Source organism: Anabrus simplex, chromosome 11 (genome assembly GCF_040414725.1).
Source record: "Anabrus simplex isolate iqAnaSimp1 chromosome 11, ASM4041472v1, whole genome shotgun sequence".
Taxonomy (NCBI): Eukaryota; Metazoa; Arthropoda; class Insecta; order Orthoptera; family Tettigoniidae; genus Anabrus; species Anabrus simplex.
Window position 1 is genome coordinate 16,602,507 of NC_090275.1, and position 70,597 is coordinate 16,673,103.

General features: G+C 41.8%; 2 protein-coding genes across 2 annotated transcripts in view; both read left to right on the forward strand.

Moving 5' to 3' along the window:
* LOC136883364 (uncharacterized) overlaps positions 1-17,472 on the forward strand; it is an 18,589-nt gene extending 1,117 nt beyond the window's left edge. Inside the window, exons 2-6 of the mRNA XM_068229718.1 lie at positions 3,115-3,211; positions 6,897-7,029; positions 12,794-12,879; positions 13,210-13,363; positions 16,931-17,472. Of these exons, the coding sequence (XP_068085819.1) occupies positions 3,134-3,211; positions 6,897-7,029; positions 12,794-12,879; positions 13,210-13,363; positions 16,931-17,013 (534 nt within the window). The 5' untranslated portion in view covers positions 3,115-3,133 and the 3' untranslated portion in view covers positions 17,014-17,472. The remainder of the gene's footprint in view (positions 1-3,114; positions 3,212-6,896; positions 7,030-12,793; positions 12,880-13,209; positions 13,364-16,930) is intronic.
* Positions 17,473-20,301: 2,829 nt separating this feature from the next.
* On the forward strand, positions 20,302-55,998 carry LOC136883431 (uncharacterized). The gene is made up of 6 exons (XM_068229571.1): positions 20,302-20,423; positions 36,642-36,738; positions 39,726-39,855; positions 42,988-43,073; positions 53,917-54,070; positions 55,509-55,998. The coding sequence occupies exons 2-6, from the start codon at positions 36,661-36,663 to the stop codon at positions 55,589-55,591; spliced, it is 531 nt and encodes a 176-aa protein (XP_068085672.1). The 5' UTR covers positions 20,302-20,423; positions 36,642-36,660; the 3' UTR covers positions 55,592-55,998.
* Positions 55,999-70,597: the final 14,599 nt, after the last annotated feature.

The following is a 70,597-nucleotide window of genomic DNA, read 5'->3' on the forward strand; positions in this document are numbered from 1 at the left end:
TAATGAAAATAAGTTAATACCCATCACCTGTGATCGTTGAAACAATAGATTAGGAACAGTGTATTGATTACAGTAATCTTCTCTTATTACCGTATTTAACACAAGCAGTTTTACAAAAATTGAATATCATACTACATAATTTGAAGACATGCAGTAGGACAAGGAGGACACCTGTCCGTGGTCCGAAATTCAAGAGAAAACGATTGGACTGAATGGACTGTCAGAGGCATTACTTGCAAAGAAATGAGAGTTCACGGGCATGCTACAGAGGTCCATCTGATACCTCGAAAATGCGACCCGTCAAAGTGAGGGTCACTACAGTAGTTATCCGCATACCCTCCATACCATGGGCGACATCTCAAATTATCATCAGTATGATCATTTGGGATGTCAAGTGAAAACCGAACACCCCGTGAAACGTAACCATGCAAAAGTTTAATTTAAAAGTAATTACGAAAAGCGGTAATACATTTATCCCAGCTGGGAGACGAGACGCTCAGTTCAAGTTTTGTATAGAGAAAGCTTGATCACTGATGGATCTGCAATCACACCTACTCTTGCAGTTCCTCGTCCGAATGAAACCGATATCCAAATGTCTTTCTTCCGGTCGCCAAACATGTGAAAATCACAAGGTGAAAGATCCTGACTGTACAGAGGATGTTGAAGCGTTTCCCAACCAAATCGCCTTCGCCAGATTGGAAGTATGGGGGCGAGCATTATTATGCCACAGAATGACTCCGTTCGACAGAATTCCGGAGAGTTTTGAATTTATGGTGCGTCGCAGTTTCCCCTGTGACGATACGGGACAAAAACGCTTACTCTTCCTCGTGGTAGCGCTGCAGTTGACTCAAGACATGACGCCATTCTGTCCATCTTTTGTCCCTCCGTCAGTTGATGCGGAACCCACTGCGCGCACATTTTGCGGAAATGCAAGTGATCTTTTATAATGGCATGCACGTATCCATGGCTAATGCCGACCTGAACACGAATTCCTTCCTCCGGGATTCTTCAGTTTGGTCGGATCCCTCCTATCACATCAGAAGTAATGGCTCGTTGGCCTGTCCTGGGCGCTCTTCTCAGAACCTCCTCTGCCACTCGTGCACACTCATCATGGACAGGCAGCACACATGCGACTATGAGTTTGGCGTACTCCAGCAGCCTCAGCCACCAGAAAACGAACCACACTTCTCTGCTCCCCTTTGTTTGCCTCCATTTCTACATATGGATGAACACACTGGACCAGTCCGCGCATCAACAAAGACATAAAGGAACAAGTGCGAGTTGTCACTATGCAGTTCTCCTACCACAGTGATGGCAATATCGATACGTAACAACAGTGCTGCCACCTTTCGCGTGGAATGTGTTTAATTGCCGGTATTCGGTTTTCATTTTAATACCCCTTATAATCTACGTATCTAATTGCCCTAGACTTCAGAAAAGTTATAATGTCTATGTTATTTTGGAGACAATTCCGTCCCTATCTAGCATGCATCAATTGCTTTCCTTCATCAGTATACTTACCCGCATTATCTTAATTATGTTGAGCAATTTTTCAGGTTTTCCCGGGTGTATCCACTTTCTGTTCAGGAAGTTTACAAGCGTAAACAACCGTGTTTCATTATCCACAAATTTCTCTTGTCTCTATAAACATTCCTTTAAAGGTATTCCCATACCATTACCTTAGAACATAGTATACATTTATTATTCTGTCTGTAGGTTTACTTTTGTCTACCACCACTAGCTACCATACTATGCCTTACATTTCCATTTTTGATATATAATCTAAGTCCTCAATCTGACAATTACATCGCAAAATTCTCCCTGTGTCCTTTTAATTTTGCACTGTGAAGCAATTTGTTGCACGGATTTTTTTTCTATTTGCTTTACGTAGCACAGACACAGATATGTCTTATGGCGACGATGGGACAGGAAAGGCCAAGGAGTGGGAAGCAAGTGGCCGTGGTCTTAATTAAGGTACAGCCCCAGCAATTGCCTAGTGTGAAAATGGGAAACCACTAAAAACCATCATCAGGGCTGCCGACAGTGGGGTTCGAACCCACTATCTCCCGGATGCAAGCTCACAGCTGCGCGACCCTAACCGCACGGGCAACTCTCCCGGTGCACGGAAATTTTGTGTTGTTTTTATGTTAATTTGTGTTACCTTCATGCCTTGCACGGAAAGTATTGCATTTTATTCTTTGTCAATGCTAATTTGTGTTACCTTCATCCTTGCACGGCAATTATTATATTTTATGCTGTGTTTATTCTAATTTGCGTTACCTTGAATTCCTGCAAGGAATATATTTCATTTTGTGTTACCTTCAAGCGCTGTGTGGAAAATATTACATTTTGTTTCGTGTTCATGTTAACTGACGTCACGCTGTATATCTGTGTACTTTATTGCTATTTGTTTATTTTATTGTCAGAACCGTTGTTGCACACAACCAGTTCTTAATTTTCACATTATTATTGTATGTACGTAAGTATGCTTGCTGCATGAAACACGCGGAAATGATTGACTTTTGTTCCTTACGTTAGTGTGAGGGAAACCATTACACGCGCGACCATCGTGCGACTTGCTTCCTAGAGACCTCTCCCCAAGCCTAGATAAAGAGGAAGGAAATATTACAACTTCAGTATTATTTATATATCACTACCAGCCTTTTCTATTTTATTTTATGTTACTTATTTATTACACATCGAAGGTTTTCGGCGACGGAAGAATGGAAAACGGCTAGGAGTGGGCAGGTAGCAGCCGTGACCTTAATTAAAGAACAAAATCGAGATATAACTCCATATTAATTTATACATGTATTTTCCTGCCTGTGTCGGTTCGAGACAATTTGATCACTTTTGTACATTTGTGTTTTACAACCAGATGCATTAAATCTTTACCGCGCGCCATGTAACAGTGTATCGCAAGCACCTAGGCTTGGAATGACTGTCGGACGATGTGTCGGGCTATGCATAAGGCTGCCAACCTGTCTATTTGGGAAGTAAGGCGAGTGCAAAGATATATTACAGCTACTAAATTACATGTTTGTTGCAGTGCGGACAGTATGCGCCACGGCCATTTCTGACGTAACGATGACTTATTAATTTGTACTGTTACAGGTCAATCAACTGTACCATCATGGGCTGCGAGGTGGAACAATGCTGCTGCGGGTGTTCGCTGAAGACAGGCTCCATGGTGATCGGAATAGTAGAAGCCGTAAGTATGTCCGTCACAAGTAGTGCTAAGAATGTTCGAAAAGGTTTTAAGTGGAAGTACAAATGGGCCACCATCCTCTATTAACATAAAATAAGAGGGAAGAGAGCATGAGGTCCGATTTTTCGAAGATTGAAAGTCTCGGTAAAAGAAAGTGTCAGGCCACGAAGGCAACTTCTGAATGAGGTGATGATCACATCACCTGTTATGCCTTGCAGCGTTTAGTGCACAAGCCTCTGTCGTCTACTCCCAAATCAATAAAATCAGTGTCAAATCGTGGTCGCCAATCCCTCCCAGGCACACACGTGTATTTGTCTCGTGTGGCCCCAACAATGAAGGCTGGCTTGTGCCTACAGCCTTTTCCTTCTTCCTATTTTATTGGGGTCAACACTCGGTGTGGTACTGGCCCTGGTTGACCTTCCTGACTCCAACTCTATGGGCATGTTTCTGTGGTGGCTGGCATGAGGTTTGTTGTGTGTAGATAAATTAATGATACTGAGACAAACATAAATACCAAGTCCCCGACCCAGAATAATTAATTAATAAGAAACACGTATTTTTTGTTTTAGGAAAAACCACTTAGGGGAGGGGCGTGTAGAAAGGACTGGAAAGTGGGTTGAATTCTTTGTATTAGGATGCTGATATCTCAAGAACTGAAGACGTTACAGATTTAAAAATTGGTGATTGGCATCTCATAAAGAAATGCATACTTTGTTTTCGGAAACTCCACTTAGGCGAGGGTGTAAAAATTGAAAAATTAGTTAAATTATTTGTATGATTTGCAGACATGAAAATTGGTGTTTGGAATCCCCTTTAAAGGTAAAGTAACATATATGCCTTTGATTTCGGAAAATCCAATTAAGGATTGGGGGGGGGTGAAAGAAATGAAAACTTTATTGAATTATTTGTACGACGACACTTATATCGTAAGAAAACTAAAGTTGATACAGATAAATAAATTTATCTTTAAAGAAGATTCCAAATACCAATTTTCACGTCTGTAACCATCAGTTTTTGAGATATGAAATGTTTTCACTTCCTTTCACCCTCCCTCCTTAAGTGAAATTTCCAAAAACAAAAAAATACGTGTTTATTTATAAAGGAGCTTCTAAATTCCTATTATCACGACTGTAAAATTTTCAGTTTTCGAGATATGTGTCCTCATAAAAGGAATTAAATACCTTTTCACCCCCTCCCCCCAAAGTTTATTTTCCCCTAAAATTCGAGTTTCTTTATTTTCAAGGAGATTCCAAATACCAATTTTCAAGTCTCTATGTCAGGTAAGGAATAGTCATTAAAATTGTTACCAATGATGCATGGGAAGATTATTTCACTTTTTCCTAGACCCCTGAAGTTTTTTTTACATATGACCCTTCATAAATAGTCGATTAATATTAATTTCTAGGCGTTATAACAGACTGTACCCCTATCGTTTATGCAAATCTCATAGAACTGAAGATGGTTTTCCGTGGTTTCCCATTTTCACACCAGGCTGTACCTTAATTAAGGCCACGGCCACTTCCTTCCCATTCCAAGGCCTTTCCTATCCCATCGTCGCCATAAGACCTATCTGTGTCGGTGCGACCTAAAAGCAAAATACAAAAAAACAAACAAAAAAAAAACACCTTGATATTTGGAAAATCCTTTAAAAATACAGGAACACGTACTTCTTGTTTCGAAAAGGCACTTAACGGGGTGTGAAAAGAAGTGAAAAAGAGGTGAATAATTTTTAATGAGGATGCTTATATCTCACAAACTGATAATGTAACAGACGCGAAAATTAGCATTTGGAATCTCCTTTTAAAGTAAATGGAAAGTACTGATAAAGGGGTTAAATTCTTTTTATAGGGATTATTGTAGCCTGGTGGGTTAAATTCTTTTTATAGGGATTCTTATAGCCTGGTGGGTTAAATTCTTTTTATAGGGATTCTTATAGCCTATCTCAAAAACTGAAAATGTTACGACGTGGAGATAGATATTTGGAATCTACTTTAAAAATAAACATTTTTTTTTCGACTTGACAGAAAACTGTTCATTCTTTCTTAATCTGCTTACCCTCCAGGGTCGGTTTTTCGCTTGGACTCAGCGAGGGATCCCACCTCTACTACCTCAAGGGCAGTGTCTAGGAGCTTCAGACTCTGGGTCGGAAGATACAACTGAGGAGGATGATCAGTACCTCGCCCAGGCGGCCTCGCCCGCTATGCTGAACAGGGGCCTTGCGGGGATGGGAAGATTGGAAGGGAACGACAAGGGATAGAGGGATAGGTTAGGAAGCGGTCGTGGCCTTAAGTTAGGTACCATCCCGGCAATTGCCTGGAGAAGAAGTGGGAAACCACGGAAAACCACTTCCAGGATGGCTGAGGTGGGAATCGAACCCACCTCTACTCAGTTGATCTCCCGAGGCTGAGTGGACCCCGTTCCAGCCCTCGTACCACTTTTCAAATTTTCGTGGCAGAGCCAGGAATCGAACTCGGGCCTCTGGGGCTGGCAGCTAATCACACCAACCACTACACCACAGAGGCGGACTAGAAAACTGTTTCTCATACAATATGTATAATTCTATATTGCATGGTCATCTTAGCCCCAAAAGGCAATAACACAAACGTGGTTTACAAAGAGTTTCTAGGGTAAATGAAACGCAATTTGTCGGTTGAATGTTTATACATAGGGATTTTCAGATAATGTCTTAGTACAGTGCCGAGGAACGATTACGAGCGAAGCCGCGGGTAACTGCTAGTAGATATATATTTGCTATTTTGCTTTACGTCACACCGACACAAATATGTCTTATGGCGACGATGGGATAGGAAAGGTCTAGGAATGGGAAGGAAGCGGCCGTGGCCTTAATTAAGGTTCCAGGATGGCTGAGGTGGGAATCGAACCCACCTCTACTCAGTTGATCTCCCGAGGCTGAGTGGACCCCGTTCCAGCCCTCGTACCACTTTTCAAACCACGGAAAACCATCTTCAGGGCTGCCGACAGTGGGGTTTGAACCCACTATCTCCCGATTACTGGATACTGGCCGCACTTAAGCGACTGCAGCTATCGAGCTCGGCGAGTGAGGAAATACTACCTGTCAAAAAACTCTCATTCTGGATAAGGCATTTGGTTTCTCCACATAATTCTTCGTATTGTTATATCCAAAGATGCCAATAATAAGAACTGAAAATATCAAGTGACTGCTCGAAATAGATCTTAAGTAAAGGTACATACGTTGTACCTCGTCTCCGAACAGGTGGTGGTGTGCAGTGCTGTACTGAAACGAGTGTCTGAATATCTTCTTATTATTATTATTATTATTATCGTAAATAATAATAATAATAATAATAATAATAATAATAATAATAATAATAATAATAATAATAATAATAATAATAATAATAATAATAATAATAATAATAATAATAATGTTATTTGCTAATTGTCCCCCTAAATGCATTTTACGGTTTACGGAGACGCCTAGGTGCTTGAATTTATTCCCGCAGGTGTTCTTTATCGTGCCAGTAAATCTACCGACATGAGGCTGGCGTACTTGAGCACCTTCAACTACCACCAGCTCAGCCAAGTTCGAACCCTCCAAGTTGGGGTCAAAAGGAGAGCGCCTCAACCGCCTGAGCCACTCAACCCGGCTCTGAATAAGTTTGTCGAGACAAATGTTATTTCAATGTTATGTCCATTTCTTTTACAGGTGTTATGTGGAATCAGCCTAATAATGGCCATTATAGCCTCTTCAGCTATTTCCATTCTCAGGGATTCTCCATGGGAAGAGAATATCAATGCTACAAAAGAGGAGATTGAAGACTTCCAATCAGCTATGTCAGGTAATTTTTTAAATTAATAATAATCTCTTTATTGCCCACCCTAGTATATACCATCGGCTTACAGGCAATAAAGACAGTGAAACACACAGAAACAAAAAAATAAACAAACAATATCTACAATATGCCTCTTGAAACTACTTATCTACATTCTCTACTAATTTGGTGTCGCTGCACAGGCGGAGTTCCAGACCATGAGCTGCGCCACCCTTCACTAAAACTAACTAACAAAAGAAAAAAAGAGACAACTGGCTGTTCGCGGTATCCCCTGGTAATGAGTGACCCCCTTCCGCCCATGATACCGCTATCAGCCACACCCGTGGGTCAGATGTCATCCCCACCTAAACCTCATAGGCAATGTGCTTCCCTCCCATTCTTTGCGTGGCGAATCGCCATGCGACTCGTCACGTTCTTATCTACTGTCCCGCCTACTAATCTGAGTCGTCTTACATCACATTGCCTGCTCCCCTCTTTGACTCTCCATTATCTCTATGTGCGGACATGCTTGTTTTTCTCACCTTAGGATGGGTCTTTTGCACCCCATCCTTCCACCTTATATCCCCCCTCCCACCCTTTTCCAAATCTTTCCCTCTCTCTTCCTCACTTACACCTATTCATCTCCTTATAGTAAGTTATCCACTATATTTTCAACACTATGGGCCGAATTCATAGTCAGCACTTATACATAAGTGGAACCTTTAAGTAATAAGGAACCACTTATAATAAGTATTCACTTATATGAGCACACTCATTGATACAGTAAGTATCACTGGAGATGTGGCAATGCTGTATATTATGGCCATACTTCCTGGATCGTGCAGTTCTGGCTACCGAATAGTGGGATGATCTATTGTGCTTTGTTTATCGAAGGACATCGCACGACCGCGCGCGTGATATTTGAAGTTAAAAAATCGTCTATATTGTATTTGTTTATCAGAATGGATAACAAAACAGCGAGCTGAGACGACACCTGCAAGAACTTGCGCATAATATAGAACAAGCAGACCGACGCAGTTTCTCATCAGAATATGAATGACGTGGGAAAAACTTGTTGTGGACAATGCAAACTACGAAAATGCCCAGAGTCTAATTTTCTTAATATGTTTATAGTTATCCAGGTACTCGAACCTATACAAATATTCATCGAAATGTAGCATATCTAGCCTCACAACGCTTTTAATGGTTTGACACGTATATCCGTAGCCGTTACGTTGTAATAGGCCTAATTACTTCCCTAATAAACTGAAAACAGTATGTTTTGATGTGTGATGCCATAATTTCAGAAACTTCTGATATAATGTGGCAAACGATTCGTTATAATTAGCACAGATCAACCTTAAAATAAATGGTGGGAGTGCAACACGTTCATTTTTCTTATAACTCAGTACAGCTCTTTACTACTCCGTAGGCCTGCAGTCTTCATAACTTATCAACTGGTAACACGTTTCCAATTAACTAAGCGAAATACCGGTAATGATGATGGTGATGATAATAATAATAACAACAATATCCTGAAATTAAGAGGTGGAATAAAATCTCAAAACAATATCTTCATTAATGGTGAGATAGTGAGTCCTCTAGAGGTTATGTTCACTCTCTCAATCAAAGGAACAAGAATATTCATAACTCTCACTTTACTAAAACGAAACCTTCATTACATTGTTGGTCACATTACATTTCGACAGGATTTCCCATCTCTACTGTGGGCACGGAAAGCATTCTGTGAATGAAATGCAACATATTCAGCAAAATCATTATTCTCCATCTTGCTCCAACATAAGTGAGACACTTAAGTGTGTGTGGGAGGTCCACTTATAGCAATAAGTGGGACACTTAAGTAGGTACTATGAAATGGAACCTGGCTTATAAGGGGCACTTATGTATAAGTGCTGTCTGTGAATTCGGCCCTATGTCCTAGAGTTAATATTTTATACACCATTTAACAACACTGAACTTGTCAACAGTTCTACAGTTCCCTTATTCCTCACCGATCCTTCATCTTATTTTCATCTCTTAGTCTAAAAAACCACTCACTATTGCACATTTCTTTGCATGACCAATTCCATTATTATCTTCACCTGGAGACGGGTCTGTTTCGTCCCATCCTTCTACCTCTTATACCCCCTCCCCTCCCTCTTCCAAATCTACCCATCTCACTTCTCACTTAACCTTCTCATCCACCTTATAGTAACTTATCCATTACAGTTAACACATTGCTTACTTATTTTTAACCCTATGTCCTAGAATGAATATTTTAAACACCTTTCAGCAACACTGAACTTGCCAACAGTTCTACAGTTCCTTTTTCATCTTATTTACGTCTCTTATTCTAAACAAGCACTACTAACTACACATTTATAACACTTTTTCAACTCATCCTCGTCACCATCTAACTATTTCAACTCTCTTCTTAATACTAATATCTACATCCCTCTATGTCAGGTAAGGAATAGTCATTAAAATTGTCACCAATGATGCATGGGAAGATTAATTCACTTTTTCCTAGATCCCTGAAGTTTTTTTTTACAAATGACCCTTCATAAATAGTCGATTAATATTAATTTCTAGGCGTTCTAACAGACTCTACCCCTATCGTTTATGCAAATCTCACAGCACAACTGTTGTGTAGGTTAGAGTACACGTGCTACCGTAAGTTTGCATACTAACTTACTATTGCCTAAAGATCTAGCATCTAATTGACAAAACCTGAGTTCATGTACCTCTGAACAGTTGGTCAAATAACTGAATGCTTGTGTACCCTACGGGGCACATTAATACTGCAGGATGGTACCTACCTGCTCTTCTTGTTCTTGCATAAGGGCACCAGCTCAGCTACCATCGGCAGAAAAGGGTCGTTAATTTTGGGTTCTATGACGAGAGGATCATGGGGAACTCAATACTACATTAAACTACGAAATGAGGAACACAAACGCACCTACTGACATTTTGAGCACAAGTTGTGTATTCTTAACTCAACATTTCTTTTCTTTTATATTACAATTTATTGCACTAATCGTGCTAAAATGGATGCCCAACAGGCTCATATCATAAATAAGATAAACATCAAACAAAAAAAATTATTCGCTATCTGGTTGGTTTGTCGTGCTGAGAATCGATAAGTGAATCCAAGAAACAAATGTGTCCTTACTCGGAACAGCCACGCTGTACCTGCACATAACGTATATGATGCTAGGGTGAGAATTTGTCATGCAGAAATAACGCCACTAAAAGATCCCCACACATACTTGGGAAAATGCACACACATGATAATAAGTTTGAACCTACAACTACAGACATAACCTTTCTAGCCTCGCATGAAATATCACTCCTTTATGGATATGAACCAAGGTCCATTCAAACAAACGTTATATTTACAAAATTTACTGCTTAAGCAAGTTTTCTTAGTGCCTCGTTCCATCTACCGCCCTACCATTTATAAACAAAGTTAATAAAGTATGAGAAAAAGCAAGGATGAATGAATGAAACCCTCGTCACATGCTTGTCTCGCCTGCGGGAAGGAATTCCAGCCCTCGTCTTGTATTTTAAAAATGTCTGCGAGACTCCCTGCGGTGCAGGCAAGGGAAACGACCTCCAAGACATAGGCCGTGAAGCACCCCTCGCACAAACAAAACAAAACATAACCTAGTTTCCAAACATGCGGAGCTCAGCTCTACCTTGACCTTGTCTCAACACATGACGAAACTCGCCACAATAAATCAGTGAGGAAATCAACATACATGTCTGCACTATCCAATGTCCGTGACAGACCGCCCGGGGTCTCGATTCTACCACCTGGAGTATTACACATTGTTATACATATCCATCTCGCCGTCCGCCTAATGCGACGTGTTCCAATTAACCCTCAAGTCTTGGGTTCAATCCCTTACTTGGCATAGTACAAAGGGTCGCAAATATATGAGACATAGCCTACGGGTTATATTCATTACCCTCACATTCAATCCAACACACTCTAAACATGGAGTAGACACTTGAATTCTGGCCACCTGCGTGCTCTACATTGTGCAGACGGATTCCTTCCCAATATAAGGTACCCTATCATGATTAACCTCTAAATACAAGCAGATATCGTCTGATGCCGGGCACTAAGAAACGTTGATTTAAGCTCGTACATAAGCTTCCCTACGACTATGTGTACCGTCATACTATCATAAACTACCTTAATTCTTGCTTACTATAGACAATAAAATAAAAATGTGTATGCCTTAACCTAAATTATATAAAGGAAATACCTTACTAAATGGCCTAATGGGCCGTAATCCTACTCCTTACTATATTTACAAATTAATCACCGTATTTCTGCATAACAACCCCCCAACCCTACACATATATATTAATTATTGTTCACTTATCTATCATCTTGGAGACCTCTTTCTCCCTCCGTCGGGGTTAAGCTGCCTGCTCAGCCCATCATGGTAGCGATGTGGTCCTGGGTCGATTCTCTGCGTCCAGTCTCCATGGGTTGCTCGTTCATGAAGCCGTCTTCTTGAGGGATGGCTCGTTCATGAGGCCTTCTTCTTGAGGTTGTGGTCGGCAGGTCTCGTATCACACGTCTCTCGAAACACAGCACGAGTCTTCACTGGAATGAAATGCCTAATTTATTAACAGGACAGCATTCCCGGTACTTTTATTTAATTTTCGATGCAAAAATCAGTACTGGCGATCTGCGACGTTAAAGTCATTGTTCCCCTTTAACTACTTAACCGCGCACGAATGTATATAGGCAATATCTACTATCTGAAATCAGCAACCTAATCGGTCGAACAAATTGTCACTATCTCGTGCTCGACTGATTCATACCCATACGTATAGCAGGAATAACACAAATGACTTTAGTTTATACTTGCACTTCTTCCGCACTTCACCCTATATTTACGTGGTTACCCGTACCTCTTCATGATGAAGTCTACACGTACGGCATTGTCTACAGTCGGTTAATTAGGCACTTGCGACCTCACTGTGAAACTTCTAAATACACTCGTATGATTGAATAATTACTGAAAAGTTTACGGATCACCGATTCATTGAATGAACATTAGCGCAACTGCATTAAAGTAATCACCGTCTTTGTCATAAACAAAGGTTTCTGGCTCGAGTATCAGCAGAACGCGACATACACGGACAGCGGTCTTATCATGGACTGATCACCTCCTTCCACCTTTCTCTGCTCTTATAGCATCCAGGAACCCACGCGACTCGCTGGGAAGTCCCGGGAAACAACTTGAGATTGGCATGTGGCCTCGAAACATTTTCTCACGGCAGTCGGCCTCCCACGTAGTTATTTATTCAACTATATATTAATAGACTTTGAGGTATCTATGGCTTCAGAAAATTCTGGCACCGATTCCCAACTTATTACTCTCTTGTAAAACCTTCAAATATAGGAGTTATGACTCAATTTCCATAGCGTGGTGAGCCTGTCGGTTCCCGCTGAAATTCTCTGTTAAGGTGGCATGTCTCTCCCCCAGACAACTCCCATCTCTCTTTCTTTCTTCCTCACATATTCTTTCTTCGTCGCACCTGACCACGCCTTGCCTTGGGAATCCCCTTCTCGATTCCCGCTCTCCATATAGCATCACGCCCTCACAGTTAGCGCCCTGTTGCGCATTATTTTATCAGCGTTAAATATCCATTCTTATAACTAACAGAATGGTACACTTGTGCTGTTGGTCTGGTCAAAGAGAGACAGTTACCTTGTCACACAATCATTGTATAAATTAGCATAATACAGTTTTTGTTCTCTTTACAGCACTCGCCATCTTGTTGATCGTAGTGGCCGTGATACTGGCTGTGCAAGTAGTCTTTGCCATTCTACTGGCTTGCGGAGCAGGTTATGTAAGTGAAACATTCAGACAAAACAGAATATTGGTAACATCTTAGGCTAGTATTTGTCTTAGTTTGTAACCTTAACCAGTATTAGGAAATGAACCGTGATTAAACACAATAACTAGGGCCCGGATGTTTATGACGTAATTTTTTTGCTTGATATTATTTCCATGGAAAATACAACTTAAGCATGATTTTATCTACGATGACTAAAAAACTAGAATGCGAATTTTGTACGACTTTCCACGTCACAGTGCCCTGCCGGTTGTAGTTTAGTATTACAAGATAAAATCCCAGGTCAACATTGTTTCATGTGGTTATTTTTTGTTTATGCCGCAGGAGAAGCCAAGCCTCATCAAGTCATGGATAATCTACTCGATCGTGTACTTTGTTGTCACCGTCATTATGTACATCGTAATCGCCAGTATAGCGTTCGGAAACAACCAGTCTGGGAGCGGTGCGCAATCACTCGTTAGTTGCATTCTTGGTTCAGGTAAGCCAAAGGACAATATCTCTATTTCAGACAGAGAGGGAAAAAACTCAGGATATGTAGATATATGAAATTTAGTATTTTTTCTATATAGTGTAAAAATAATATTAAAAGTAGCCACGTTCATAGATTTGAATTATACCGGGCGAGTTAGCCGTGCGCGTAGAGGCGCGCGGCTGTGAGCTTGCATCCGGGAGATAGTAGGTTCGAATCCCACTATCGGCAGCCCTGAAGATGGTTTTCCGTGGTTTCCCATTTTCACACCAGGCAAATGCTGGGGCTGTACCTTAATTAAGGCCACGGCCGCTTCCTTCCAACTCCTAGGCCTTTCCTATCCCATCGTCGCCATAAGACCTGTGTGTGTCGGTGCGACGTAAAGCCCCTAGCAAAAAAAAAAAAGATTTGAATCATAGGTTAACATTTGACAAGTTTGAAGAATTTCGTCATTGATTGCTAAACTAGAAGACCCGTGCTGCTCTGCAGAATTCCTTTATTCAATGGTTTTATGAACATTTAAAAGAAGCGCGTTATGGTATGCTGCAATTCATAGTCAGAATTCATCCATTTGACGTCATCATGCCGTCTGTTTCGTAAACACCTATCCACATACTCGCTTCTTTTTTATTTTACCCTGCACTTCTAGATGTAAAGCTTGGTATTGTGCCGTAGAAGGCAATGGCAGGTGTTATATATAGAGCGGATGTCTAATGAGCTCATAGGCTAGTCTTGAAAGAGCATTTCTTGCCATGCACAGATCTTTTTAGGATGCATGACCTTCACTCTTTCTAGTATAGCTAGGTTATCCTTCAATAGATGTTCCCAAATAATGTCTAATGTCATGATGGGGTCTGTACGTACGTCGACGGTTTGATCTTAGCAGCGTGTAAGTTATTAGGAACGTTCTGCCATCTGTTGAGTATGTTCAGAAGCTGGGGAAGGTCTGAGAGTTAAAGAGTATCTAGCAGACAATATTCTTCGATGATCAGGTAGTAATCAAACATGGCTACATGCAGTACATTACTAAGGACGAAAATCACATACATCAGAATATTAATGACAGTGTTAGTCGCTTAGCAACCTGCTAAGTATAGAATGTATTGCGGATTAGGATAAGCCTTCGCCTGTAATTATTGGAGTGACCATTATAATTAATTTATTTTAAGATTACTCAAAGCTGGCTGAACACAGAGACCTACCAATGTCCCATGATTCACAGGCAGACGATTCCGGAGAGAATAAAACAATGAAGCAAATATGTTCTTAATAAACTCTTAATTTCTTTCTCCAGCTTATCCCAGTTATTTCTGGGGTCGCTGGAGCCATCTAGGCTAAATTTGGTTTTTTCCCGGGCGTTTATGATCGGGTACTTTTCCTGGCGTTACGTGATCCTTGAGATAAAATCTCGACTCAGAATCGACCGGGATTCGAACCTCAGACTTCCGGGTGGGAAGCAAGCAACTAAGCCACAGAGCTAATCACACCCCCCTTAATAAACTCTTAATTTTTAGTTTCAGTGTGGTAAAATCAAATATGATAAATATGTCCTATATGTGGCTCTGTTATGGCATCCATCAGCAGTTGCTAATTTCAACTGACTGCCATCCTTAAGACATAGCCTGCACGGTTCCTAGGTAGCAATACTTTACATCACACCCTGCACGGTTCCTAGGTAGCAATACTTTACATCACAGCCCGCACCGTTGCTAGGCAACAATAGGCCTACTTTACATCACAGCGTGCACGGTTGTTAGGTAACATTACTTTACATCACACCCTGCACGGTTCCTAGGTAATATTACTTTATATCACAGCCTGCACGGTTGCTATCTAACAATACTTTACATCACAGCCCACACCGTTGCTAGGTAACAATACTTTACATCACAGACTGCACGACTGCTAGGTAACATTACTTCACAGCCTGCACAGTTGCTAGGTAACATTACTTTACATCACAGCCTGCACGGTTGCTAGCTAACAATACTTTACATCACAGCCCACACCGTTGCTAGGTAACAATACTTTACATCACAGACTGCACGACTGCTAGGTAACATTACTTCACAGCCTGCACAGTTGCTAGGTAACATTACTTTATATCACAGCCTGCATGGTTGCTAGGTAACATTACTTTACGTCGCAGCCTGCAAGGTTGCTAGGTAACATTACAGCACATCCTGCACGGTTACTACGTAACATTACTTTATATCACAGCCTCAACCGCTGCTAGGTAACATTACATCACAGCCTGCTCGGTTGCTAGGTTACACTTCCGTGACACATTTTGTTACATGGCAGTATTTCGTTACACAGATTTCCGGATGCCCGCCAGTTCTAAGACAATTCAACACTAAACAGAACTTGTGTATTTAAATTTAACGACAACCTGGGATTTTTTAATAAAAAAAAAAGATTTCCGAAATATTAAAAATTACAAACAGCGCCCGCCTTCACACACTCTCAGGAACGATCTATGTGTGCTTCGCAGTGGACGAAATTACTTATCACCTGTGCGCACGCCTGGTTTATGGTGTATCAACCTATTTTATTACACGGATTTTAAGGAACGAAACTAACACGGAAATTACTACTGCCACAGCCTGTTTCCAGTCCTTCAACCGAGTCAGGAATGGATGAATGAAGCCCTCATGTAGCGGCGAGGACAGGAATTATGCCGGCTGCCGAAGCCTGTCGCATTCCTCTTGGGCAATGATTAACGACGGACAGATGACATGAAATGGCAGTGGAAAGTGTTGCTGGAATGAAAGATCACGGAGGAAACCGGTGTACCCTGACGAAAACATGCCCCACCATAAATTTTCACCTTTCTCTAAATTCCCCGTCCACCGCGCGTATTCAGCTGCGAGACCATCGAGTGTCATTTTCTCTAATGTCTCATTTTGACATAAATGCCTGGGGGGTCATCTGAAAACTTGCTTCACGAAATTAGAGATATAAAATGTGTGCGCAAAGTTACCTAGCAACCGTGCAGGCTGTGATGTAAGGTATTGTTACCTAGCAACGGTGCCTCATCACATCATACTCTGGAGAACTGATCATTTCATTCGTGGTGAATCCTATACCTAATTCCATACGACTGTTTCCTGTAAATGATCCGAGTTGTAATTTACTGAAAGGCATATTTCCAAAAGGGAAATTTGATGCCACTTTTTCCACTCGAACGTTACCTCAATCACTGTGGTCGGATTTTTAGTTCTGGAGACTTTCTTTTGCTAGTAGCTTTACGTCGAACGAACACAGATAGGTCATATGGTGACGCTGGGATAGGAAAGGTCTAGGAGTTGGATGGAAGCGGCCGTGGCCTTAATGAAGTTGCAGCCCCAGCATTTGCCTAGTTCTGGAGCCTATAAACCTGAATGTGAATATACGATTTTGTTACACCAGGGTTGAATTTTATAACGTCTGTCACGTAAAACAAGAACTGGTATCCTGGGCCTATTCAGAACTGTTCACTCTATGAAACCAACATTTAGTAGTGTAGATGTCCTCTTGGTTGTTAGTACTCATTTCCACACCTGTGCGATGATGCTGTGCATTTTATACTTTCAGCTCTGAAGATCTACTACATCATTGTGGTGAGAAGCTACCATCTCCAGCTCACTCGGCAAGGCGCTGGCAGGAGTATTTCTTGATTCTTTACTAGGAAGAATGATAATCATCAAAGCATGTAAAGTCATTATAAGTGAGATAGAGAGAGGAGACCGAAAAAAGTATCAGCATTTGTCACCTACACGATTCAACACCCTCAGGGAAATATAGGAATGATCAACAATATTGTGTGCTAAGAGACAAATGCATACGATGTTTGTACGTCTTGTGCGCGAAGTATGATTATGTAAGGAATTTTTATACATTAGCATATTAGATTTTAATTTGTTGAGAGATTTATCAGAGTCTAGTTTTTCTTAATATAATTTTGTAAAATAATTTGTATAAGTGATAGGATTTCCAAAGGACTGTACCCCTAATGTTTATGCAACTCTTCATAAATCAATGCATTGTTCATTACATGGCCAGACAATTTGTTAAATTGCGTCAGACTGTAATCTCTATTAAGTCAATAATTATATTAAAGAGTTAGTATCAGTTTTCTTGATGTTGAAATTTGCACCAGTATTAAATGAAAATTGCTTTTCTGGACCAATGTCCCTATAACATAATCTGCCTGACAAAACAACTGAAGAACCCAGAAGGGGAGGAGAGTGAACGAAACGAAAGGTCACGTGTTGCGAGGGTACGTGATGCTATTTCAGTGATAACAATATCGAGTCAAATTTGCAACGAAATCGACAGTACGAGGCCAGTTATCAGTATGACGATGTATCTTCTCTGGCCTAGATGAATGCACTGAATCAGCTGGAAAGGATATCAAAGTCGTTGTATCATCTGCCGAGGCAAGGTGGCCCACAAATGATGTATCCTGGATGCTGGCACTGGGACAGAGTTGACGTCCGAGCTGGCTCCACGTACATGTTCTATCAGGGGCAGATCTGGAGAACTTGCTGGCCACAGGAGTAAGTCAATATCATGCAGACTGTTCATAGAGAAACGTGCCGAGCATTGTACTGTTGAAATATGGCACCACGGTACTGTCGCATGAGAGGTAACACACGAGGACGCAGGATGTCCGTGACGTACTGTTGTGCCGTCAGAGTTCCCTCAATCACTACCAGTGGTGACTTGAAGTTATAACGGATGACACCACTGTGCCTCTTCGAAACATAGGAAGGATGGGGCCTCTCCCCAGATCGCCGCCATTGTCACAGACGATGGTCATCAAGGGTCATCGCTGGACACAATGCGACGCCACTGAACAGCAGTCCATGCTTCTCGGTCATGGTACCACTAAAAGCTGAGCCGTTTGTGTTGTGATGTTAACGGACGGAAATTCCCTAGTTGGGCTGCTGCTAATCTCTGACTAATGGCGCGGTATGGCACTGGATAAATATTCTCGGATTGAAGGCGCAGATGTTAAGAAGTTACGATATGCTTGGCGCACAATACGGCGATCCTCACTCGTGGTAGTCAGACGTGATCGACCGGAACACTGTCGAGGAATATGCCTGTCCTCACGTTTCCTTGCAATCGGCTGGCATCGAGCACTGTCACATTCGAAAGCCGGAAAAACTTGGATATTGCACGATTCGAGCAGCCAGCCAAATGGAGACCCACAATGAGGCCACTTTCACACTCTGTCAGGTTCTGATAATGCTGTCTCACACGAGTACGCGGCATATCCATGTCCTTCACAGGGATCACGCAACATCCGAAGCTGTTCACGCTCCTTATACACCCTACCAGGCCCGCTAACAACACTACTGTACTCGGGTGGTCGAGCTACCGGTCACAGGGAATTGCAACTCTTAATCATTTACAAACCCGCCGATGGAGTGTACTTGTACAAAGTTACTTAACATCCGACCATATCTCCTGGGTACTTCATTCTTTTGTCAGGCGATGTCCTGTATAAAACAAAGTATCAGGTAGAATACACAAACTGTTCTGACACAATATGATTTTTTTTATCGTGCTTGTTCAAAACAGGCATAAAACCTCATTTTTTCATATTATTGTTTTACTTTGCTTTTGGATACCTCCAATGTCCATTCCTTTCCATTCCTTTGTACTTAAATGAATCTTGAAGGTAACGGGTTTGAGGAATATTCCGAAATAGAAATGATAAAATAATATTGGTAATGGGTCCAGTTTGCTGCTGGATCTCCGCACCAGCAACCGCTCCACCTCTACCAAAATACACTGACATGCCAAAAGTCATGGGATGCCCGTCTAATGAAGTGTACGCCCCTTGCCCCAATCGTGGAGAAATTCAGTTACTTGATGTCGCACAGACTCCAGAGCTCTACCACCTGAACTACTCACGCAGGCGATATTTGTCACTAAATACTGACCGGGTTTGTCACTACCTTTTACAAAATGTAATTTTTATTCATAATTTACTTCTTGAAATAAGCAGTGGTGGTGGGCCCTCACGAGCACATGAACACTTAAACACCCAGTTCTAATGCATTTTCACACATTCATGGATAATTCAAAACTGTTTCCTTTGTTTCGACCTGATTTCATCAATCGATCGAAAGCATTCGACTTATATCGAAGCTCCGTTACATTGGCAGCTTTTCGTTTACTTTACATCACAGTCTACGCGATTAGTCGGTTACTACGTAACAACACTTTACATCACAGTCTAAAAGGTTGCTGGGTTACACTTTCATCACACATTTCCTTACCGGACACTATTTCGTTTCACAAACTTTCGGCTGACCCCCAGCCATAAGACATAAAAAGTTATGTCAAACAATTCCAGCGGTTCCCTTGAGATTGGCGATCTGTGAAGTAATTTTAGCTGTAATTTTCATCCTTATTATTATTATTATTATTATTATTATTATTATTATTATTATTATTATTCTACCGCTCTTCCCCACACTTGTGGGGTCGCGGATGGGAACTACGTCGCACATAATTTATTGCTGAATGCCCTTCCTAACGTCAACCCTATATCGAGGGATGTAATCACTATGTTTGTGTGGTGTGTTACATGAATGTGAAGAGAAGACTGTTGGGAAAAGCAGAAACACACAGCGCCGAGTCAGAACAATTAAGTAGACGCGATTTAAGTCTCTAACCACGCCGAGAATCTAATCCGGGATCCTCTGAACCATTCACCCAAGGAGTCGGATCTATAATTTTAGTGATTTATAATTGTGACTAAAATATTTCTCATTTAACTGACTGTTTACCCCCAGGTAAAACAGAAGGGCTACAGGCGTGTCAGATTAGAATTACAAGGGATGTGATAACAGCCTCGCGCACTTGTTACATTTCATAGTTTGTGAAAGAGAAACGAGGAAAACGGAGAAGACAGATTTCCCCAAGCTTGACGATAGGACGTACTATTATCTTGCCTTCAAACCGCAGCTTCCTCTGGTGCTGCTGGTAGGACGCCAAGGCAAGCTGGGTGTAGCCAGTTGCAGTGTTCCTTACGCCGCGCTAAACTCCAGTCGTCCGCGTCTAAACAGAGGTAAGTATTCTCTAGACAAATGAGACTCACTGTCGTCTTTAGTAAGTGATATTCAGACTTACGTTGATGACATGCATCTCCACGTTTTCCGTACACGTTCCATTACACAAAATAATACATATTGATAAGTGATGTTCCTGCAATCCTAACAGCCCTGTCACAATGGAATTTAGTGTGTCTGATATTCTAAATTCGATCTTCAATGTACACAAGGGAACTATTGTCTTACTTTCAAAAATTTGTGATTGCTAGGATTTCGAGTTTATCGCTGTCACATGAGCACTTAAACCATTTTAAAAATCTCATACTGAAGTGATATCCTTTTTGTTCTAAAGTCATTAGTGAGATCACCAGTTCGTCAGCGATCACTATATGGACATTTCCCTCACAATTTCAAAAATTAAAATAAAATGTGAACATTGGTTCACAAATGTACGACTTTTCTTCATTTTCTTTTGCACTATTTTCGTACACTACGCTAAGTAACCAACAAATACAAGTTTAAGGACCGTACGGAGCTAAGAGAGGGACATCAGTGTAGTTACCAGAGTGAACCATTCTTATACAGCTCATCTCATTGGCTAGTTACTCATCATATTCATTTAAATATTGACGAATATCGTGAGATAATGCAGGAGAAATACACTGTTCACATTCACGAATACAATATCGGTCTAAAGTTTAGGACCATATAAAGAAATCACAAAATGTCCTCTAAAACAAAAAATTGTGCTAATAGACCTCTGATATTTTCTTTCTGAGCTCTTACATCTAGTAAGATGCATTATGTCGCCTGATTTCATTGAGTTAGTGTTTGACTCGTTGGCTGAATGGTCAGCGTACTGGCCTTCGGTTCAGAGGGTCCCAGGGATTTTAACCTTAATTGGATAATTTCAATTGCTCGAGGGCTGGGTGTTTGTGATGTCCCCAACATCCCTGCAACTCACACACCACACATCACAAAATCCTCCACCACAATAACACGCAGTTAACTACACATGGTGATGCATCTACACCGGGCGAGTTGGCCGTGCGGTTAGGGGTTTGGGAGATAGTGGGTTCGAGCCCCACTGTTGGCAGCCCTGAAGGTAGTTTTCCGTAGTTTCCCATTTTCACATCCTCTCAGTTTTCATTACTGCGTTGATGGGGTGAACGTTCCTTTTGGGGATCATTGTAAGTATCTGGGTGTTAATATAAGGAAAGATCTTCACTGGGGTAATCACATAAATGGGATTGTAAATAAAGGGTACCGATCTCTGCACATGGTTATGAGGGTATTTAGGGGTTGTAGTAAGGATGTAAAGGCGAGGGCATATAAGTCTCTGGTAAGACCCCAACTAGAGTATGGTTCCGGTGTATTTGACCCTCACCAGGATTACCTGATTCAAGAACTGCAAAAAATCCAAAGAAAAGCAGCTCGATTTGTTCTGGGTGATTTCCGACAAAAGAGTAGCGTTACAAAAATGTTGCAAAGTTTGGGCTGGGAAGACTTGGGAGAAAGAAGACGAGCTGCTCGACTAAGTGGTATGTTCCGAGCTGTCAGCGCACAAATGGCGTGGAATGACATTACTAGACGAATAAGTTTGAGTGGCGTTTATAAAAGTAGGAGAGATCACAATATGAAGATAAAGTTGGAATTCAAGAAGACAAATTGGGGCAAATATTAATTTATAAGAAGGGGAGTTAGGTATTGGAATAACTTACCAAGGGAGATGTTCAATGAATTTCCAATCTCATTGAAATCATTTAAGAAAGGGCTAGGAAAACATCAGATAGGAAATCTGCCACCTGGGCGACTGCCCTAAATGCAGATTAGTTTTGATTGAAAAAAAAATATATACATGGAATAATAAATTATACACTTTTAATTATGTGTTCACACATTAAATAAACTCATATTAATATAAATACAGCGGATGTTTCATGACATAACCTCACAAATAAAACGATCGTGATTTGTACCAAATAAAGTCCGGACGTAACTACGTATGTAATAATAATACTAATAGATGTTGAGAACTTCACAGCCACACCACACATGGAATAATAATAATAATAATAATAATAATAATAATAATAATAATAATAATAATAATAATAATAATTCGAGTTCGATATTGGCATTATTAACCCATGGGTTAGATAATATTGTTTTCAGGTTACATCAATCTATTAGACTTGCGTCAATGGCAGATGCCGTCCACCCTCATCGGAGGGTCTGCCTTACAAGGGCTGCACCCGGCTAGAAATAGCCACACGAAATTATTATTATTATTATTTAATATTATTATCATTCTTCTTCTTAATAATAATAATAATAATTGTTACCGTATTTTTAGTGGTAGGTAGAGGTGAAAGAAGGTGCGGGTGTGAACGGGTCTCAACCTACGAAATTAAAGTTAATGTAAAATTTAACAAGGTTATATTTTCTTAGCAAAAAAAAAACAAGAAATAACAATAATGGCAGGTACAGAGTAGCAAAACCGAGAATGTACAATTACAGGATTTGGGCTCCGAGAGCCAGACACACAATTCTGAGCAATTAGCCCAACTTTACGATATACAGAATTCAACAAAGGGGCAGAAGACCCCAATCAAGCCCAGGAGCACTTGCTCCAATTACACAGTAAAGCCTCCTCAAGGCATACAACACTCAGTTTTCGAAAAAGAGCCACTCGCTCTCAACTTTAAGCCTATCAAAGGCCACACCAAACTCCACCTTCAAGTTGTCCTCTAAGGACATATACACAGGGGTAACATACCCATCCTACTGAGGTCTATTGAGTGATAAAAAGGTTAATTACTTGACCTCTAAAATAACAATAGAGAGGAGGCGATCTGCACTCCTAATACACTTGTTTAAAACCCTAATCTGGCACTAGGCCGCTAATGCAAGGGCTAATCCCATACTACAGAGGTGACTTTAGAAAAGAACAATTTACTTTACATTAATGAAGAATCGGTTGTGAGAAATAAGTTCACCTCAAAAAAAAAACAAAATGAGTGGGAGCTCGAGAGGGTTAAGCACTCTCTATCCCAATATGTAGCCTTAAAAGATAATAGATGCTAAGAGTAGTTACATTTTAGGAAAAGGTTACATGGTAGAAACACTTCGGACCCGCCCCGAGAGTTAAACTGCTGAGCTAGCAAGAAAAGAAGTTATTAAAAGGCCATTACCTTGGAGTAGAACTGCTCCCCGAAGACAGAGGCGCTTCCCGCCCCCTGCTATGTACTTTACACACTGAACGATGGTACTGAAGTGGCGCAGAGACCCTAAAATCAGCAGTTTATATACTCTCGCGGAAAGTTCGAGGCGTTTCAGGAAGGAAAACACCCGCCCACAATCATTTATTGGTGGATAAAGAACACCCCTACACAATATGAAGAAGAAACACATTATTGGTGGAAAATTAATTAAAGAAATTCGGGATTGGCTAGATTCAAAACAAGGGGAAAGAAAGGGTTAATATTGCCAACTTAAACAATGACAGAAAGAAATTTAGCAAAGAACCAACTTTTGAAATTAAATTTTCTCCAAAAGAACAGTTCTTTCACTTCGCACTAGGGTGCACCGTTGTAGTTCTTCAATAGTGTCCTCTAGAAGAGAAAGTTCAAACTTCTTACTACAAGAAAAACAAAATTACATCGAAAACAACACAGTTCAGAAACTTCAAAATTTCCAAGTAGTGGCATCTTCAGGGTAACTTGAAAATTAACACATAAGACAAAGTTCAGACTTCTCCCAGTAGGGGAGTTTCAACTGGCGCAAAGTTTAAATAAGCGGCGTGGAGGTGTACCGCCCGGTACAGACCTCCCCCTCCCAAAAGTTCCTCCAAGGGGGTAACACGGAAGAACATACACTTTTGTTTGAAAACAAGGTCCAAGTTATGATGTTGCTATAGAGATTAATTGCAGAAGCATTTATCAAAATAGTGAAAATTTGATTTGATCCAGTTTCGAAAATTCTCGTAGTAACTGCTGAAGTAATGTCTTTATGTTTGTAGAAGTTGAATTCAGAAGATAAACTTTTAATACTTGAAAGTGAAGAAAATTTTTGCAAAGTCCACCAAATATTGCTGTTGAATTCCCAAGTGTAGTAATTGCTGATAGTAAATGTCCATGTAGTTGATGTTGATTAAGTTGGATGCCCAGACCGGCCGTTGCAGCTTGCGTCCAAAGGCGGCCGCTCGGACCCCTCAAGTACCCTGAGATACCGCTCGCCCGCACTATGAGGGGAGCAGTGGTGTTGAAGCACGCCGCGCCCGCGGTGAACATATACAGGCTGCGGGCAAGTAGCAGGTCGTGCGCCGCACATCAGCCTTGGCCGGGAGGAGGGCTCCGGCTCGCCGTACACTGGTCGACCTCGCTGGAAGAGAGGGGGCCCTTCCTCTATTCCAGTAGCGGTACAGCGCCGCGCGGCTGCGGGGGCACTGAAACATTAAAGCTAGGCGGCAGAATTTGTTGGACCATCATCTTTTTTGAGGGCACAGGCTTTGTGGAGAGGTTGAGGGGCCAGCGGCGTGCAGATATCCATGGCATTGTATATATAAGCAAGCCACTGTGTGTAGTGGAGCAGGGGACGGGAGCGTGGTAATGGCCGTGGCAAGGTCAGGATGGCAGCTTAACTAATCGGGGGAGGTTTACACAAAATAATTACATATAAAGGGAAACAGATTGCAAGGGCGGAAGGCCTAAAAGTGAAACCTCTCAGAGAAAGAGAAAAAAAAATATAACCTTTCTATTTCTTTTAAAATTATATGAAGCAAGTTAACACAGAAATTACACCGGTTTCACCTGGGACAGGTGAACCCTAAATATCCTCTCGGTGGCTGGATTACTTAATAACAACGTAACCGGCGTAAGGAAATCGAGAATGATACACGGCCCATGGAATCTGGGGGCAAGCTTGCCCGCGGGAACAAAATTCTTGACCATCACTTGGTCGCCTACCTTCAAATGGGTGGGTCTCCCTCCACGATCATATCTTTCCCTAACCTTTTCATGAGAGACTTTAAGATTGGCTTTAGCCTTCTTCCAAAGATCTTTAGTGTTGTCTGGGTCTATTGTCTCAGGTAGAATGTCACTCAGAGAGCAGAGGTTGGAGAGCGGCGTGTTGGGAACGAACTTAAACATCAAGGAAGCTGGAGTAAACTTGTGAGATTCATGAACCGCCGAATTCAAAGCAAAAGCTAACCAATGCAGGGACGTGTCCCACCTAGAATGATCTTCATGATGATAGGCAATAAGCGCAGACCTGAGATTACGATTAACCCGTTCAGCCAGAGATGGTTGAGGGTAATAAGCAGAAGTCGTCACATGAGAGATGGACAAGTCAAAACAGAATTTACGAAAAAGATTTGATGTAAACGCCTTAGCATTATCAGACACAATATATATTGGCACGGACCAAAAGAAGCAAAAATAGAATTTAGGCAAGTAATGGTGGACTGAGCGGTAGCCAGCTTAGTCGGAAATAACCACGAAAATCTTGTAAAACCATCTACGCATACAAAGATGAATTTGTTGGCATTTCCCTTTGACTGGGGGAAGGGTCCTACATAATCAATATACAGGCGTTCCATGGGGCGCGACGCTTGATGTGAAGACAGAAGGCCTACCTTGGTGGACATGGTTGGTTTACTAAGCAAACAAGATTTACAAGCTTTTACTAGTTCAAGGATTTCACCGTCCATACCCTTCCAGATGAACATTTCACGAATCTTCTCACGAGTTTTAAAGATGCCTAGATGCCCTCCTAATGGGGTCTCATGATAGTACTTGAAGATCATAGGTACAAGAACAGCTGGAACGACAACCTTCATCATCTTATCATGCCTCGAAGGGCAACATAAAACACCATTCCTCAAAACATAAGGGACGACATGTTCCCCAGAAGAAAGGGTTTCCATTATCGGAGCCAGCGTCGGATCTTCACGTTGGTATTTCTCGATATCCCTAAAGAGCATGGGAGCATCTGTTAAGATGGCATTAACATCAGACAGCACGGACTCGGGAGGTGAAGAACTATCGTCCGGATCATGGGTCTCGACATCGTTGGAAAACATACGGCTGAGTCCATCAGCAACAACATTTTCGGTACCTCTGATATGCCTGACATCGAATTGGAAGGCAGAGATTCGGATGGCCCAACGGGTTATACGACCAGTACGACGCGGCCTACCTAAGACCCAGCTTAAGGCTTGATTATCTGTCTCCAGGTCGAATTTGACATGTTCCAGATAGAGACGGAACTTTTCTAAGGCAAATAAGACTGCCAAACCTTCGAGCTCATATATGGAATATTTTGCTTCTTGAGCCGATAGCGTCCTAGATGCATAGGCGATGGGTCGCCTCCCTAGTTCAGTCTCTTGAAGAAGGACTGCAGCTACCGCCGACGACGACGCGTCGGTTTGGACGATGAATTTCTTCGAGAAATCAGGCATAGCAAGGACAGGGGCATTACAAAGAGCTAATTTAAGATCTTCAAAAGCGGCTTGTTGAGAAGGTCCCCACTCGAATTTTATGCCTTTCCTACGAAGAAAGTTTAAGGGCGCCGCTCTATTAGCGAAGTTAGGAATAAACTTCCTGAAGAAATTCACCATACCAATGAACCTGGCGATACCTTTAATGTCCTTGGGAGGTTTAAAATCACGGATGGCCTGTGTTCTAGAATGATCGACGGCAACACCATCAGGTGACACAATATGCCCTAGGAATGACATAGAGGGCTTAGCAAAGGCAACCTTGGACAACTTGACAGTTAACCCAGCCTTACGAAGGCGATTGAGAACTTCTCGCAGATGATCTAGATGTTCTTCAAAGGTCTCCAAAAATACGACGACATCATCCAAGTAGTGATACAAGTACTCAAATTTGATGTCGGAGAAGACCCTATCTAGCAGCCTAGTGAGTACAGCTGCTCCCGTGGGGAGCCCGAAAGGCACGCGGTTGTATTCATACAAATTCCAATCCGTGGCAAACGCTGTAAGATGTTTAGACACTTCCGCTAGGGGAATTTGATTGTAGGCCTGATTCAGGTCCAGGATAGTAAAGAACTTGGCCTTACGAAACCATGAAAAACAAGAATGAAGGTCAGGAAGGGGCACAGATTGTAACACCACCTTCCGATTGAGAGCCCTATAATCAATGACAGGCCTGAAGCCCCCTTGGGGTTTCGGTACTAGAAAAATAGGCGAAGAATACGCCGACTTAGAGGGCCTAATAATACCATCCTTCAACATCTGATCGATGATTTCTTTCAGAGCCTTCATTTTAGGTGGAGATAGCCCATAAGGTGGAAAACGGACAGGAATCGAATCCGTGACCTCAATTTTGTATTCGATAAGGTCAGTAACACCAAGAGTATCAGAGAACACCTCTGGAAACGACTGACACAACTTACGAATACTATCAGCCTGCTCCTCAGGTAGATGTCTAAGGTCTAACAACATCTCATCCTGGGTAGGCGAAATAGATGAACATGACGCAGAATTACATTTTAATAAGGGGATTTTACAATTGGAAGCAAATTTGAAAGTGCACGACCTACTCTGAAGATCGAGCACCAGACCAGTGTGAGAAATAAAGTCGGCTCCCAATATGATGGGGCAAGACAAGTGCTTGGCCACAAACAATTTGATTTTCCATTTAAATTTAAAAATACGAATTTTGACATTTACAGAACCGAGAATTTCTAATGGAGATGAATTAGCCGAAACGTATTGAACAGTAGATGAACCATAGTCAGGTAGTTTACAAACAGATTTTAATTTTGAATACCATTGATCCGAAATAATTGAACAAACACTGCCTGAATCTAATAAAGCTGTTATTGGTTCATTATTTAACTCAATTTTAAGAAAAGGAACCGGTGCGGGGGTATCCGCCGCAATCCTAAGACATTCTTTGGGGCATTCGAAAGATGAATTTGAAGATAGAACATTCCATGAATTTTCGACCTGTTTACCAGGGGCTGAGCCTCGGGAAGAGGGATTAGTCGACTCAGCCGAAGCCACTAGTCATTTTTTATTATTGGCATTGGTGGAGTTTGCACCAGAAGTTGAGCAGGAGGGGGTGCTATTTGATTTTGGGCAATTCTTGGCGATATGTGAGAAAGCCCCACATTTAAAACAGCCTTGTGATGAACCAGCTCCATTATTTGCCCTACTAGATTTGATTACTGGACACTTGTTCCGAAGATGGTCAGGCGACCCGCAAGCGTAACATTTACGAGGTGTGACTGATCGGCGAGGTGGAGGCCGAGTATTACTAAAAGAAGGCGGGGGTTCTTTCGCGACCCGCAAGGAATCGGCGTATCTAACTCCTTCCGCTGAGACGGCCAATGCTTCAAATTCAGAGAAGGTTTGCGGGCACGCCGCGAAACACAAATATGACCTATAGGATGGTGAAATTCCTTCTACAATAGCCTGTACAATCTGATCTTCAGGAAAATGAAGAGCAAAAACCCTAGTATAAAACTTAATATCTTGGATGAAATCTGCCAAGTTTTCATCCAAGCGCTGTACCCGATAATAGTACTTCTGAATAAGGGAGGACCTTGCCCTAGCCGGGATGAAGTTAGCTAGCAGGTGGGCGTGGAAGTCTGCAATCGATGATTGCTCGGCAATGGCTCTTACTATTTTGTCTGAGAGAATACCTACTGCATAGGGATAGATGATTTGCAAAATCTGACATGGGGAAAGAGAAAAAACAAGGGCATGATCCTGAAATTCTACTAAAAACCTTAAGAAAGAAATAACTTCACTGGTGGTGTTAACAGAAAACTTCGAGATACCTCTGAGCAACATTGCCAATGGATGAGGCAAGCTGCTGAACCCAGGTGACATAGTAGGTAGAGGTTTCAGTGGCGAAGAAGTTAATTCAGAACGTACATTACTCAACGATGCACGGCGTTCAGACTCGTTGTCCAATGGGGCAGAGGTCGTTTGAGCTCCAACGGTTATCCTATTGACTTCTCCCTTAGGAGGCTCTTCCTCACTACCTACATTCACCGTGGTGGGTTGATCGTTTTTGGGAGGAACTTCCCCAGTTAACAATTGGGTAACCTTACTGGATAATTCCGAAATACTTTCAAGCAACGTACTAGCTTCCTTCCTCTGAACGTCATTCAACTTTAGAGACAACAGATCGTTAACTCTATTTGAAAAATGAAATAGCCTGGCTTGCACACGCTTAATTTGATTCGGAGAAGGATCATTTTCGTCAAAAAAACTAACTACAGATGCTAGCCCAGTAGTATTCTCGGTGATCGTGGAAGGAGAGTCGTCAATTTCTTTCTCTCCCAAAGTGGGGATGGAAATGGGCAAATCAAGGGACTCTCTAAGCTTGTTTGTGTCTACTGCAACCGTGCCTCCAGATTGCACATTTCTAATAGTCAATTCATAGATCAACTCCTCCTTGCGCAAATAATTAAGATGGAGAACATCGCGAGGGCCGGGCATGATGACAGAACAATTTTGAAAAAGGAAAAAAAATCAAAACTTCCAGCAACAGAGAAAATTGTTAGAGTTCGAATCAAAACAATGTTTAGCCGTCAAAAGGGGCTAAATTGAGACCCATTCAACCACGCTCTGCTACCACTTGTTACCGTATTTTTAGTGGTAGGTAGAGGTGAAAGAAGGTGCGGGTGTGAACGGGTCTCAACCTACGAAATTAAAGTTAATGTAAAATTTAACAAGGTTATATTTTCTTAGCAAAAAACAAGAAATAACAATAATGGCAGGTACAGAGTAGCAAAACCGAGAATGTACAATTACAGGATTTGGGCTCCGAGAGCCAGACACACAATTCTGAGCAATTAGCCCAACTTTACGATATACAGAATTCAACAAAGGGGCAGAAGACCCCAATCAAGCCCAGGAGCACTTGCTCCAATTACACAGTAAAGCCTCCTCGAGGCATCCAACACTCAGTTTTCGAAAAAGAGCCACTCGCTCTCAACTTTAAGCCTATCAAAGGCCACACCAAACTCCACCTTCAAGTTGTCCTCTAAGGACATATACACAGGGGTAACATACCCAACCTACTGAGGTCTATTGAGTGATAAAAAGGTTAATTACTTGACCTCTAAAATAACAATAGAGAGGAGGCGATCTGCACTCCTAATACACTTGTTTAAAACCCTAATCTGGCACTAGGCCGCTAATGCAAGGGCTAATCCCATACTACAGAGGTGACTTTAGAAAAGAACAATTTACTTTACATTAATGAAGAATCGGTTGTGAGAAATAAGTTCACCTCAAAAAAAAAACAAAATGAGTGGGAGCTCGAGAGGGTTAAGCACTCTCTATCCCAATATGTAGCCTTAAAAGATAATATATGCTAAGAGTAGTTACATTTTAGGAAAAGGTTACATGGTAGAAACACTTCGGACCCGCCCCGAGAGTTAAACTGCTGAGCTAGCAAGAAAAGAAGTTATTAAAAGGCCATTACCTTGGAGTAGAACTGCTCCCCGAAGACAGAGGCGCTTCCCGCCCCCTGCTATGTACTTTACACACTGAACGATGGTACTGAAGTGGCGCAGAGACCCTAAAATCAGCAGTTTATATACTCTCGCGGAAAGTTCGAGGCGTTTCAGGAAGGAAAACACCCGCCCAAAATCATTTATTGGTGGATAAAGAACACCCCTACACAATATGAAGAAGAAACACATTATTGGTGGAAAATTAATTAAAGAAATTCGGGATTGGCTAGATTCAAAACAAGGGGAAAGAAAGGGTTAATATTGCCAACTTAAACAATGACAGAAAGAAATTTAGCAAAGAACCAACTTTTGAAATTAAATTTTCTCCAAAAGAACAGTTCTTTCACTTCGCACTAGGGTGCACCGTTGTAGTTCTTCAATAGTGTCCTCTAGAAGAGAAAGTTCAAACTTCTTACTACAAGCCAAACAAAATTACATCGAAAACAACACAGTTCAGAAACTTCAAAATTTCCAAGTAGTGACATCTTCAGGGTAACTTGAAAATTAACACATAAGACAAAGTTCAGACTTCTCCCAGTAGGGGAGTTTCAACTGGCGCAAAGTTTAAATAAGCGGCGTGGAGGTGTACCGCCCGATACAATAATAATAATAATAATAATAATAATAATAATAATAATAATAATAATAATAATAATAAAGTCTCAGGTAAGACCCCAACTAGAGTATGGTTCCAGTGTATGTGACCCTCACCAGGATTACTTGATTCAATAACTGGAAAAAACAAAGAAACGCAGCTCGATTTGTTCTGGGTGATTTCCGACAAAATAGTAGCGTTAAAAAAGTTGCAAAGTTAGTAATAATAATAAAATAATAATAATAATGATAATAATAATAATAATAATTTTTACGGAGGTTATCAGTGGAGCAGAAAGAGGTGAAAGAAGGTGCGGGTGTTGAATGGATCTAACCAGCACATCAAAATTGAATTCAAAACTTGAACAAATGTTATATTTCTCTTTAAATCGCAAACTTAAGAATCTTTTCACTGAATGAACAACATGAGGTTACCGGTACAATGACAATTTCAAAAACTGGAAAATTTAAGATTCAGATCTTGACAATTCTGGGCTACAAGCCCTCAGGTTATAATTTTACAACTGAAAGAGGTATTATTTAGGTAAGGGCAGAAAACCCCTTAATTCAAGAGCACTTGCTCCCAAAATTTACAATACCTAGTCTTCCAGAGGCACACTTTACTATTACCAAACTTCAAAAGAGCTAACAGGCTCTCAGTTCCCTCCAGCCTACACGAGGCAACATTACTTCAAAATCAAACACTCACTGGTCTCTCAAGGCACGAATTACAAAGAGAAATAGTATTACACAGTGGTATTTAGTACCCAACATATAGGGCCTTTGCGGAAAAGAACATGTTAAATAAATGGCTCGAACACAAACTGAATGGAGGCGAACACTGCGGTCCAGGTAATGAAATACACAATCCTATAGGGCTCTCGGCCGATGAAGCAGGGGTTATTCCCAAACTACTGAGGTGGCTCCATGGAAATCACTTTAACACATTACAGGAAGAAGAGAGTTACGAAAACGTAGTCACCTCAAACCAATATGAAGGGGAGCTCGAGAGGGTAACTCACTCTCTATCCCCGATTTCCAGTTAAAGATTTTATGAAGTTTCACATTAGCCTAAAGAAAATTTACATTTTAGAAAGTATGTTACAAAGTTAATGATTCGGACCTTCCCCTCGTATAAAGCTACAGAAAAGAGAATTTATGTGGCCATTACCTTTTAGATGTTCTGCTGACCGAAGAAAGAGGCACCCCGCCTCCTGTATTAACACACACACACTAGAAAGACGTTGATCAATAGACAAGGAAACATGAAAAGCCGCAGTTTACATACCCTCAGGGAAGGTTCGAGAGGATTCTGGGCTAATCCGTACACACCCTTCAAATTTTATTGGTTAAACTCAAAAGTTACACTGAAAATCGAACAAGAAGCCTGTGATAGGTTGACAATTATTTACAGAAAATCCTGAATGGCTAGATTCAAAACTGGCGGAAAGAAAAAGAAGTTTCGCCAACCCAAAAATAAATAAACATAGGTTCCGTTATGGTAAGGTAGGGTGGCCAGTTCCTTTCCGCTCCTCCATTCCCTTACCCCCCACCAACAGCGCGTGGTAACCCATCCAACTCCTGACCACGCCCAATGTTGCTTAACTTCGGAGATCTCACGGGATCCGGTGTTTCAATACGGCTACGGCCGTTGGCTTTCCGTTATGGAAAACCTAGGAATACGGAACTTTTTTAATTTATCAGTTCTTCCACCTTGCACCAGAGTGCATGATCAGAGTTTTTTAGTAGTGACATCTGTGGAAAAATGTCCAAACTTCTTGATGTATAGCAAAACAAAACAAGGAGAAATTCAATCAGTTTGCGAAACTTCACAATAACACAATTCCTTAATATTTCAGTGGTGACATCTTCTGATTAAAGTTCCAAGTTCTGGTAGTATTAGTTTCACCTTTTGATCGATAGAGGAGTTCATAAGGGCGCTTATTTTGAATGAGCGGAGTTGAGGTGTACCTCCCGGTATAATAATAATAATAATAATAATAATAATAATAATAATAATAATAATAATAATAATAATAATAATAATAATAATAATAATAATAATGTGTTAGTCCAATTACTGCAGAAGTTATGAATTTTTAACTCTTGGTAAGTCACACTAAAGAAATCAAATCGTCGCCATAAGACCTATCTGTCTCGGTGCGACGTAAAGCCCCTAGCAAAAAAAAAAAATAATCAAAAATGTTGGTAATATGTTGTACTGTATACTCTAACTGGTTGAGGCGGTAAAGGCGTTCTCGGTTCGCCCGGAAGGACGCGGGTTCGAATCCCCTTCAGGAAGTCGTAAAATTTAAGAAATGAGATTTCCACTTCCGGAGATGCATATGGCCCTGAGGTTCACTCAGCCTACACCAAAAATGGGTACCAGGTTAATTCCTGGGGGCAAAGGCGGCCGGGCGTAGAGCTAACCACTCTACCCCATCAAGTGCCGAGGTTACGGGTAGTGGAAGCCTTTACCTTCCACCCCTCCAAGGGCCTTCATGGCCTGTACGGAGTTGACTTTGCTTTTAGCAATTGGTGTGGGCCATTTTAGAATAAAAAAAATAAAACTTCCAGAAATATGCGGCACCGGCTTTATGCTCGTTTTATTACCAAGCAGCGGCAACGTGGTTGACATTTCTTTGTCTTAGTTATGTATGGCCCAAATTCTTGAGGCGATCTATCGGCGTCAGATTTATCTGCCTTCATTTGCACTCTGCAGGGGGCAGCCAAGAACACATTTCTGATGCCGAGAGCTCACACTGTGACCTATGAAAAGAGCGATGAAAAATTACCCATCTTAGCGCTGGTTTGAAAAAAAAAAACCGCACAAAAATCGGTGCCACACTTTTTCGGAATTTTTATATTTATACAAAAATGACTCCAGCCTATTTCTAAGTCTACAAACGAGTCTTGGTGGTGATACAGCCAATCAGAGTATAAAATTTACTTTCTGATGTGACCTTCCAATACCTTTTTTTTTTTTTTGCTACGGGCTTTACGTCGCTTTTCCAATACCTAAAAATGTATAATTTCAGCAGTACAATAAAATCATGTGACTTATACCATCCTAGATGCGAGAGCTCAGGAAAAAATACAGAGGTCTAGTAGCACAATTTTAGGTTCGAGATAACATTTCATCATTTTTGATGTGGTCCTAAACTTTTGACCGGTACTGTACCTTCTAATTAATCACTTTTCAAAAGTGAAAGAATTCTTGAGGGAAAAAAAAGAGGGTGTCTAAAATGGGCATGCTATTTCACTGCTACCGAGTACTTATCTTATGAATTTATGGCGATATGAGAGCTATTTCAAGCTGTACCTGCTCAAAGTGTCAATGTGGAAATCTGTTTTAGTTCAGAAAAATAATAATAATAATAATAATAATAATAATAATAATAATAATAATAATGTTATTTGCTTTACGTCAACTACTCTTTTACGGTTTTCGGAGACGCCGAGGTGCCGGAATTTAGTCCCGCAGGAGTTCTTTTACGTGCCAGTAAATCTACCGACACGAGGCTGACGTATTTGAGCACCTTCAAATACCACCGGACTGGGCCAGGATCGAACCTGCCAAGTTGTGGTCAGAAGGCCAGCGCCTCAACCGTCTGAGTCACTCAGCCCGGCTTTAGTTTACAAGAAGTACTAGGCTATAAGTGTATTCAGTGAAAATGTATAGTTAACTAGTACAATTTCTAAAACCTGAACTGTATACAGTTTTATGAATGCTATATTAAGGACAAAGAGGTTTTTTATAACATTAGACGTTTTTTAAAAATACAACTAAAGGTGAGGTTATTAACAGAATACATAAAGGAACTCCATGGCGATCGGACTTTGACCTTTACACATTTGGAGGCACTCATTCAATTTCATTTTATGGTTACTGTTGCCTATATGACAACTGACTGAAGGTGACCCAAAACGTCCATTAATATTTGACGTGGCAATGTGAAGTACACACAATGACCAACAGATGGTGCTGGACACCGACACGTCAGCGATGCCGCATGCAAACCGTGTACGGTATAAAAACAGCTGTCGTGCGAGAGGGCTTCAAGTGCGCCTGCAATCACGACCTCAAACCGTGTGACTAATGATTGTGTGGTTACCTGAAGTCGCAAGTCTATCGCGATCGTCCGACCTCATTACGGATGATAAAAGACAACATCCGACGGCAATTTCACACCAAATCTACGGATATACTGTACAGTGCTGTTCACAACTTTGTCCCTCCACTTCAGGTATTGTTCATGAAGACGGCCGACATTTTGAGAATGTGTTTGCTATACATCGATTGTTATGCTAATTATTGCTTGTGTATCTGCTGGTCACTTTGTGTACGTTATTTCGGTGTCAATAAAACCCCATGTCATGCTAATAATGCGTGTGAATTATTACCCCTCTACCTCCAATATTCTGTGAAGTATTGCCTCGTAAAATGTTAACGAACTTTTGCGCCACCCTATATATCACCATCGTTATGTACATTCCAAGTTCGATGGGTATCCTTTTGTATTTCACAGCTGTAGCGAGGAAATTTCCTAGGCCCTCGAACTCGGGCTCTCACCCATTCCCATAGGGAACGGGTCCCTTCACTATCCATCGTCACATCTCCACTTCGTCCGCTGCCGAGGCCGGCAGAACCGTACGAGAGGTGTATTCTCAAAGCAAGCAGTTACAACCATTACTGAGCGCTCCGTATAAGCATGAACCCTGGGTGTGCAGAGACTCGCAGCAGGGAAACTGGGTCATCTCTTTTCAAACCCTGTCTCCCTGCAACAGGATTTTAGGTACTCGAACACTCATTCCGAAAAGTAAACGCTTCCACGATCTCCCGACGGCATCTCCATGTCCTTCTGGATTACTCCGACGACCTACATATTAAAGCAACCCCGAATTATTACGGTTCCACTGCCAGGTTCCGGAAAAGAAACCCAATTCCTTTTGGCCCCATACGGTTCTAACACTGTAGTCTCTGACACCATCGAGATATTTCTCCTAGAGTTTAGGATCGACAGACTCGTGTGCAACGGCTGTTCACACGTACTTCTTCTCCACGTCAGCCTCCAGGGCTTCGCTGTAGTATTTTGCGACGACCACTAAGAACGATGACGTAATTATTTGTACTGTTTCAGGACAATCAACTGTATCATCATGGGCTGCGTGGTGAAACAGTGCTGCTGCGGGTGTACGCTGAAGACTGGATCCATAGTGATCGGAATCCTAGAAGCCGTAAGTATGCTGGTCACAAGTAGAAGGCGTTTTAAGAGGATGTGCAACTTGGGCAACCATGGGGGAGTTGGTGACCATGGTGCCTTTAGTTGAGTCCACGCACTGTTTTCATTCACTTGTGCCAGGCTCCTCACTTTCATTTATCCTATCCGACCTCCCTTGGTCAACATTTGTTCCTTTCCGACCCCGACGGTATTAGTCACTGGAGGCCTATGCAGTCCTCCAATTTGACGTACTTTATGGCCCTTGTCTATCTATGGCGGGCAGTTTCATTTTCCGAATTCTCGGATTCTTTCCATTTTTTCTCTGATTTGTGTTAATAGAGGATGGTTGTACAGTAAAACTCACTCTCAAAACAATCAGCACCACCTCTATCTGGGTCTTTCACTATGAGAGTTTAGGTGATAAACATTTGGTTGTGTGTAAAATAAGTCTCTGATTTTCAGCCTTTTTGAATATTATATTTCTCAAGGGAACGGGCTTGGGAGAATTAGCGGGGAAAGAAGACCCTGTTGAGCTTGACTCTAGTCTGGCATTGTAAGGAGACATGAGAGGTGTAGCATAAGTGGGAGATGACAATATCCCCGGTAAAATACCACTACTTTCATAGTTGCTTTACTTTCTCGGTTGGGCGGAGCGCGTGCGTCACGGTGTTCTCGAGCCGAGCGTGTTAAGGATGCGTCGTGCTCGCGGACCATCATCCGTCGTGTCGTCGTCGTGCGTCTGAGATTCTTCCCTGCGCACGCGCGTGCGGCGGCGTGACCGCGGCCGCGCAAATTACTCCCTCGCGTGATCCGATTCGAGGACACTGCCAGGCGGGGAGTTTGACTGGGGTGGTACACCTGTCAAACAATAACGCAGGTGTCCTAAGGCCAGCTCGAGGTCCAATGTTTCGAAGACTGAATATGTCTGTAGAAGGAAGAGGCAGATCACGAAGGCCTCGCATACGGCTGCAACATCTGGCATTTCTGAATGAGATGATAATCACATCACTTGTTTTACCTTTCAGAGTTTAGTCCACAAGTCTCTGTGAGTTAACGTCCTTCCACAATCCTCTATTTCAAGTAACGCTGCCGTCTAATTCAGTTTTAAACCTGTAAATAATTGAAAACGGAGTCTAATTGTGGTGACCACCTTTACTCGTCTCGCATGCCCGCAAAAAATTCAGGCCGTTTATGCCTACAGTCTTCTTCTTCTTCTCCTAATTATTATTATTATTATTATTATTATAATCATTACACTAAGATATTACAATACAGTCATGAAGTCAGAATGCGTGCATGGACCAGAGCTCAGAACAAGAAAGCAGGAACTAAGAAAGATCGCAAAATCATCTGGGAAAAAAATCTAGGCCCAAGACTCGCAGATGGACAATACCCTCTCAGAGGCAGACAGGAAATGAAACAATTCACAAACATTCACAGTGACATTAGAAAACCTTGCTTAATATTCTGCTGCCAGCTGCTGAAAGTGTCATCCTCCGTAATGAGGTACTTCATAAACACCAATAGCGAGAGTTATAACTGTTCTGACGACCAATAAGATGAAACCAGACCTCATCCGAAAAGAACACAAGCTGTAGGTCGAATAAGGGATCATTCAATGACGCAAAGTACCACTCACAACATCTCACTCTTGTGGGTGGATCAGCAGGTTTTAAACAATGGGCCCGTGTAAACCTGTACGGTCTGTTGTGTAGCAGCTTTGTAGCTCTGTGTGCAGAAGAAACCGAAACGCATATTTGTTGTTCTAATTTTGTGAGTGTTTTGTACGGTGACCGTTCAAGATTAGCACGGCTGTCGTCTAGCCTTTCCTCTGTTAAAACTGTTCGTGCGGGCATATGTTTTTTATCGAGCACTGAGCCAGTAGTTACAAATGTATTGAATATGTGCTCGTGAAGGTGGCACATCATCAGGAAATTTGTAAAGAAATGAATCGCGTCCTCGTCGAGCCAACTCGTACATGAAGTAACGTTTACATTCGAAAATGCGGTGTTGCAATGATAACTGCCTCACCAAGTCAATAGCTATGATTCAGACTGGCGACTGATGCTAGGTCAAACACGAGCACGCTGGTTGCGCGCCTCCCGTACAGCTGCTTAGTCTCGAGAGTAGAAACGCCGCTCGACGGTCTGGGTTCATAAGAGACACGCAGTATTGTTATTTTCAGGAAATAAAATACAAATTACAAATATTTTATTTTACGAATCTTTACCCAAGAAAATATTACCTTTCGAAAAACACTAACTGGATAAAGCATTTGGTTTTTCCACATAATCCTTCCTATTGTTATATAAAATGCCAAGAATAAGAACTGATAATATCAAGTGACTCCTCAAAATAGATTTTGAGTAAAGGGTCCTGAGACACTGATCCTGCTACAGTCACCTCCTAAGTTTGTTTTTTTGACTTACCAAGTTCAAGTCCATCTACAGACCGTGTTCTGTCTTTTCTGCTCCAGTCCACTAGTAACAAGTATAATCCTCTGCTTCCACTGCGCGACAAACTTCTTCTAGATATGTGATTCTGGTTTCTAGGTAGTGATCTCTCTAACGAAGCGAGGGGTGGTGCAGTCCCTGCTATATGATTGGACTCAGTAACTTTAGGCAGTAAGAGGTTAGAATGCAAACTTTTTGAAGCGGATAACAAGTATAATCTATCCTGCAAAACGTTTGTGCTGCGAGTCTTGCATAAACATTAGGGGTACGGCTCATCAGAACCCCTATAATTTATGTTACTCTTGCTACATAACGGAAGAACGGGCTAGATACACTTAGTAATTACCAAATTAGTTAGCATTCTGACAAACACTCGGGGCCTAGATATCATGGTTTAACAATGGCCAGATACGCAGGTGGTTATCGGGTTAAGCTCCGTATCTCTTATGTGAACAGGTGGTGGTATGCAGAGCTGCACTGAACTGAAGCGACGAGTGTCTGAATACCGTTGTCAAGACTCATTATCACTGTATGTCTATTTGTTTTACAGGTAGGCTGTGGAATCGGCCTAATACCGGTTATTACGGGCGCGGCGGCTTTCTTCGTGTTCAGGGATGCTCCCTTGGAGAATCATCATGCTACGGAAGAACTAATTCAGGCGTTCCGTGCAACTATGGAAGGTAATGTAATAGTACTTTAACATTTCATTAATGATGCTCACGAACATTTGTTCAGTTACAATGCTGAAAACCTTTCTTGGCAACGTAGGGGGTCCCCATACTACGAAAAACATAAAATTAAGCAATTTCCTCAATTGTACCAAAAGTTGAAGGGCTAAAGGGCCGGTAAAGGTTTTAAATTCTGAGTCGTTGATAGCTGCATCAGACTAAAAAAGAACCAAATTTCTAAAATTAATTCCGGCGTAAATGATGTTCCGAAAAGAAAGCCCCAAATCGCTTGTTTTTATCGTTTCCTTTTCGATTAAAATCCAAGATAAATTAACTTATTTACATAATTATTTCTATAATGTGTTCCTCGCTTCAATATCCTCAAGTGATTTATTTTTTGAAACAATGTCTACACCGAATGTAGTTAGAATGGCTTTCGTGAAACAATGCAATGACACACATTGGCGCTAGAAAAAGGCAAGCGGTTAATCTAATCGACCGGATAACGATGATTAAGAAAAGCACTGTAATTTTTAGAAATAAATAAAGAATACATTCTCATAATTTATTATATTTTATTTACCTAAAATTTGTATCTCATGCCCCTCGGCTGTTTTCAAAATTGGGTTGCTTGCCTGAAAGGCTAGAACTGCGGACTTTTTCATATTTTCAACGCTTGAATTTTTATCTTACTTCCTTTCTTAAATAAACCGATTCATATTAATTTCTAGGGGTTCTGACAGGCCGTACCTCTACCATTTATGCAAATATTATAACAGTAATGTTGAGCATTCCCTACTCGTTTTAGTAAGTTTGCAAACAAGCCCATTAATGCCTAAACATACAGTATCTAGTTATTATTGGTACCATTGATAAACCTGAGTTCATTAGCTCACAACAGCTGCTCAAATACTTGAGTTCACATACCTTCTTCGCTTTACGGACGTCGAACAGATGTTTAAGGAATGAGCTCTCATAAAAATAATTTTGTCAAAAGCTGCATCACTCATTTAGTCGTTCTGAATACGGCCAGTTAAACAACGGCAGTCCTGCAGCGATGTCATCCTCCTCCCCTTAAGGTTCATTGCCATCGATGAGTTGGAAACTACACGTTCCATTGAAAACTGTAGTAAACAAATGAGTACTTTTTACGTTGATAGGATTTTCCTGTGTCGATATAGTTACCGTAAAACGTTTCAGTCTATCAAAAACGAATTATGACATCGCTGTAAAATAACACACTATTAAACAACGAATGGCATGTTTAGTCCAACAAGAACATCTTCAGATTCAATCAAATCACTTTAAATATTGCGTGAGAGAGAGAGAGAGAGAGAGAGAGAGAGAGAGAGAAATGCATTTATTTCAGCTTCCCCCATATGGAGGCTGACAAACAGACAAAGCTTACATGAAAAGTTGATTTATAACTACAAGGGTCGTATGAAATATGTCTACTGTATACACGATTGTTATACCATATTAAAGCCTACTTATTACTTAATCAAAATCGTATCGATAATTTTGAAATCCATGTGGAATTCCTTATAGGACAAATATATCGCTGAGAGTATACATTGTTTTTTACTATATAGTTAATGATCCTTTCAGTTCTGCTAACCCAATGTCCTTAATAAATTGGTTATCCAAACTAAATTTCTTACAAATGTTGTGAAATGTGAGTAATGCTGCCTATTGCTGCTATCATCAATCCTAAAACATCTATGGAGTCCAGATGATATATTGTTAACGTTACGTCAACCGGTTAAGGTGACAAGGTAAGACTAATACAATCATTATTTGTCATTACTTGTTCGTAACATCAAATCTCAATCATTGAAAGTTTACGCAACGTAAAAATTGTACACATGTGCGCATGATTTGAAGTGTTTTTATTTAATCTGAGGATGTTCATGTGGGGCGAAACATGTCATTCGTTGCTTAATAGTATGTACATTTTTACAGGTATTGAAAAAAAAAGCCTTTCCGAAAGACTGAAGCTCTTTAACTTTAAATTAATTTTTAAGTTTGTAAATATTACTCGGAGGCAGATCGATAATTACCAGCAATTTATCCATGCCTTTCTTGATCATCCACAGGTTTCACAGGCATTGTTCTAGTCTAAGTGAGACAATCCCTTGTCACATAATGATTATAAGCTCATCAGACAAAAATGAGTCACCTTTGTCTGCGCACAGAATGATCGTTAAGCCTGTACAGATGGCGCAGCTAACGACTTATGTGCTCAATCGCACGCGTACTGCCTCTACATGAGCATAAGGCAGTAGCGATCAGTGACTCATCGATGTTTCAAGCGGACAGTGTACGTCAGCATGGGTAGATGTAAGGATGTGACAGAGTGGCAAAAAGGGGCAACTGTGTTCGGTCGTGCTTTTGGTCATGAAGTTGTTGGTTTTGTTGGTGTTTCGCGGCGGACTGTTCAACGAGTCTGAAAGCAGTGGTGCACGACATGTGGCCACGAAACACGTAAGAATTGTGGTCGGAAGGATATCCTGACTGAGGATTGTTATGATGTCGGATTAATCACGTTTTAGCCTGTCTTCCAATGACGTACGTCGTCGAGTGCACTGAAGGCCAAATGAAGCATTTCATCCTGGTGATTTGGGTGTGTTTTGCGTATCATGAATGGGCCCGCTCAATGAGGTGACCATTAACATGAAGCAGAATTATTATTACTGAAACACTTTGTGATCAGGTGTTGCCTTTCTGTCAATACCTGTACGATGAGAATGCTATTGATACCCCCTTTTCCAAGATAAGAGCAAGGTTCATCGGCCTGGACGCATATGCGACTAGTTTTATTAATACACTCCCACCCTGTTACATCACGACTGGCCAGCAAAATCACCTGAATTGAACCCCACTGAAAAGTCTATGAGCATCCCCTAGTTTGGTGGAATTGCGTGATCAAATCCCCAGCGAGTATCTTAACCTAGATGGGACGCACCTGCACAACACTGTGGACTCATTTCCTAACGAAATTCAGGCGGTTATGAATTCCAGAGCGGAGTTAGAGGTAATAAATAATTCTTGTAATGATTCCTTCAGGGGTGAGTAAGGTTTTGTCCGGTGAACTTACTATGTTATGATAACGGAGTATATATTTTCTTTTTTCTTTTTTTTCAGCACTCGGCATCTTGACGACGGTGGTGGCTTTGATAATAGTCATACAACTGATTTTCGCCATTATACTGGCTTGCGGCGCAAATCAGGTAAGTGAAAGTTTCAAGTTTTGGACAGTGTGACGGTACTAGCATCAAGCCCATAGAGGTGAAAGTAAACAGAGGAGAAGCGGAAGTATATCGAAAGTATGGTACAACAATATGGGTTTTATCATCTGTAATTCAACAAGCTTATTTACACAAACAAGGGAACATCGGCAATGGTTAAGTCGCCGATCGCCATGAAACTTGGAAAACACATTGAGGTACACGTAAAAAAGATGTCAGCATCAATTTTGGATGCCGACATTCATTAGGGTGTTAACTAAGGGCCTAAAAGTTGCGACATTTCTAATTTCAGCGCGATACCTGCTGGCCAATGCTAAGCCGGCACACTGCCTGCCTAGAAACACTCCTCTGCAACCCCCGCCCCTACCCAATCCAACTGGTTCGCCGCAGCACTTTTCCCTTCTCCCCGCGCTAGCCAGCTGCTTAACTGTTGAACGGAACCGAAGCTATACTTTACTTCTTTTTGTACTATAATTATTGAAATCTTCTAAATAACGTTCCGCTTCACACATAATGATAATAAATAACCTAAACTAATTATCCCATACTTTATTCAAATTTTATATTTTCATTTCTGCTGATTCTGGTGAGTTGTCACATTCATGGGTACAACCCCGCGTTAAGCACTATTGGGCGTGGTCAAACGTGAGATGGGGTACCACGTCCGACCTACGCTTATATTATTATTTACTTCTAAAACGCTATAACGTAAAAGTACCGGTAAAGTAAGACTACAGGTCTGCCTGTGATTACTGTATATCTACTGCATATATTAATGCACATATTTTTTTGTTTTGCAAGGCTTTTCTTAATACGTCAAACTTTACTACATTCCATGTCATACTCATATTAAAGTTGTCTATGCATTAAATTGATTTATATTCGACAACCATTGCTGCAATTGAAATGTGTTGTGCCTGTCACTGCAAAACACGAATAAATCCTTCAGTACAAGCACAAATTAAACATTCTACCTATATTCCTTACACCAGACTACGCAACACGGAAAATACCAGTAGTTTAAAACTCGGAGTTTATAATTGTTGTTGTTCGTGATTTCGTTTCGTTATGACACAACTGATAGCGTACACAAAATGCGGGGTGGAGGTGGAGGTAGGCATAAAAAGAAGGTCTGACCTGTAACCAGGTTTTGATATCCCGAGGTACCGAATCTTGTTAAATTCACTGAGATGCTCTACTCGGGCACGTAATTTATTTAAATTAAAGGATATTTATCGTTTTTATAAACATTTCAGAAAATGTAAACTGACTAATACAATGTGGAAATTACAAAGGAGAGCTATGAGGAAGTATGATAGAGTACGCAAAGTTTAGCACAGGTTCTGTTCGACATCTAAGCAGACGGACAGCCACGGGGAGAAAGGAAACGTGCGGTGGCGAACCATAAGTAGGTGTGGAGGGGAGGAGGTGCAGAGGTGTGGCACAAGGCAGTGTGCTGACTAAGCATTGGCTAGCAGGTATTCATCGCTGTTCGCGCGGAACTTGAAATGTCGCAACTTTTAGGCCCCTTAGTTAACGTCCTAATGAATGTCGGCACCAAAATTGATGCTGACATCTTTTCTAGGTGTACCTCAATGTGTTTTTCAAGTTTCATCGCGATCGGCGACTTAACCATTGTCCATGTTCCCTTGTAAGCAATAAATGTTACACAGAACGAAAATTCAACTAATTACAAATTACAAAGTTGATTCTGTTGAAAAAATTCAACGAAGTTAATGTGCTCTCGAACCTGTTTTTAATCTTCTTTAATAAGACATTCAGAAAAATAACAGATCAAATTAAATACCGACACAATCGATAAAAATTAAATAATAGAGCAATACTGGCAAACAGAACAAAGGAACAAACTGGGCTACCAACCCGGCACGCACATGACAAAAATACACACACGCCCATTCGCTGCTACAATCGTGAACCTTTCACCCCACAGACACTCAAGACAAACTGCGATGCTCGCACCCCAGCAGCCTTGGGTTCAAAAAGATCCCATAACGAGCCAAGTTAATTTTCTGACAAATGACGCGAAAATTAGCGTGAGTCAGTGGACTCAGCCTACAACCAAGACTATGTTTGAGAAGGGATGGGGAGGAACAGGAGGAACAACAAATAAGGAAACAAAAATATAAAATCCAATAATAATACAGAATACTCGAACTATCACGCAGGCGAATTACAAGTGTCCGTTGAGCGTGTTTTGAGTTGCAGATAATATTTCGGAGAATATAACTTATTACGCAACTTTTGACATAACAGTCAAAAAATACTTCCGTGATAACAGAAAAGTTAAAAATATTATAGTGGTAAAAACAAACTAGACTATCTCGGTCTGTAACCTCGGGTTTACACAGAATTAAGAAATGTGCTGATTCAATAATAATTGTTACCGTGGTTTGGTGGATCAGCAGAGGTGAAAGAAAGTGCTGGGATGAATAGGTCTCAATCTAATAAATTAAAGTTAATTTAAAATTTTAACAAGGTTATATTTTCTTTACAAGATCAAGAAATAACAAATATAACAGGTACTTGGTAGCCTACCAACAAATCGAGAATGTACAATTACAGTGGTTACAGGATTTGGGCTCCGAGAGCCAGACACACAATTCTTGAGCTATAAGCCCAACTTTACTTATACATAAGGTTTAACAAAGGGGCAGAAAACCCCACTCATGCCCAGGAGCACTCGCTCCCAATTACCCAGAAAAGCCTGCTCGAGGCATACAGAAACCAAATTTCAGAAAGAGCAATTCGCTCTCAAAGTTCAAGCCTATCAAAGGCCACACCAAACTCCACCTTCAAGCTGACCTCCCAGCACATGAAAACAGGGGTAAAAATACCCAACCTACTGAGGCCTATTAAGTAAAGAAACAGGTCAATTACATGGCCTCCAAAATACCAACTTGAGAGGAGGCGTACTTGCACTCCTAATACACTTCTTTAAAACCTATTTGGCACTAGGCCGCTTATGCAAGGGCTAATCCCATACTAAAGAGGTGACTTATATATATAAAAAATTATATTACATTAGGAAGGGAAGAAACGGTTGTGAAAATAAGTTCACCTCAAAGCAATAAGAGTGGGAGCTCGAGAGAGTTAAGCACTCTCTATCCCAATATGTAGTTTAAAGAGATAGAATCTATACCAAGTGTCTTTTACATTTTAGAGGAAGGTTACATGGTAAAAGGTATCGAACCTGCCCCGAGAGTTAAACTGCTGAGCTAGCAAGAAAATAAGTTATTAAAAGGCCATTACCTTATTGAAGAACTGCTGCCCGACGAAAGAGGCGCTTCCCGCCTCCTGCTACATAATTTACACTATGATAGATGTTACTGAAGTGGCCCGCAGACCCGAAAATCAGCAGTTTATATACCCTCGTGGAACATTCGAGACCTTTCAAGAATAAGAACACCCGCCCACAAGCTTTTTATTGGACGGCCAAAAGATTACATGTCAAAACTGAAGAAGAAAACCAGGATTGGTGGGAAATTAATTACAGAAATTTGCGATTGGCCTATTTCAAAACTGGCGGAAAGAAAGGGTTAACATTGCCAACTTAAACAATGGCAGAAAGAAATTTAATAAGGAACCAACTTATAAATACTAAGTTTCTTCAAAAAAAAAAAAAAGGTTCCTACACTTCGCACTAGAGTGCGCAATTGTAGTTCTTAAGAGGTGCCATCTAGAAGAGAATGTTCACACCTCTTGCTACAGGGAAAACAAAAATACATCGAAAACGACACTGTTCGGAACACTTCAAAATTTACAAGTAGGGACATCTTCTGAGAAACTTGAGAATTAACACTGTAGTTAAAGTTCAGGCTTCCTCCAGTAGAGGAGTTTCAACTGGCGCCATGTTTGAATTAGCGGAGCGGAGGTGTACCGCCCGGTATAGACCTCCCCCCCCCCCAAGAGTCCCTCCAAGGGGTAACACAGAAGAACATAAACTTTTGTTTTAAAATAAGGTCCAAGTTATGATTTTGATATAGAAGTTAATTGCAGAAGTATTTACAACCAAATTTTCTTAAATGATTGCATCCAGTTTCAAAATTCTTCGTAGTAACTTTTGAAGGAATGTCTTGATGCTTGTAGAAGTTGAATTCAGAAGGAAAAACTTTTAATACTTGAAAGTGAAGAAAAATTTTCTAAGTCCACCAAATATTACAGTTGAATTCAAAAATGCAGTAATTGTTGATATTAAATGTCCATGTAGCTGATTAAGTACATTCAATGTTGATTAAGTTTGACGGCCAGACCAGCCGCCGCTGTCCAGAAGAGGCCGCTCGGACCCCTCAAGTACCCTGAGATACCGCTCGCCCGCACTATGAGAGGAGTAGTGGAGTTGAAGCACGCCGCGCCCGCCGCGAACATACAGGTCGCGGGCAAGTTGCAGGTTGTGCGCCGCACAACAGCCTTGGCCGGAAGGAGGACTCCGGCTCGCCATACACTGGTTGGCCTCACTGGAGAGGGGCGGGCCCATACCCCACCTGAGTGGCGGTACGGCGCCGGGCTGCTGCGGGGGCACTGAAACATTAAGATCTCGGCGGCAGAATTTGTTGGACCATAATGATTTTAGGGTACAGGCTTTGTAGTAGAACTGAGGGGCCAGCGGCGTGGAAATATTTATTTCATTCACTTAGCCACAGTTTTATGTGAGCAGGAGACGGGAGCATGGTAATGGCCATGGCAAGTACAGGATGGCAGTTTAACTGTTCGGGGAAGGTTTTACAATAAATACTTAAATACAAAGAACCAGATTCCAAGGGCAGAAGGCCTTAAAATGCAACCAAAAAAATAACCTTCCGAATTCTTTCAAAAATGTTAAAGCAAATATAAAATCAGCTACGTTAGCGCGGAAGCTACACAGGTTTCACCTGCGACAGGTGAACCCTAAATATCCTCTCGGTGGCTGGATTGCTTAGCAATAAGGTAACGGGTGTAAGGAAATCGAGAATAATACACGGCCCATGAAATCTGGGGGCAAGCTTTCCCGCGGGAACAAAATTTTTGACCATCACCTGGTCACCTACCTTCAAATTGGTGGGTCTCCGTCCACGATCATATCTTTCCCTAACCTTTTCATGAGACACTTTAAGATTGGCTTTAGCCTTCTTCCAAAGATCTTTAATATTATCAGGATCTATTGTCTCAGGTAGAATGTCACTCAGAGACCAGAGGTTAGAGAGCGGCGTGTTGGGAACAAACTTGAACATCAAAGAAGCTGGAGTAAACTTATGAGATTCATGAACCGCCGAATTCAAAGCAAAAGCTAACCAATGCAGGGACGTGTCCCACCTAGAACGATCTTCATGATGATAGGCAATCAGCGCCGACCTCAGATTACGATTAACCCGTTCAGCCAGAGATGGTTGAGGATAATAAGCAGAAGTTGTCACATGAGAGATGGACAGATCAAAACAGAATTTACGAAAGAGATTGGACGTGAATGCTTTAGCATTGTCGGACACGATATATTGACAAGGACCTAAAGATGCAAAGATAGAATTTAAACAAGTAATGGTGGACTGAGCGGTAGCCAGCTTAGTCGGGAATAACCAAGAAAATCTTGTAAAACCATCTACACATACAAGGATGAACGTGTTGGCATTCCCCTTTGACTGGGGGAAGGGTCCTACGTAGTCGATGTAGAGACGTTCCATGGGGCGCGACGCTTGATGAGAAAACAGAAGGCCTACCTTGGTGGACATGGTTGGTTTACTAAGCAAACAAGATTTACAAGCTTTAACTAGTTCACGAATTTCACCGTCCATACCCTTCCAGATAAACATTTCACGGATCTTTTCACGGGTTTTAAAGATGCCTAAATGCCCCCCTAATGGGGTCTCATGATAGTACTTTAAGATCATTGGTACAAGAACAGCTGGAACTACAACTTTCATCATCTGATCATGCCTCGAAGGGCAACATAAAACACCATTCCTCAGTACATAAGGGACAACATGTTCCCCAGAAGAAAGGGTTTCCATGATCGGAGCCAGCGTTGGATCTTCACGTTGATATTTCTCAATATCCCTAAAGAGCATGGGAGCATCTGTTAAGATGGCATTAACCTCAGATAGCATGGACTCAGGAGGTGATGAACTATCGACCGATTCATGGGTCGCGGCGTCATTGGAAAACATACGGCTGAGTCCGTCTGCGACAACATTTTCAGTACCTCTGATATGCCTAACGTCAAATTGGAAGGCAGAAATTCGGATGGCCCACCGGGCTATACGACCAGTACGACGCGGCCTACCTAAGACCCAGCTTAGGGCTTGAATATCAGTCTCCAAGTCGAATTTGACATGTTCCAAATAGAGACGGAACTTTTCTAAGGCAAATAAAACTGCTAAACCTTCAAGCTCATAGATGGAATACTCGGCTTCTTGAGCCGATAGAGTCCTAGATGCATAGGCGATGGGTCGCCTCCCTAGTTCAGTCTCTTGAAGAAGGACTGCAGCTACCGCCGACGACGACGCGTCGGTTTGGACGATGAATTTCTTCGAGAAATCTGGCATAGCAAGGACAGGGGCATTACAAAGAGCTAATTTCAGGTCTTCAAAAGCGGCTTGTTGCGAAGGCCCCCACTCGAATTTGATAAGTGCTTAACGGACATTTTTCCACCCTTCAAAAATCCGACTACCTTTGCCGGGTTTCAACCCGCTGTCTTGAGATTTGGAGGCCGATTCTCTACCACTGATCCACAGAAGCACATCAAACACGATTATCCTTTAGTTAATATTACAGCAGGGTTTGGCTAAAGGTCGCCTTTCCTGCATATCAGTCTTGTGCGAGAACTTGCGTACATAAAAGTGGTAAGGCTCATTTCGTCGGTTCATTCCAAGACAAAAACTGTGCTCGCCATTTGACATTGTTAAGATAAGGACACCAACATAATGAAGCAAGCAATGAAAATAGTAGAAACAGCTCTGATAGTTACTAAGTAGGAATATGCCATTACAAATGTTACATAGGCGGTAGAAGCAAATCCGATAAGTAAATACACTGACTGACAGAGCAAATGCAACACCAAGAAGGAGTGGTCAGAACTTTATGCCAATTGCAGGGTAGACTGACGTCACTGAGGTATGCTCATGATGTGAAACGCGCCGCTGTGCTGCGCACGTAGCGAACGATAAATGGGACACGGCGTTGGCGAATGGCCTACTTCGTACCGTGATTTCTCAGCCGACAGTCATTGTAGAACGTGTTGTCGTGTGCCACAGGACACGTGTATAGCTAAGAATGCCAGGCCGCCGTCAACGGAGGCATTTCCAGCAGACAGACGACTTTACGAGGGGTATGGTGATCGGGCTGAGAAGGGCAGGTTGGTCGCTTCGTCAAATCGCAGCCGATACCCATAGGGATGTGTCCACGGTGCAGCGCCTGTGGCGAAGATGGTTGGCGCAGGGACATGTGGCACGTGCGAGGGGTCCAGGCGCAGCCCGAGTGACGTCAGCACGCGAGGATCGGCGCATCCGCCGCCAAGCGGTGGCAGCCCCGCACGCCACGTCAACCGCCATTCTTCAGCATGTGCAAGACACCCTGGCTGTTCCAATATCGACCAGAACAATTTCCCGTCGATTGGTTGAAGGAGGCCTGCACTCCCGGCGTCCGCTCAGAAGACTACCATTGACTCCACAGCATAGACGTGCACGCCTGGCATGGTGCCGGGCTAGAGCGACTTGGATGAGGGAATGGCGGAACGTCGTGTTCTCCGATGAGTCACGCTTCTGTTCTGTCAGTGATAGTCACCGCATACGAGTGTGGCGTCGGCGTGGAGAAAGGTCAAATCCGGCAGTAACTGTGGAGCGCCCTACCGCTAGACAACGCGGCATCATGGTTTGGGGCGCTATTGCGTATGATTCCACGTCACCTCTAGTGCGTATTCAAGGCACGTTAAATGCCCACCGCTACGTGCAGCATGTGCTGCGGCCGGTGGCACTCCCGTACCTTCAGGGGCTGCCCAATGCTCTGTTTCAGCAGGATAATGCCCGCCCACACACTGCTCGCATCTCCCAACAGGCTCTACGAGGTGTACAGATGCTTCCGTGGCCAGCGTACTCTCCGGATCTCTCACCAATCGAACACGTGTGGGATCTCATTGGACGCCGTTTGCAAACTCTGCCCCAGCCTCGTACGGACGACCAACTGTGGCAAATGGTTGACAGAGAATGGAGAACCATCCCTCAGGACACCATCCGCACTCTTATTGACTCTGTACCTCGACGTGTTTCTGCGTGCATCGCCGCTCGCGGTGGTCCTACATCCTACTGAGTCGATGCCGTGCGCATTGTGTAACCTGCATATCGGTTTGAAATAAACATCAATTATTCGTCCGTGCCGTCTCTGTTTTTTCCCCAACTTTCATCCCTTTCGAACCACTCCTTCTTGGTGTTGCATTTGCTCTGTCAGTCAGTGTATATAACTCAACCACTTTATCTTTCTAATTTTGTGACTTGAACATAATCCTGGCTTCTTTGACGTGGCTGATGTTCTGGAAATTGTTCACTTTGAATGCCAAGGTCGTACATTATTGGTGGTTCTTTCCTTTCTTATGACGTTGGCACAAATTGTTGTGGAGTGGTTGAGATGTATGCTGCTTGGCTGTCTGTCGCGTATTGTATCTCGTACTTCTGGTGTTGGTGTTGCCTGTTGTGAGGGGGGTGGAGGGGTGAGTGGGGGAAGATACCATATGTCCGAATCCCTGGCATTGATAGCATAGCATAGGAGGCGGGATTTACGGCCTCACATCGCACACATTGACTTTCTATGGTAACACTGACAACTTGAAAGAGACAATGAAGGCACCAGTGGCAAAGTCTTCACCGTTGATCTTGCGCGTAATGCGCCGGACGTGTGTCACGCCACGGTTCTTCATGTCTTCCATCAACTCGTCGTCAGTGTTCAAAATAAGGTCGCGGTGAAAGATGGCTCCGCGAACCAGATTCAAGGACTTATGCTCCTCCATTATGACGGGGATTTCGCCAAAGTGGTCGCACTTAAGCAACTGATCAGCTTGCAGTGCTGTACGAGTCTTCAAAAGCAAACCACCGTTGCGCATTTTCTTGAGGTCCTCAAGCTCGCCGTAGAAGCCTTCAATGTGTCTACTAAAAAGGATCGACTTTACCAGCTTAAAATCATGCCCATCGGTTCTGGTAGCGACCAGAAACATAGGTAGCTGGATCCCATTCCTTCACGCTGTGCATGTTCCCAGGGAGTTGAACCTCTCAGGGAAACACAAGTTAAAGACTTCGGTGGGGGACCACCTTGAAAGGGGCGACGTCGTTTCGAAGCCATGCCCGAAACATCCTCCCCGAATTCCACCCACTCCGATCAGGGGTCTCTGTAGCCGAACCAAGCAACCAAGGCAATTGCGGGTTTTTGGGCGTAATCGCACACGTAGAGGCCCATCTCCGAACAGCACGCGCATCATCAATTTTGAAATGGTCTACATCTGACCCTCGGAAAAATAAAAAAAATAAAGAGGGGACCATGGCCACATGACCCTTTAAGTAGCCTTCTACGACAGGCAGGGATTACCAGTGAATGTATTCAACCCCTTCCATCCACAGAAGGTCCAACACATTATACCAAACCGCAATCCATGACCGCGCCTAGGTTGCCCCTTTTAGTCGACTCGTACGACAGGCAGGGGATAGCGCGGGTGTATTCGTCGGCGTCCTCTACCGGCAGGGGGTGTGGGATGAAGAAATGGACCGGTCCGAAAAGGAAAAGGTGCGAGGTGAAAAGGAGGAGTTCCAAAAGAAAAATATATAGTTATACTAACATATAAAGCCCAATATAAGTGATGTTTAACAATACAAGAGAAATGCATGTGGCATACATACATATATTTAAAAATTAAATGGTGTCCCATATGAAAATTAATTCCCACGAGGCCAAAATTAAAAAAAAAGAGGACACAAGGTGCACAGGCACTCATGGGGAACCTGCGTCGGAACGGGGTGGTAGAGACCAGCAACTGGCGAGCAAGGTATAATATTTGAAAAAAACATAGTGGGAGAAATAAGTCCACTAAAACAGAGAGAGAGAGAGAGAGAGAGAGAGAGAGAGGGGGAGAGAGAGAGAGAGAGAGAGAGATAGGATACAATACGAAGACAAGAAAGAATACTAAATCATCTACAAAAGGAACTGGTAGCAGAGCGTGGGAAAAATACAGTACTTGCTGTCTTTATCCCTTAGTTTGTCAACCCTGACACAAACTGTAACAAAGAATATTAAAAAATTCCAGTTCCTGCTATATATTAGGTGCTGTTTACACGGAAATTAATCATTTACGAGTGATAATTCTTATTTTACGACAGTTAGTAACACTAATGCCAACGGCAAATATTTACAATGCTGTTCAAAAACGTTATATTACCCTGTAAAATTAGGCTCTCAAAAATAATTTTACCCCTTAAAATTACGTGATGATAGTTGCGATACCTACTGAATTTGTTGTAGGTTTTAAGCAGTTTTGCTCTAACCCTTCGCGGTTCATGGGAGAAGTATAGCTAATGTTAAAGTCACCTTCGGCAAGGTAATGACCGACAGCTGAGTGGTTACACCATATTTAAATATTCACGTGAATTACACTTCATTTGCAGCAATATGCACATACTATATGTTTTTCGGATTCAGCAAAACCAACTCTGAAAGGCCAGAATGTGAATATTATACGACATTCTCGCCCAAGTGCCTTTAACGGGTTTTAATTCAGTACTGAGGCAAACAGTTCACACCTAAGGTCAAAGGTGTACATGATATCAAATGATTGTTTTTTCTTTTTTTTATGTTTCAGGAGAAGCCAAGCCTAATCTATCCCTGGATAATCTACTCGAACGTAAGCCTTGTTCTCACCGGCATCTTCTACATCATAATCGCCTGTATTGAGATCGCAAACAGCCAGGTTGTGAGCGGGGTGGTGTCCCTCTTTACTTGCGCTCTTTTTACAGGTAGGCCAAAGGAACATAATTCATTAGTATTAGATACGAAGCTAAAATATTATAGGTACAGGTAAAGGTGTGAAATATTATAATTAACTACTTTACAATTTTTACTGGGAAAATAAAATTATCATAAATATGTCCTAAACGTCTCTCGGCCATGGCCGTTCTTCAGTGGATGCTAATTTCAGAAGATCGCCAGCCAGAAAACACACGTAACAATATTTTCCATCATAGACTGCACGGTTGCGAGGTACCAGTACTCTACATCATAGCGTGCCCGGTTGCTAGGTAACAATAGTCTACATCATAACGTACCCGGTTGCTAGGTAACAATAGTCTACATCATAGCCTGCCCGGTTGCTAGGTAACAATAGTCTACATCATAACGTACCCGGTTGCTAGGTAACAATAGTCTACATCATAGCCTGCACGGTTGCTAGGTAACAATAGTCTACATCATAGCCTGCACGGTTGCTAGATAACAATACTCTAAACCTACATCATAGCCTGGTTGCTAGGTAACAATAGTCTACATCATAGCCTGCCCGGTTGCTAGGTAACAATAGTCTACATCATAACGTACCCGGTTGCTAGGTAACAATAGTCTACATCATAGCCTGCCCGGTTGCTAGGTAACAATAGTCTACATCATAACGTACCCGGTTGCTAGGTAACAATAGTCTACATCATAGCCTGCACGGTTGCTAGGTAACAATAGTCTACATCATAGCCTGCACGGTTGCTAGATAACAATACTCTAAACCTACATCATAGCCTGGTTGCTAGGTAACAATACTCTACATCATAGCCTGCACGGTTGCGAGGTAACATCGCAGTAACAGTGAAGGATTCGGCGACGGAGGTACGGAAATGTGCCAGAAATGGGAAGGTGATGGCTGTGGATTTTATTAAGGTACAGCCTCAGTATTTGCCTGGAGTGAAGCCAGAGACTATGGAAATCCATCATCAAGGCTGCCGACAGTTGGATTCGAATGGAAGCTCACCGCTGCTCGACTCTTACCGCACGGCCAACCCGCTCTGTAATCCTACACTGGTCGATTAAAATTCCACACCTATGTGTCTCGAAAATTATGCATTCAGTGCATGTATATTAATCGTTAACAATTTGAGTTTAATTTATTGAAAGGCATATTTGTGATCGTTTGATTTTCCCAAAAGGATATTCAAGACGATTTATTTCCATCCTAACGGCACCTCCACCATTCTCATCGAATCTTTAATTCCGGAGACTATAAAGCCCAATACGAGCCTATGATTTCGCTACACTATGGTTCGAACTGTTATAACGGTTATAACAAATTCTTGTCCTACTCACAAATGCCTGACTTAGGAAACAAAGTATTAGTGGTATACGGTAGATTTCCTCTTGCTTGATAGTGTTGTTGATACCTGTATGGTGATGTTATGCAACTCTTACTTTCAGCTCTGAGGATCTACTTTATCATTGTGGTGAACAGCTACCATCTCGAGCTCACTCGACCAGGCGCTGTCAACGCTTGCGTTTGATTCTCTGGCAGGAAGAATGATCATCAGTGGATATGAAGCTAGAGAAGGGCAAAGAATCATCAGCATTTATCACCCACAGGATTTTTCAAATACAGGAATGGTCATCAAGAATATTGTGTGTGTAAAGAGACAAATGCATACGATGTCTGTACGTCTTGTGTTCGAAAGATGATCATGGAAAGGATTTGTATACACTAGCATATTCGATTTCAATTTGTTTAATGACTTATAATGGTCTAGTTTTCATTAATAGAATTTTGTAGAAGAGTTTGCATAAGTGATTTCCAAAGGACTTGGCTCCTAGTGTTTATGCAACTCTTCCTATAATTTTGCATTGTACATTGCAGGGAGCACACATCTCTTAAATTACATCGGAATGTAATACCTATTAAATCACTTATATGAAGAGCTTATATCACTTTTCTTTATGTTGAAATTTATAACAGTATCAATTGTTTTCCAGAATTAGAGGAATTTTGTTTATATGTGTAAAGGAACGTTCGTGATTCTTATTATGGCTAATACAAGGTCGGATCAGATCATATGGCACGGGGACAGGGCATTGTCGGGCTTCTGGTAGGCGCGCTATCTCACAGATACATTCGCAAGCGAAAGGATACAGAATCCGGATAACAATAAAAGCAACACTATTCAAGGTTTTATTTCAATGAATTACAACTTGTCCATGTGAAGGGCATTAGCAAAAATAAAGTTCACCTACTATGTTGCATATTTACTCTAAAAGCATCACACCAGTTCTGGTCAAAAGGAAAAAAGAACGTAATTGTTAAGGTAGAGGACAAAATTGTGTGTGACAAAGAGTTCAACCACCGGGCGAGTTGGCGGTGAGGTTAGGGACGGGCAGCTGTGAGCCTGTATCCGGGAGATAGTGGGCTCGAACCCCACTGTCGGCAGCCCTGAAGATGGTTTTCCGTGGATTCCTATTTTCACAACAGACAAATGCTAGGGCTGTACTTTAATTAAGGCCACTCTTAGCCCTCTCCCATCCCATCCTAACAGTAAGACCTAGCTGTCTCGGTGTGACGTAAAAACAAATTGTAGAAAAACCCATCAATGTGTGCAGAATGCGGATGTCGTTTGTTTGCTCTCAATTCAGGGCGTGAAAACAGAATTGGGGAAATTAGGAGGTGAAAAGGATAAAAGAAAGGAACATATTAAAAAGAGGACAATAGATTATTTATTATTAAAGGAATATTATAATGCTTGGTACTGCCTACTGTCACTTGATATCGAAACAAATTTCTAAGTGCTGAAAGTTTAGAGAAAATACATTTCTACCAACATATTTTGAATTTTTTTTTTTTGCAAGTTGCTTTACGTCGCACCGACACAGATAGCTCTATCGGCGACGATGGACAGGAAAGGGCTAGGAGTGGGAAGGAAGCGGCCGTGGCCTGAATTAAGGTACAGCCCCAACATTTGTCTGGTGTGAAAATGGGAAACCACGTAAAACCATCTTCAGGGCTGCCGACAGTGGGATTCGAACCCACTATCTCCCGAATATATTTTGATTTCGTGACGTCTGTATTTCATGTGGTGTAAGGCCTATGCGCGATAGCTTTTTGTGATGAGATCAGTCACTGGTTGATAATATTCAAAGACGGATGTCTGAGCCATGTGATGAGATTAGTATGAATTCTCTCCATTCTTTCTAGGTGTGCATTTTGTTTTTAGTTTGCTATTTTTTGCCTTTCTTGTAACTTTTTCTTGTTTTAGAATTTCGTCAGGAATGTAGCTACATGAAAGGGGTTCGTTTGGCAACACCAGTAAGGGGTTTGGTTTGTGCGCCCTGGTCTTTTTTAACAGAAACCTGTAGGATTTTTCGCCCACCCTAAATGAAGCAGCTGGCTTACAAGAGTAGCACTTTGTTGTAATAACCACTCAAAATTATTAATATAAATTATCTTCAAACACGACAGTACAGATGAGACTGGGTGATAAACACACGAGTTCGCTGTGTTAATTAAATGATCTAGAGTAGTGAATATTCCAAGACCATTGCCAACAACATGGCTTCTTTGAGACATGGATGTGATCATCTGTGCAGACAACTGCTGTGGTAAGCATTTCATAATTGCTAGGAACAACACATTGAATTTCTACCGCAGGTGCAGGGATCCTATTGGCAAGAGAGAAACAACTATGATACCAGCGACTATTGGAACCCACGCTCCTGACGTGGATACATACCAGAAAAACTTGTCTGCTAAATGATTAGGGCAGTGTAAATAATTTCACAAGCTTAGATTACAGCACTGTCCGATATATTGTATTGTACACCTCTATCAGATAAGTATTAATGATTTACTATTCATGTCAGTTATACAAAGAAAACAAAAAGTTTCAATTATTTACAAACCACCCTAAAATAGCCCGAGATTTACTCTACGGGCACCTGGGCATGTTTTAAGCGTCTGACGTACGAGGGTTACACCAGGCAAGCAAGAGCCATGAGCATTATTATTATTATTATTATTATTATTATTATTATTATTATTATTATTATTGTTACCGTGTTTTGGTGGTAGTTATGCATGAAAGAAGGTGCTGGGTGGTGAATAGGTCTCAAGCTACTAAAGTGAAATTAATTTTAAAATTTAACAAGGTTATATTTTCTTTGCAAAATTAGGTAACAACAAATAGAACAGGTACTTAGTAGCCGAAACACGATTGAAAAATACATTTACATAGATACCCCGTTTAGGGCTTCAAAAGTCAGAAACATAATTCTTGAGCAAGGAGCCCAACCTTACAATGAACACCATACAACAAAGGGGCCGAAAACCCCCAAACATGCCAGAAACATTTGCTTCCAATTACACCCAAAAGCCTCCTTGAGGCAGAAACACAATTTTCAATAAAGGGCAACTTCCCCTTAAAATACAAGCCTATCATAGGCCACTCCAAACTCCACTTTTAAGCTGTCCTCCAAGGACGTATACACAGGGGTAAAATACCCAACCTACTGAGGTCTGTTAAATGACAGAAAGGTTAATACATGACCTCTAAAATACAATTTGAGAGGAGGCGAATTTGCACTCCTAATACACTTTGCTTAAGACCTACTTGGCACTAGGCCATTAATACAAGGGCTAATCCCATACTACAGAGGTGACTTAATAACAATTTACATTACATTACGGAAGAATTGGTTGAGAAAATTAAGTTCACCGCAAGACAATGTGAGTGGGAGCTCGAGAGGGTTAAGCACTCTCTCTCCCGATATGTCGTTTGAAAGATAGAACAGATACCAGTAGTTTTTACATTTTAAAGGAAAGTTACATGGTGGAAGGCCTAGAACCCGCCCCGAAAGTTAAACTGCTGAGCTAGCAAAGAAAGAATTTATTAATCGGCCATTACCTGGTGTTGAACGGCTGGAGAAGAAAGAGGCGCTTCCCGCCCCCTGCTGTGTACCTTACGCACTGAAAGATGGAACAGAAGTGGCCCGGAGACCCTAAAATCAGCAGTTTATATACCCTCGCGGAAGGTTCTAGTCGTTAGGGGAAAGAAAACACCCTCCCACAAACTCTTTATTGGGTAGGACCCCGCAACAGATTCAAGTTGGGGGAAGATACACCAGATTGGTCAGAAATTAATAGAAGAAATTCGGGATTGGATACATTCATAACAAGGGGAAGAAAGGGGTAAATATTGCCAACTTAAACAATGACAGAAAGAAATTTAACAAAGAACAAACTCTTGAAATTAAATTTTCTCCAAAAAAAAATAGTTCTTTGACTCCGCACTAGGTTGCACTATTGTAGATCTTCAGTAGTGTCCTCTAGAAGAGAAAGTTCACACTTCTTACTTCAAGCGAAACAAAAACACATCAAAAGTGACACAGTTCTAAAACTCCAAAATTTACAGGTAGTGACATCTTCTGAGAAGGTAGAAAATTAATACCGTCAATAAAGTTCAGACTTCCTCCAGCAGAGGAGTTTTAACTGGCGCGCATTTAAATTAGCGGCGTGGAGGTGTACCACCCGGTACAGACCTCCCCCCCCAAAAGTTCCTCCAAGGGGTAACACAGAAGAACATAAACTTTTGTTTGAAAATAAGGTCCAAGTTTTGATGTTGATATTAAAATAAATTGCAGAAGTATTTGAGAAATTTCTTAATTCAGTTCCAAAATTTTGTTGTAATTGGTAACGTAAGGTATTTATGTTTGTAGAAGGCGAATTTCTGAAGATAATCTTTTAAAAGGTGATGAAAAATTTGCAATGTCCACCAAATTTGTTGTTGAATTCCCAAGTGTAGTCATCTCTTATAGTGACTGTCCATGTAGTTGATGTAGGCTAAGTTGGATGGCCAGACCGGCCGTTGCAGCTTGCGTCCAAAGGGAACCGCTCGGACCCCTCAAGTACCCTGAGATACCGCTCGCCCGCACTATGAGGGGAGCAGAGGTGTTGAAGCACGCCGCGCCCGCGGTGAACATATACAGGCTGCGGGCAAGTAGCAGGTCGTGCGCCGCACATCAGCCTTGGCCGGGAGGAGAGCTCCGGCTCGCCGTGCACACGTCGTCCTCGCTGGGGCCGAGGGGGGCCCGTCCTCGAACCCAGCCGCGGGACAGCGCCGCGCGGCTGCGGGGGCACTGAAACATTAAAGCTAGGCGGCAGAATTGTGTTGGACTATCATCTTCTTTGAGGGTACAGGCTTGTGGAGAGGTTGAGGGGCCAGCGGCGTGCAAATATCCATGGCATAAGTTAAGCCACTGTGTAAGGTGAAGCAGGAGACGGGAGCGTGGTAATGGCCGTGGCAATGACAGGATGGCAGTTTAACGGATCGGGGCAGGTTTTACAAAAGGCTTACATCTAAAACCAAAATATTACAGAAGGGGCAGAATGCCTTAACAGCGAAACTCAAAAAAAAATATAACCTTCATATCCTTTCAAAATAATATGAAGCAAGTTAACACAGAAATTACACCGGTTTCACCTGGGACAGGTGAACCCTAAATATCCTCTCGGTGGCTGGATTGCTTAATAACAACGTAACCGGGGTGAGGAAATCGAGAATAACGCATGGCCCATGGAATCTGGGGGCAAGCTTGCCCGCGGGAACAAAATTTTTTACCATTACTTGGTCACCTACCTTTAAAGGGGTGGGTCTCCGTCCACGATCATACCTTTCCCTAACCTTTTCATGAGATACTTTAAGATTAGCTTTAGCCTTCTTCCAAAGATCTTTAATGTTGTCCGGATCTATTGTCTCGGGCAGAATGTCACTCAGAGACCAGAGGTTAGAGAGCGGCGTGTTGGGAACAAACTTAAACATCAAAGAAGCTGGAGTAAACTTGTGAGATTCATGAACCGCCGAATTCAAAGCAAAAGCTATCCAATGCAGGGACGTGTCCCACCTGGAATGATCTTCATGATGATAGGCAATAAGTGCGGACCTGAGATTACGGTTAACCCGTTCAGCCAGGGATGGTTGAGGGTAATAAGCAGAAGTAGTTACATGAGAGATGGACAAGTCAAAACAGAATTTACGAAAAAGATTAGATGTAAAAGCCTTAGCATTATCAGATACAATATATTGGCACGGACCAAAAGAAGCAAAAATAGAATTTAAGCAAGTAATTGTAGACTGAGCGGTAGCCAGCTTAGTCGGAAATAACCACAAAAATCTTGTAAAACCATCTACGCATACAAAGATGAACTTGTTGGCATTCCCCTTTGATTGGGGGAAGGGTCCTACATAATCAATATACAGGCGTTCCATGGGGCGCGACGCTTGCTGAGAAGACAAGAGGCCTACCTTGGTGGACATGGTCGGTTTACTGAGCAAACAAGATTTACAAGCTTTTACAAGTTCACGAATTTCGCCGTCCATACCTTTCCAGATGAACATTTCACGAATCTTTCACGGGTTTTAAAGATTCCAAGATGCCCTCCTAATGGGGTCTCATGATAATACATGAAGATCATAGGTACAAGAACCGCTGGAACAACAACTTTCATCAACTTATCATGCCTCGAAGGGCAACATAGAACACCATTCCTCAGGACATAAGGGACAGCATGTTCCCCAGAAGAAAGGTTTCCATTATCGGAGCCAGCGTCGGATCTTCACGTTGGTATTTCTCAATATCCCTAAAAAGCATGGGAGCATCTGTTAAGATGGCATTAACACCAGATAGTATGGACTCGGAAGGTGATGAACTGTCGACCGGTTCGTGGGTCTCGACGTCGTTATGAAACATACGGCTGAGTCCATCAGCAACAACATTTTCGGTACCTCTGATATGTCTAACATCAAACTGGAAGGCGGAAATACGAATAGCCCAGCGGGCTATACGACCAGTACGACGCGGCCTACCTAAGACCCAGCTTAAGGCTTGATTATCTGTCTCCAGGTCGAATTTGACATGTTCCAGATAGAGACGGAACTTTTCTAAGGCAAATAAGACTGCCAACCCTTCGAGCTCATAGATGGAATACTTGGCTTCTTGAGCCGATAGAGTCCTAGATGCATAGGCGATGGGACGCCTCCCTAGTTCAGTCTCTTGAAGAAGGACTGCAGCTACAGCTGACGATGACGCGTCCGTTTGGACGATGAATTTCTTTGAGAAATCAGGCATAGCAAGGACAGGGGCATTACAGAGAGCTAATTTCAGATCTTCAAAAGCGGCTTGTTGAGAAGGTCCCCACTCGAATTTGATGCCTTTCCTACGAAGAAGGTTTAAGGGCGCCGCTCTATTAGCAAAGTTAGGAATGAACTTTCTGAAGAAGTTCACCATACCAATGAACCTGGCGATACCTTTAATGTCCTTGGGAGGTTTAAAATCACGGATGGCCTGTGTTCTAGAATGATCGACTGCTACACCATCGGGTGACACAATATGCCCTAGGAATGACATAGAGGGCTTAGCAAAGGCAACCTTGGACAACTTAACAGTTAACCCAGCCTTACGAAGGCGATCGAGAACTTCTCGCAGATGATCTAGATGTTCTTCAAAAGTCTCTGAAAATACGACGACATCATCCAAGTAGTGAAATAAGTACTCAAATTTGATGTCGGAGAAGACCCTATCTAGTAGCCTAGTGAGTACAGCTGCTCCGGTGGGGAGCCCGAAAGGCACGCGGTTGTATTCATATAAATTCCAGTCCGTGGCAAACGCTGTAAGGTGTTTAGACTCTTCGGCAAGGGGAATTTGATTATAGGCCTGATTTAAGTCCAAGATGGTGAAGAACTTGGCCTTACGAAACCATGAAAAACAAGAATGAAGGTCAGGAAGGGGCACAGATTGCAACACCACCTTCCGATTGAGAGCCCTGTAATCAATGACAGGCCTGAAGCCTCCTTGGGGTTTCGGGACTAGAAAAATAGGCGATGAATACGCCGACTTAGAGGGCCTAATAATACCATCCTTCAACATCTGATCGATAATTTCTTTCAGAGCCTTCATTTTAGGTGGAGATAGCCTATAAGGTGGAAAACGGACAGGAATCGAATCCGTGACCTCAATTTTGTATTCAATAAGGTCAGTAACACCAAGAGTATCAGAGAACACCTCGGGAAACGACTGACACAGTTTGCGAATACTATCAGCCTGCTCCTCAGGTAGATGTCTAAGGTCTAACAACATCTCATCCTGGGTAGGCGAAATAGAAGAACATGACACAGAATTACACTTTAATAGTGGTATTTTACAACTAGAAGCAAATCTGAATGTGCACGACCTAGACTGGAGATCGAGCACAAGACCAGTGTGAGAAATAAAGTCAGCTCCCAATATAATGGGGCAAGACAATTGCTTGGCCACAAACAATTTAATTTTCCATGTAAACTTAAAAATACGAATCTTGACCAGTAAGGAACCTAGAATTTCTAATGGAGATGAATTAGCCGAAACGTATTGAACAGGAGAAGAGACATAGTCAGGAAGTTTACAAACCGATTTCAATTTAGAATACCATTCAGCCGAAATAATCGAACAAACACTGCCTGAATCTAAGAGAGCTGTTATAGGCTCGTTATTTAACTCAATCTTAAGAAAAGGAACAGGTGCGGGGGTATCCGCCGCAATCCTAAGACATTCTTTAGGGCATTCAAAAGATGAATTTGAAGGCTGATCGTTCTCTGCATTTACAACCTGTTTACTAGGGGCTGAGTCTCGGGAAGATGGATTAGTCGACTCAGCCGAAGCCACTAGTCACTTTTTATTATTGGCATAGGTGGAATTTGCACCAGAAGTTGAGCAGGAGGGGGTGCTATTTGAGTTGGGACAATTCTTGGCAATATGTGAGAAAGCCCCACATTTAAAACAGCCTTGTGATGACCCGGCTCCATTCCTTGTCCCACTAGACTTGATCAGCGGACACTTGTTGCGCAGATGGTCAGGCGACCCGCAAGCATAACATTTACGGGGATTGACTGGTCGGCGAGGTGGAGGCCGAGTGTTACTAAAGGAAGGCGGGGGTTCTTTCGCGACACGCAAAGAATCGGCGTATCTAACTCCTTCCGCTGAGACGGCCAATGCTTCAAGTTCAGAGAAGGTTTGCGGGCACGCCGCGAAACACAAATATGACCTATAGGGAGGTGAAATTCCCTCTACAATAGCCTGTACAATCTGATCTTCAGGAAAATGAAGGGCAAACACCCTAGTATAAAACTTAATGTCCTGTATGAAATCAGCCAAGTTTTCATCCAAGCGCTGTACACGATAATAGTACTTCTGAATAAGGGAGGACCTGGCCCTAGCCGGGATGAAGTTAGCTAGCAAATGGGCATGGAAATCCTCAATAGATGATTGCTCGGCAATGGCTCTAACTATTTTGTCAGAGAGAATACCAATAGCATACGGATAGATAATTTGCAAGATTTGACATGGAGAAAGAGAAAAAACAAGGGCATGATCCTGAAATTCCACTAGAAATCTTAAAAATGAAATTACGTCACTGGTGGTATTAACGGAAAACTTAGATATACCTCTGAGCAACATTGCCAATGGATGAGGCAAGCTACTAAACCCGGGTGACACAGTAGGTAAAGGTTTCGATGGCAAAGAAGTTAATTCAGAACGGATGTTACTCAGCGATGCACGGCGTTCAGACTCGTTGTCCAATGGGGCAGAGATAGTTTGAGCAGCGATGGTTTTCCTATTTACTTCTCCCTTAGCAGGTTCTTCCTCGCTACCTACATTCACTATGGTGGGCTGATCAGATTTGGGAGGAACTTCCCCAGTTAACAATTGAGTGACCTTACTAGATAATTCGGAAATATTTTCCAGGAGCGTACTAGCTTCCTTCCTCTGAACGTCATTCAGTTTTAGAGACAACAGATCGTTAACCCTATTCGAAAAATGATATAGCCTGCCTTGCACACGCTTAATTTGATTCGGAGACGGATCATTTTCATCAAAAAAACTAACTACAGAAGCTAGCCCAGTAACATTCTCCGTGATCGTGGAAAGAGAATCGTCAATTTCTTTCTCTCCCAAATTGGGGATGGAAATGGGCAAATCAAGGGACTCTCTAAGCTTGTTAGTGTCTACTGCAACCGTGCCTCCAGATTGCACATTTCTGATATTTAATTCATAGATCAACTCCTCTTTGCGCAAATAATTAAGATGGAGAACATCGCGAGGGCCTGGCATGATGACAGAACAATTTTGAAAAAGTCAAAAAATTCCAGCAACTGAGAAAATGGTTAGAGTTCGGATCAAAACAATGTGTAGCCGTCAAAAGGGGCTAAATTGAGACCCATTCAACCACGCTCTGCTACCACTTGTTACCGTGTTTTGGTGGTAGTTATGCATGAAAGAAGGTGCTGGGTGGTGAATAGGTCTCAAGCTACTAAAGTGAAATTAATTTTAAAATTTAACAAGGTTATATTTTCTTTGCAAAATTAGGTAACAACAAATAGAACAGGTACTTAGTAGCCGAAACACGATTGAAAAATACATTTACATAGATACCCCGTTTGGGGCTTCAAAAGTCAGAAACATAATTCTTGAGCAAGGAGCCCAACCTTACAATGAACACCATACAACAAAGGGGCCGAAAACCCCCAAACATGCCAGAAACATTTGCTTCCAATTACACCCAAAAGCCTCCTTGAGGCAGAAACACAATTTTCAATAAAGGGCAACTTCCCCTTAAAATACAAGCCTATCATAGGCCACTCCAAACTCCACTTTTAAGCTGTCCTCCAAGGACGTATACACAGGGGTAAAATACCCAACCTACTGAGGTCTGTTAAATGACAGAAAGGTTAATACATGACCTCTAAAATACAATTTGAGAGGAGGCGAATTTGCACTCCTAATACACTTTGCTTAAGACCTACTTGGCACTAGGCCATTAATACAAGGGCTAATCCCATACTACAGAGGTGACTTAATAACAATTTACATTACATTACGGAAGAATTGGTTGAGAAAATTAAGTTCACCGCAAGACAATGTGAGTGGGAGCTCGAGAGGGTTAAGCACTCTCTATCCCGATATGTCGTTTGAAAGATAGAACAGATACCAGTAGTTTTTACATTTTAAAGGAAAGTTACATGGTGGAAGGCCTAGAACCCGCCCCGAAAGTTAAACTGCTGAGCTAGCAAAGAAAGAATGTATTAATCGGCCATTACCTGGTGTTGAACGGCTGGAGAAGAAAGAGGCGCTTCCCGCCCCCTGCTGTGTACCTTACGCACTGAAAGATGGAACAGAAGTGGCCCGGAGACCCTAAAATCAGCAGTTTATATACCCTCGCGGAAGGTTCTAGTCGTTAGGGGAAAGAAAACACCCTCCCACAAACTCTTTATTGGGTAGGACCCCGCAACAGATTCAAGTTGGGGGAAGATACACCAGATTGGTCAGAAATTAATAGAAGAAATTCGGGATTGGATACATTCATAACAAGGGGAAGAAAGGGGTAAATATTGCCAACTTAAACAATGACAGAAAGAAATTTAACAAAGAACAAACTCTTGAAATTAAATTTTCTCCAAAAAAAATAGTTCTTTGACTCCGCACTAGGTTGCACTATTGTAGATCTTCAGTAGTGTCCTCTAGAAGAGAAAGTTCACACTTCTTACTTCAAGCGAAACAAAAACACATCAAAAGTGACACAGTTCTAAAACTCCAAAATTTACAGGTAGTGACATCTTCTGAGAAGGTAGAAAATTAATACCGTCAATAAAGTTCAGACTTCCTCCAGCAGAGGAGTTTTAACTGGCGCGCATTTAAATTAGCGGCGTGGAGGTGTACCACCCGGTACAATTATTATTATTATTATTATTATTATTATTATTATTATTATTATTATTATTATTGCCCCGATGTTCAGGCAGTAATAGTTTAGAATACTATGGTCATAATAATGAAAGATGCATTCTGACAGTTTACTGCCTTCCTGGGTGGGAAGAAGGGAGTCGGAGGTATGGTTGCCATGGAAACGTGGACGGACCCACTGCGGTTGCCATGGAGATTAGTCTGCTGGCCTGGTCGATTTGCCTGGGGTTATCAAAACTCTCACTTCTGCCGGAAACGAGGGGAAGCAGAACGGCATACAGGAATGTGTCAACACCGCGCACTGGCACGTGCAATGTTCTTCCCTGCAGTCCTATCTGTCATAACGCTTCTTTAAATATTACGAGTATAACTAATATGGCTAATAGGAAGTATCGCCCTGCCCGCCCTTCCGTAATGTAGCGAGAGTAACATAGCTTCTAGGGGTTGAAATATGCCTGGCCCCTAATGTTTATGCAAATCTCAGAGCAAATCTCTAAACATCTGTCTTCAAATTTATCTTTTGAAGGTCCCAAAGAATGTCTTAGGATTGCGGCGGATACCCCCGCACCTGTTCCTTTTCTCAAAATTGAATTGAATAATGAGCCCGTAACTGCTCTTTTAGATTCAGGCAGTGTTTGTTCAATTATTTCGGCTGAGTGGTATTCCAAATTAAAATCTATTTGTAAACTTCCTGATTTTTGTTCGTCTTCGGTTCAATATGTTTCGGCCAACTCATCTCCATTAGAAATTTTAGGTTCCTTGTATGCCAAGATCCGCATTTTGAAATTCACTTGGAAAATAAAACTGTTTGTGGCTAAGCACTTGTCTTGCCCCATTATATTGGGAGCTGATTTCATGTTTCACACTGGTCTAGTGCTCGACCTTCAGAGCGAGTGTCTAATGATTATTATTATTATTATTATTATTAACTCGGATTTCTGCCACATATGTTATTGTTCACCAGCTGCAGTGCTCGCCGCTGACGAGGCAATCACTCAGCACGAGCACAATTACATTTTTGTCGACCACTCATGTTCCCGCGACTCAGACTGGCTTGGCTCTTGCTGTCAGCGGCTTGACGTGACGTACTCGTTTCCTTGCTCCCTCTGGCCCTTCGGAGTTTAATCCAGTTTCAAAATTACCGCAGCTCTTTTTTTTGACCTCTTCCTTCCGGTATAAACGCCAAGCATCAGGTTAATATGTAAATATAAAAACTGCTGGACAGAGACTTTGTCCGGATGATCTCCATAGAGTTACTTATCGGCTCTTGGACTTAAAACTCTGAGTACCGCCACTGACAGTCCCTCATTTTCACTCTATCAGAAAAATGTATGAAAACTATATTTTAATAAATTTTGTCATTAATAATAATTTTGCTGTAAAACCATCCGTAGGAAATTCATCAAGGCTCCCTCGTAAAGGCATCCCCCGCCCAAGTTCTGTTATTTCCATTACTTTTAACTGTGTCAGGAGAATTTATGGAACAAAATCGTTTGCAAGAATTTTTAAATAAACCTAAGTGAGCCACAATGAGGTGTATGTTTTATACCCCCTCTGAAGCCCCTCCTAATAAATTAATTTGAACAGTGTACAGCTAAGATCCTACCCTTTTATAGATACTCTGTTAAAGACAATTAGAAAAAAAGTCGAACCTCAAATAGGATATTTATTGCTATGTCCTGTATAAAGCCAAGTATCAAGTAAAATACTTTCTTAGTAGAAAAAGTAGGGGTCCACATAATACGAAAAAAACATACGATTAACCAATTTTATCAGTTGTGCCGAACGTCAAGGACTTAAAGTCCAGGAAAGGTTTCAAAATGTCAGTCTTGGATAGCTGTATGAAACATTTAAAAAATGCAGTTGCGGAATAACAGCCTAAAATCGCTCGTTTCTTTACTAGTTTTCTTCTTTATTCAAATTCTAGCCAAATTAACTTATTTACATAATCCTTTCTGTAATGTGTTCCTTGGTTCAATATCCTCAGGCAATTTTTTTATTAAAAAAATAATATCCACACTGAATGTAGTTAAGTGAAACAATGCATTTACTCACATTAGTGGTCGTAGAGGTAGAAAAATGCAAACAGCTAAACTAATCGATCGGATAACGCTGATTAAGGAAAGGATTGTAATTTTTAGGTATAAATGCAGAAATAATCTATTCTCACAGTTTATTATATTTTATTTACCTAAATTTCGTATTTCACATCCCTAGAATATACTAAACAATGAGTTGCTTGCGTGAAGGATTAGAACTGTGGAATTTTTTAAAGCAATTGTTCAAAAGCGGTATAAAACCTTTTTTGCCATATTATTTTTTCACTTTGTGGCGATAATGTCAAATGGTTTTGTTTGCGTTTGGTTACATTGAATTTTCTTTGTGTTTAAATGCAGTTCGAAGGTAACAGGCTTCGCGAACAGTAAGTTGACAAAACAGAAAGGACAAAATAATACTGGGAATGTGCGGATTTTGCAGCTGGTCGGCCCCGCCTACAACCCGTCCATCCCTCCCTAATACACTGACATACCAAAAAAGTCATGGGATACACGTCTAAAACAGTGCTGGCCCATCCCCCTTCAACCTGGAGAAATGCTGTAACTCGTCGTTACATAGGCTCCACTGAAGGCCAGCGCTCTACCACCTCAGCTACTTAGGTCGACAATAATAAATGCAAAAATAAATAAAACTGAACGCTGTCATATTACTAAATAAATACTAAACCGGGTTTGTAAGACTCCACTGTGGAATATTAGAAGTGTGGTATTCCAGCGTTAAATCCATCACAGGGTCGGTATTCGAAGCAAAAACCTCCGCTAACTCGGGTGTTGGGAAGAACTTGAGTAAAAGTTCCCGAAATACTTGTAACATACCTTTTTTAGTAACTTGTAATCTTTACAGTTTACAAAATGTAATATTTAGGCTACTCGTAATTTAGCCTACTTCTTGTAATACACTTGTAACCGTTAGATTCCGGTAATTGACTTACGTTCCATGGAAACAGAAAAGGAAGAAATTAAGTGACAAGGTAACTACAGCAGATCTAGTGCTGGATAATATTACCAATGTGCTGCTGGGAATGTTCTTCAAATTAAACCCCAGTCTTTTCAGCTAGTGCACCGGTGTATTTTTCCTTAAGAGATCAAGGCTTAGGCAAATTTTTGAAACTGACAATAATTGCTATAAACATTATTGCAAAAAATTCCACGATATCATAAGTCTCACGCAGTTATGATAGCCTCATACTATTGCTATGCTATTAAAATACACAAGTGAAATAATATCTTCTTCCTTCCAAACCTAAGTGTCATTATAGCCCCATGCGAAAAAAAGCTGTAAAATTTCCCTGTGGAAAAAAACAAATTATCATAAATATGCCTTATATGTCTCTCGCTCACAGTTGCTAATTTCAAACGACCCCCGGCCATAAGACGTATCATGGACCGTTGCTAGGTAACAATACTTTACATCACAGCCTGCATGGTTACTAGGTAACAGTACCTTACATCATAGCCTGCATGGTTTCTAGGTAACAATACCTTACATCACAGCCTGCACGGTTGCTACGTAGCAATACTTTACATCACAGCCTGCATGGTTGCTAGGCAACAATACCTTACATCACAGCCTGCATGGTTGCTAGGCAACAATACCTTACATCACAGCCTGCATGGTTGCTACGTAGCAATACCTTACATCACAGCCTGCATGTTTTCTAGGTAACAATACCTTACATCACAGCCTGCATCGTTGCTACG

Excerpts from the sequence above, each read along its gene's own strand:
- LOC136883431 (XM_068229571.1), top strand. The coding sequence starts at position 36,661 with ATGGGCTGCGTGGTGAAACAGTGCTGCTGCGGGTGTACGCTGAAGACT. Across the intron at positions 36,739-39,725 it reads TGATCGGAATCCTAGAAGCC|GTAGGCTGTGGAATCGGCCT; the intron begins GTAAGTATGCTG and ends TTTGTTTTACAG. Across the intron at positions 39,856-42,987 it reads GTTCCGTGCAACTATGGAAG|CACTCGGCATCTTGACGACG; the intron begins GTAATGTAATAG and ends CTTTTTTTTCAG.